This window comes from Macrobrachium nipponense, chromosome 5 (assembly GCF_015104395.2).
Source record: "Macrobrachium nipponense isolate FS-2020 chromosome 5, ASM1510439v2, whole genome shotgun sequence".
Lineage (NCBI taxonomy): Eukaryota > Metazoa > Arthropoda > Malacostraca > Decapoda > Palaemonidae > Macrobrachium > Macrobrachium nipponense.
The window spans coordinates 96,998,779-97,055,726 of record NC_061107.1 but is presented as its reverse complement, the minus strand read 5'-3'; the positions used below and the strand labels follow the sequence as shown (position 1 = coordinate 97,055,726).

Genomic DNA, 56,948 nt, shown 5'->3' with positions numbered 1-56,948 from the left:
GCGGCGCTTTGCAGGGTTGCTGGACATCTGTTTGAGTTCGGGCTGGAAGGCATAAGGGAATCCTGGCGAAGGAAGTGTAGGTACGGTGACTTAGGGCTCAAGGTCCGTTGGGGTTGGGGTTGTCTGAAAGAAGTCAGGTCAAGAGGCGCTGGAGTACAATGATTAGCCCATAGTCTAATGAATTTGGCTCCAAGCAGGGGCGCCTGCACGTCCGTGACAATAAAGTCCCACTTGATTTCTCGCTCACGAAGTGGAGGATTTGCCGTCGGTGTCCATAAAACGGTACGAGGTTCACTTTGGCTGCTACTTGGCCCTCGCTCTGATGCTGCATTCAGGAACATGCGCTTGGCACTGGTGCGTCCCTCGCCATTTCCCAAGATACGGATAACTTCTAGTCCGTGAAGAAAATGGCAACAAGCCCCCGAATGCTCACTCCACTGAGCCTTCTTGAGAACTTTAAAGAATGGAGTAAGAAGCGTTAGTTGTTTTAGTGCTAACGCCATACAGAATACTTTAATGCAATTTCAGATGAAGGGGCAATTTCTATTTTACTAAGAGGCATTAGCGGTAACAAGTGAATCCTGCCGGAAAAGAACTATTTGAAGTTATGTACCAAGAATTTCGGGATGTAAATGAGAGCCAGTTAATAAAAGCATTTCATAAGGGTTTCATTCAAAAAGATTAAAATTAGCCATCAAAAATGTTTAGCCTTAAAGAAACAACATTCGTCAATGTTCCTTAGCATCCTCCAGTTATGTAAGAGATTGACCGGAATCTATCAAAATTATAAACGGAGCATTCGAAGTGGGATCATATTACACCCAATGTTGATCTGTAAGTCACAATCGAGGTTTACCAGTTTCATTCGAAATATTTCATATCACTAATTTTCTTAGATTTCCGAATATGAGAGTAACCTGGTGCCAAAACATTAATGCTCGAATTTTTGACAGTTCTCGCTAAAAGTGTTGTCTGTAACAGTCATCTGAATTAGAACGTAATTTATTTACATTAATTCTCTCTCTCTCTCGACCTGATACATTTTAACCTCGAGACTAAATGTCAAAAAAAACTAGAAGTTATTTTGCAATACGTGAAACAAAAAGCATACCTGTCGAAGAGAAAGAATTTCCCTTTGTTAATCCTACCTGCGCTTCTTCCCTAATTTTCAGCAAGAGGCCATTTTTCCATGAACTAATTAGAAACTCAGAAAACAGTATACGAATGTTGCTCTTTCTGTAACATAATGTGATACTTCGCATTCTGATGAGTGCGAATGAGAGGCTCCAATTAGCAATCAGTCCCTGTGAAACCTCCTTTAGGAACATTGGGACTACGTGGAAAAAATGAACAGCAAAATCGCACACACACAAACACGCAAACACACACACACACACACACAGAACTTCGTAGATGCAGAGCGTTTCATTATTCGCTTTCTTTGTTTGTTTGTGAGTATGGTGTTTTTCGTTGCATGGAACCAGTGGTTATTCAGCAACGGGACCAACGGCTTTACGTGACTTCCGAACCACGTCGAGCGTGAACTTCTATCGCCAGAAATACACGTCTCTAACCCCTCAGTGGAATGCCAGAGAATCGAACTTGCGACCACCGAAATGACAGGCCACGACCATACCGATCACGCCACCGAGGCGCTATTTTTCGCTTTGTAAACTAAGAAAAATTGCGTTTCGTTTTTCATGAGAATTCTACTTCTACTGGCTTTGCTGAAAGTATTAAGTATGTTTTCAAGCATATTTTTTTTTATAATAAACTGAGGTATTGTCAAATTATCTTCGTCTTATGATGGTTTTGCCTTGTACTCTCTCTCTCTCTCTCTCTCTCTCTCTCTCTCTCTCTCTCTCTCTCTCAAAATCAACATTTTATAATTCACCCGTCAGGCATCACTTCAATAATGCTGAATTCATTTCGGTGTAAAAAGCCCACTCTGAAGGGCTTAATTACGCGTACTGAACGTAACCTTGCGTCATATACTGATAAAAAAAAAAACACGCGACCGGGTGTTAATAGTAACTTAGAAAGCTGCTCACTTCACTCCACTTTTCAGATGATACAAGATGAAAGAGCTGCTTCAAAACACTTTGATTTTATCCTCATTGACTTAATAACTTGATTACAAATGCAGACCGGACACTGTAAGCGACACAGCATTGTGCTTAAAGTCATTAACATTGGATAAAGGATGAAAAAGGAGAGGCTGAGCGTGTGTCGGAGAGAAGTGATGGTATATGGCATACTTAATGCTATGCAGTACCTTCCTCATTGGAATTTAACAGGTATTATGTCAAAGCGTCTTCCTGCAGGGAACACGACGAGAGACACATTTTATTGGCAATCCCTTTTCTTTATTTTTTTTTCTGCAAGAACTTCAACGTTGTTTTTTAAATGTTCAAATACCTTGAACAACATACTAAAAAGGAATTCTCCCAGAGCTTCTCAAGGTTGCATTTACGGGGTTAGGTAAACCACACAGTTTAGGACGCATAGTAAAATTTTGTTCACAAAAACCTGAAAGCACCTTGGAGCATTGTTTTAGGCCAATGGGCGTCACTACAATGGTAATGGCCGTATGGTGCGGTAAAGGCGGCGAGAGCACGCGACTCCTCCTGACAACGGCACTGGGCAGTACCTACCTACCCCAATTCTAAGTCGATCTTACTGAGGTAAGAGGACTACCCTAAACTGTTCAAGTCAAGCTTCTATGCAAAGAGGGGAGGGGATAGGGCTCGGGTTTGGTTACTGTTTAGCCTCCGGAAGTCGATTACAGAGCCGGTTACCCATTCCCCCTTTCTTTGGCAGATATTTCATTGGAACTACGGATATAGTATGTTGGATCCGAAAGTGTCTTCATAATTCTCATCGGTATAGACATGATTTTTAAATAAGTGAAATCCTTCAATTGTTTCAGCAGATTTACTAGTTATATCTTCCATGAATTCTTATCCTGTCTGAAAATGTTTTTCACTTTAATATAATGTACTCCGTTCTCCTTCTCAACTTCAGGGCGTCACTACAAAAAAAAAAGTTTGCCTAGCAGATACTGAATAAACCACAATACATCCACCTTACCTCTCGGCCAATCCCAGCGGGAAACAGCATATGTCGAATGTAATCAAAAGTCTTTCTTGCATAACTAATTTTTTATATGGTCATTACCCTATACTGGTGACGTATTAAATTGAATGAAATATAAAATCTAAGCGTAAAGCAAAATGCTGGGACCTATGAGGTTATTCAGAATCAAAGTGACCTATTAAACGGAAATCGTTGAAACAAATTATTTCAAGTTTTTTGGTAAAAAACTTTACTTCTCAATTATTTGTGTGGTCAGCTAGATTAGTTTGCCAAACAACCTCCAACCCCCACCCCCCACCCCCATTAATACATTAATTTGTCTACGTCTAAAATTTTATACAGGCCTTTCACGTGTGTATTCACTCACGTGAACACTGTTAATATCTGGTATTTTTTTCCAAGAAGTCTTTTTTTACCCTCAACATCTGTATTTATGGATGATAAACCAGATGCCACTTTCTTTTCCCGTATAAATATACGGAGTAAGTAGTCAAAAACTGAAAGCTGAAGACCATTTATTAATAAAACAAAAATTATAATACAAAAGCAAAAAGTAGGTTTACGAACGCAGAACATCCGAGGAACCTAACTTAAAACTTACAAACCTACCAGGATTTTCATCAAAAGCGCAGTGGCCATGATCGGAACCCTCAGACTTCGTCACTGAACGATGGGCGCCATTTTGCCTCTGTCTGACAGTGTCACACCAGTTTCGCAGCGAGCGCATGACACTGGATTACATTTTAGTGCCATCACATTAGGCATGGGGAGTGCAACTCGGCCTTTCTAAAATGTTTTGGCATCATTTGTGCCAGGAACTGTTAAGTTAATAAGATAGCTAATCCTATTAGCGAAGAAAAATTTTCTTTACTTCTGCACGATGTACCACTAGTGAAAGGTAATATCCATTCGAGTGATGACATGGTAAAACAATTTGATCTGCCAAAAGTTTGATCTCTTTTCAGGAGGGCAGAGATCTGAAGCTTGCGCCAAAACTCTGATGCTCATGTAAATCCATCTCATTTTGAGAAAATGAAAGTATCAGGTACTTTAAATTTCTTGAGCAATTCGGTAAAAGCAGACTTCATTACTTGTTGAACACGAAGGCTACAGTAAAGACTTTCAACAGCTTGGGTCATTGGTCTGATAAATAAGTATTTCGATTTCATGTCAAGCAGACAACCAATCACGGCACTAAGTAACGTCAATGAATCCTGTTATAAGCAAGCTATACCGCAGAGTGATATTGTCTATCACTTCCCTTCTTAATCTCCAAAGGTCACAGATTTTTACGGACATCCAGATTCACTCAAGATTGTCTAGAAAACTAGTTTAGCTCCATAAGACTGAAAACCCCAGAGCCAACTCCCAATTTCGAGTCTGAAATTTATATCAGTTGCATAATTTCTCAAATGCTCAAGTGCAAGTAATTATAACGTAGATGACCGCAAGTTTCTAGCTGACTAAGCCAAATGTTGAACCAAATGGTGATGCTGAAAATGAAACTGAGAAGCCTGATTCTGACAAATTCTCAAAACAGAACTGAGCAGCCTGCATTATAATGCTGGTTACTGCGTAAAAAAGGTTAAACGTTTTATCTTCAAACAATAGAGAACAACCAGTCAACACAGACAGATCCTTCTCAAAGGTTCACTCAATTAAAGGAGTAGAGAAAACTGCCTAGTTTAAAACACAGATGCCTGCTTTAGTTTACTTCAATATGCAAAAAATATTGTTAGGGCAAATGAAAATAGTTTTGGAAACAAGAGCAATTGGACGACTAGTTCCTTTGGTGAACGCTGACTAAAACAAATAACCTTGCCATGACGTAAGGGTAGACTACTGAAGTTTTTTTCACTTTTAAGATTAAACATTTATGCTAAAAGACAAGAGAATATTCGTAAAGTTCGGTCGTAAAAATCAAACGGAAGTGAATTGGGGAGTAAGAGTATGATAAGAAAAGCTGTAATAAATATAGGTAAACAGTTAATTTTGAAACCATGTATAATATTCCATAAAACTTATGTATTTTAATGTTAAAACTATAACAAAGTTATAAACTATTCATAGGAAGCTTAAGTTAACAATCAGCAGCATATGAGAGAGAGAGAGAGAGAGAGAGAGAGAGAGAGATCGCTCAGATAGATGAGCGCGGCTGAACAGACAGGAGCAAGATTTCCGCACCGTTTATTTCCTCGAATTCTGGCACTTCCGGCAAGTTGTGACCTTAACAAAAATAACGGCAGCAGAAAATGTTCTTACACCAATTACTCAACTCCATCAGGAGAACGTCGACTTCATATTTCTTGAAATGGGTAAGATCTCTGTTAAGGATACTTAACTTACTTTACGCTATTCCAATTCAGCTTATAAAAACCATGATTTACGTTTCTCCAGTCAAGGCCCAAAAAAGATTATCCAGCGAAAACTTACAACCATCATGAGGAAGATTCTCTTGCATTTTATACCATAATTATGGATTAAGGCTGCATAACAAACACATACTTTACAATACTACTCTTTTTCTGACGCCATTTAACAGTTAATATTCACCATAAGTAGGGATCGCTCAAAATTTCTATATCAGTACTTTAGAAAACTTATTCTGCAATCGCCAAAATCAAAAAGATAACCCGCAGTCTACGGCCAGTGCCTTATTCTTAAAAATATACCTTCATCTTTCAAGCAATCAGGTTTAAGTTAAAACAGCTGAACTTTGAACTAAACCAACTTGGTAGTGAACCAATTTTGAGCTCTTGTTAGGGAGGGAATTATGACATCATAGAGAAGTGTTGCCACTAATTATCAAAAGGACAGCAATTCCTTAGAATAGTGTATTTAAAAAAAATTATATTAGTGCATGCAGAAACTGCCTGGTGACCTTTTAAACATTTTAGGAGTTATATAGCATATGCGATCAATCATCTGATTGCCATGGATAGCTTTGCGAACACCGACGTTCATTACAGCATCGTAATAACTAAATGGGTACCAACAAATATAAAATTCATATCTTCACAACCTCATTATGTTAATGAGTATTTCACATACTCTAAGCCTTGATAGATACCATTGCATTGGAAACCCATGCCTAGATGCTGGATAACATCCCCAACTCACCGCCTGTGTTCATGGACAGTTTCACAAATCACTGTTCAAGGAACCATTATATTTCCCTCGTACATTGACCAGCCCTACAGAGCCCTGCTTTTATTCAGGTTTAGTATGAATGTGCGCCTTGTAATCATTAGTGTTTTTTGGCCAAAGACCAAGCACTGGGACCTACAAGGTCATTCAGAGCTGAAAACGAAACTGTAAACGGTTTGAAAAGTGTAACAGGAGGAAAACCTCACAGTTGCACTGTAAATGTATTATTAGGAGAGGGTGGAAAGTAATATGGAAGAATATGAAAGGAGGTACAGTAATGAAATATAAAGTGGTGGCAGCCAGTGGCCTAAGGCGCGCTGCAAAGAACCCTAAGTAATGCCTACAGTGCACCACGAGGTTGCACTGATGGCACTAACCCCTTTCGGCTAACACGGGGTCCATGGAAAAATTACCCGCCCAAGTTCATGGATGACATCACAAAACTATTGTCAGTATTAGTGGGTTACATTACAAAACTATTGCCTGTGTTTACGAGAAAAACTCGTAGCCAGTGTTCACGAGTAACAATAGCTGTATTCGTGAACATCATAAATACACTGCTCAGGCTATGAGTAACCTAATAGTATCAAAACTAACAAATATACCGGACAAACTTAACTTTACTACACCCTACTCCAAGTAAACATTTCCCAATTATTCTATGTAATAATAAACAGCCATGGCTTAAAATTTCCATACTTTCAACTAAACCAAAAAGAGCTTTCGTGCCGTTTGTTACAAGAGCTGAACGTTCCTAGCTATGAATTACTCCGTTATGGGCTCTTTATACTAACCATACTCAACACTTTCTCCATGTTCCATTTTTTTTTATTTATGCAAGTACTTAAAATTAAAGAGCTAATACATTAATACTTAATGTTATACATATTAAAGTGACAATAGCAAGCCCTGGATTCTTGATAACATCCAAACCATGCAAACAAGTATCTTGCCGAGAAATTATAGTCTTGAAAAGTACGCTCAACTTCAAGTTGTTAATGAAAAAAAACTGCTTGCTGTAAACCCCATTAGGAAAATTGGTCCTCTCTTTTCAAGAGCTCTCTCAACATTTGCAATGCGAATGACAGTTAACTAGTCTTGGTGGGGGTAGTTACATAGTATTAAGTGCAGAAATCCTAGTAGCTGTGCATAACCTTACGTACCAACGATAACCAACCGACACCAAAGTCTTCTCACTTTCACTTTCTTCGGTAATAAGAGCTACCCGAGCTTCGTGATATGTCCAGAAGCCCAGCTTTCTAACTTTGCAGCTACGTCCCACTTAAACCATTACATGGTCACGACAATACCACATAGCATCGAAGGCTAAGTCCATTAACGTAGCAATAATCGATACTTCAATGCAGTAAGACGAAGACTACCAAGATCTCGAGATGTCGAGTCAGGAACTGCCCACCACTAACAACCTAGTCGCTCGCACCTCGACAAGACACTATCCGAAATGAAAAGAGAAAACACGTTGAAAGTTAAAATTCCCAGTGATTAAAAATAGCGTGGCTTGTTACACTGACAAACTATATTAAATTAGTCCGTTGTCCACAGCAGAAACTCAAAATCTCTGGACAATAGGTCTAAGGAAAATTTTTGCAGGCTTTGATTTTTTTTAAAGATCAGCTATTGGGTAAGGAAGCCTTATTATTGTAAGAGACTCGCACATTTAGGGAGCTTCCTTTAACCCCTATAACCATAAATTTTCGGTTTCGGTTGCGAGATGAAATACAAAGTTGGAATCTTCTGAAAGCCAAGTCGAACGCCAACTTTCACGCTTAATTTCAATTCGGGCAAAACCTTTATGAATATGGGAAAAAATTAAGCTGACTAAACTATCCACAGACTTAATCTTTCATTAAGCTAAAATTAAGAAAACATACCAAGACCACAAGCCTGTATACTCATTAATTTGTTGTAATGCACAGTATTGTCGTTTAATGACAAACAATTTGCTCAAGCCGCAGGGAACTTCTGCAAACCTTAGTGGTAAGTAGCCAAGCACATTTAAAAACACCTAATACCTACCTGAACTTATAAGAAAGCTAAGCAATATAAAGTCTATAATTAACACCTGAAAGTATTAGTTCAAAATCTCCCCAGAACCTGCACAGTAGGTCACACTACCTACTATGCAGCAAACTGGGGCTCCCCCACCCCTCTAGGGGTGCCGCCCCTAGAGGGGTGGAGGATTAAAAATAAAAAAAAATGGGGTGGAGGATTAAAAATTAAAAAAAAATATAAGTAATTATTCACGAACAGTATTTACAAATTTAAATAAATTTACTACAAAAAATATAAATTTTACAATACTTAATTTTAAAAACTACAAAAATAAAAAAAAAATTAAATATGACAAATTACATTAATTTTCATAAATTAAAAAGGTAATTATGGAAAAAAAATTATGTCAATTACTTGAAACCAAAACTTGCCAGGCAGTCTGCCTCCAGCACCCGCAGAGGTAAGACGTGTTCTCATGACCGCCTAGTATCCGAGGGAAGTAGCCCGTGCGGTTTTTCAAATCAAAATTTCCTCGATTTCTAGGTCATCGGCATCGTTCTGGCCTCTTTTTCAGTGCCAGCATAGCTAGGTTTATGTGTCACCCTTCTTTGTGGCAAAACTTCAAGAAGAAGTAAATACCATGACTACAAATGAAGATTAAGATACAAGACAATAGTCCCAAACCGCAAGACGAGCCAAGTAGACGGCTCAAGATATGGCAGTGCATAGGCGCCATCCAGGCTAGAGTCCAAAGAGTAATCCACGCAACACAGCATTCTTTGTCAATGTTCACGAAGATGATCAGAAAGATTCTTAAATTTCAGAGAACAGGACAATTTTTCGAAATGAGAGTTGAAGTAATAGACCCCCCAGAATATAATTCCATGAATACTATAGTAGCAAAAACACCTAGACGCTACAAGGCGGCAGAATACGGAGAAAACGACATGAAAGACAGCATTGATAGGAAAAACGAATGGGCCGCAGTGGATGAGGTGATAAAAATCCAAAACAATTCCCACGTCCATGAAAATAAAGTTTGAAACACCGAAGATGGCAAAGAGAGCCATGGAACAAAGAGGATTATTTATAGCCTACCAATACATTCCAAGTCAACATATTGAAGAGGATATTTATTTGAAATTTGTCATTTTGCTACAGATGTTACTCTTATGAGCATCTGTACAAGGAATGCGCCCTAAAGATAAAAAAAACTACAAAATATGCTCTGAATGTTCATCACTGATCATACATACAGAGAATTTAAAGAAAATACAAAAAAATGTGTTAACTGCAATCAACAACATAGAACTTTAGCAGCGAAATGCCCAGTGAGAAAGGCACTACTAAAAGAAAAATTCAAGAGATCAAAGCAAACAGATATGCAACATCCACTACAAACAACGGTACAAGTTACGCCAAAGTTACAGCCTCCAATACGGGAAATTGCCAGGCTAATGCAAATAACATCCAGAATAATATAAGTAGAATACAAGAAGAGACCAGAATCACGATTATAACAAATTTAGCAATAAAACTGGGGCTGCGCCAAGAAGGATTCTACCCTCAGCAATAAACAACATATTAGCAGATAACAATTTACCCACAATACACTTCTCTGAAGAAACAGTAAACCAGATAGCAAGCACCATGAAAAGGAACAAAAGACAAGAAAACCGTACAAACAAAGCAGAAGATTTACAAGCAACTCAGGATATACACAGGATATGCAAGACTGCACACAATATGAAGAAAACACAGCAGAGAGCTCAGAAGACGACTCCTCATCAGATGAAGACTTTATACCCGGGAATGAGCCCAATTCGGACTCGAACTCACCAATCCTTCCCTCAGGACGCATAAGTCATCTACAAGAAACGCAACATCAATTAACAGAAGAAAATACAAGCTTCACTACTAAGCTTCTCGGATTTCTCCAGTTTTCCCATTTTACAAAATCCACAGGATCAACTTCAGCATCAAAAAATACTACGCCAGTATACCAAAAAAAAAAAAAAAAAAGGAGTACAATTAGTTAGACCAATGTAACTCAAATGGACTCAACTCTGCGAAGAATTAAAATAATTCAACACAACGTGAAATCTTGGAAAACAAATTTGAATTATACAATATATATAGAGAAGAAGACCCCGACATAATATTAATCAATGAGCATGGTATGAAACGAAATGAAACTATGAAAATGTTTGGATATAATACATATACGCAAAACTTTGCTGATGAACCTTCCCTTTGCAGGAATAGCAATAGCAATCAGGAATAATATTAGACATAAGATAATAGACGATTTCCAAGAAATCATATACCCATAACTAAATACACAACACTTCCACACCCTATTTGTAGTGATAAGTTAAAATTAATTGATACAATGGCACTACAACAACATCCAAAACACAGTACTTATAACAGGTTGGAACAACACATTGATGAGAAGATATGTATCATTACAAGAACAGTTAGTACAAGAAAACTCAAGATTATATCATCAAAATTGGAAGACTAATAAAAAAATACACAAATACAGTACACAATAACCCAAATCATTTCTGGAACTCCGTTGCAAGACTGATGGGAAGCAAAACTAATACATCGCCATACAAATAAAGCATAGGAATGAGAAAATATATGATGACCAAGAGAAAGAAGTACTGCGCAAGGCTACTGGCAGGAAATATTCCAGATAACGCAGGAGGATAAACCAAAATTTCGACAACCAACATGAGACAATAGTCAATGAATTCACTGAACAACATAGACACAGAACGAATCCGCATCATGCAGCCGACATAAACAGACTCAATGAAGACTGCCCTCTAACAAGGAAAATAGAATTATGGGAAATCAAAATATAATTAAAAATTTTAAACACAAGGCACCAGGAAGAAGGGGAATTAACAAAGTCATAATTCAAAATTTACCAGATATTGCACTTGAAAAATTGAGAGAAATATACAATTGGGCTCTCTCAATGGGATATTTTCCAATAATAATCAAGAATGCAATAATGATTTTGATACCCAAACCAGGAAAAGATACGTGACCAGGTAGAGAATTTTTAGACCAATATCACTACTAGAAATACCTTGGCAAAATGATTTGAAAAAATAATAAAACAACAGACTAGTGTTGTTTCCTAGAAGTATCAGCTACACAATAAAAATCAATATGGATTTAGAAAAAGGAAGAGGAAACCCAGATTGCAATAGCAACAATATATGAGAGCATTGCACTGTCACAAGAAGTAGATACCTAAGCAACCTAGTATGTAGAGATATAACAAAGGCATTTGACAAAGTATGGATACAAGGACTTCAATACAAAAATTACATCTCCACCTTCCAGGCATTTTCGAGAAAATACTATGCAACTTCATCAAAGATCGAACAGCAGCAATCAAGTCACTAAATTACATAGGGAATCCATCCCGTTACTAAGTGGAGTCCCACAAGGATCTGTACTCAGTCCAACATTATTCATATTATATACATCAGATATGACTCCACCACCAGAGTACTGTACTGATGTTCTGCTTTGCAGATGATATAACTTCAAATAGTCATACACCCAGAAAAACGTACTAGGAGAAAGGGCCCAAATTTGAAAAAGACAAGTAGCACAAAAAACAATGAACCAAATTGAAGAATAAATCAATTTGAAAAGAAGTGGAAGATAAAGACAAGACCAAATAAATCCAAATTCCAACTAGTATCGCTATCTGCATACAAACCTGCACAAATATTGTTAGACCAACAACCATGAATTTTACTAAAAGTACAAGAATACTAAGAATGCAATTCGGACAAAGGGGAATATCAAGACATGTGAGAGAAAGGCTAAGGATAGCAAGAACACAAAATACAAAGCTGAAAAGGTTTAGGAATATGAACACATCTATCAAAATCCATTTCTACAAAAGCCCAATCAGACCAATAATGGAATATCCACCAATACCCACGTGCTTAGCATCGACTTCCAATATAAGTTCATTACAAAATTCCAAAATAAGATTCTAAGGTCTGCAGTGAGAAACAATCAAGAAGATGACGATCTGAATATAGAACAAATACATAAAAAATACAAAATAGAACCAATTAATCAGAGATTATACAGACTGGCAACCAATATATGGAGTAAACTAGTTCAATACAATAGTGAATTAGTAGAAGAACATTTGAAAGAGACTAAACAAGCAGCTAGATTCGAAAATCAACATAGGAAATAAACAATATTAGCAATCGTATTGTCAAGTTCGTCTTACCTTGCAGAAGTTCGGAGTTTAACTCCGCCAACAAAGAGACAACAATCGATGGAGAGCGCAAGCACCAACTGTATAGTTCAGTCGCGTGATAAACAGTTTCTTCGTAAAAATCTTCACAAAAGGAATAATTGAAGGTAATTCTAAGCCCGCATTCCGCGGTACAGTAGACTATGGCAGTTTAAGTTTCCCTATGTTATTTTACCTGCTGAACAAGAATTTAAAGTAATATTTATTAGGTCGACTGTAATTAAAGCGTAATTTACCTTTTAAAGACAACATGAAGGTACAAGGGGTGCGATGTACCAATGTACAGAGTTCAAAGGTAAATAACAGATTAGTTACAGTCGACCGGCAAAATATTACCTTAAACTCTTGAAAAGAAAGCAAAATAACATAGGAAAACGTCAACTGCCGTAGTCTACTTCGACTGAACAATCTTCGAAGTTTTGGTTCGGGGCCAAGAAACTGACACCGCCATATCTGAATGCTAGTAAGGGGTGTGGGATACGTAACCAACAGGGAGCCTTATGTCCTTTAAGGGGGGGGGGGTTGCAGGGAGAGGAAGGCACAGGTACGAGTTGGTAAAGCCACGTTAGCATATGATGTGAAATAACAATTCCCAATAAATATCACCAACATCAAGAGCACTAAACCTTAGGAACACCAAAACAATTGATATAACTAAATAATGTACATAAAGATTAAGAACTTTACCTTAAATGTTACATAAACACCTTCCTTTGTAAGTCAAGCCTACATTCGTCGACACGAGGGCGAAAGGCCTGTTTTCTCAAGAGGCCGTGATTTTGACTACATTACCAACCTTTCATACTGCCCTGAGTAATGGACTGAAAAGTCCTTATAACTAAGAAAACTGTTAACACAAGTACTGGGTAGAGTCGAGTCTATTTTGTAATGGGCCTGGAGGAGTGGGAGGTGCCAGGGAATGATTCGGCCATCATGGTCAGTTGGTTGATTACTGAAATGAAATACACGGCCCGGCAAGCATTTTCAGGAGAAAAAAATTTTTTTTGTTTTTTTTGGGGGGGGGGTTGCTCAAAACAGGGTAGGGAGGATGGGGCAGGGTAAATATTTAAGTTTAAAAAAACATGAACGTGTGTAATATTAAAGTATATACTGGGTTTACACATCTTGGTACTTAAGTATAAATTATCAAGTACAAGTCAAGAGGCCATTTAAGTGAATAATGAATGAAATATCAATTTCAAGGATCAATTGGCCAGTTAAGGGGGTAATTGAACTTACAACAAGAAATGCTGAGAACAATTTTATTTTAAAAATTGTGTAACCTGACTGGTGGTGCTCTGCACCCCATACCCCTTAAAGTTAAAGCAAGAGTAATTTACAATTTAGGATACTAATCTAACCTACCTAGTAGAACGTGTTACCGTAACCCTCCTTAGGGAAGGCAAATCTTAGAAGTGAACATAGTTTAAGATACTAACCTAACCTAGTAGAACATGTTACCTGACCAAGGGGGGGGGGGCTCCGCCTCCCTGTACCCCCCCCTTACACAAAGACAGTCTTAGAAGTGAACTAAAGGCTAGGATACAACCTAACCTAGTAGAACATATAAAAACCGGCCATCCCAACCCCCCTTACACACAAAGACAGTCTTAGAAGTGTAACTATAAGTTAGGATTACTAACCTACCTAACGCCCTAAGTAGACATGTACCTGACTGGGGGGGCTCTGCCCTTGTACCCCCCAACTTACAAAGACTGGGGGGGTCCTTGTTAGATGTGTAACATATAGGTTAGGATACTAACCTAACCTAGTAGAACATGTTACCTGACCTGAAGGCTCCGCCCTCCCGTAACCCCCCCTTACATAAAGACAAGTCTTAGAAGTGTAACATGTAGGTTAATATACTAACCTAACCAACTAACCTAACCTAGTAGAACATGTTACCTGACCGGGGGGCCGTAACCCCCCTTACGTAAAAACGACACAAGAAGTGTAGCACATAAGTTAGGATACTAACCTAACCAACCTAACCTAGTAGAACATGTTACCTGACAAGGGGACATCTGCCGCCGCCCCTATCCCCCGCTTACATAAAAGCAGTCTTAGAAGTGTAACATAGGTTAGGATTCTTACCTAACCTAGTAAAATGTATGACCAAGAATGGGGGGAAGAGCCATCCCATACCCCACTTGAGAAAAATTATATAATATGAAAGTAAATATTATGAGTAAAATGTTAAACAAGAAATTGTTATGGATCAGAAAGGCAAGTAAAGGTGAATATAGGAAATAGAAGGGAGAAAAAATGCATGTGTAGTTTGGAATGTCTAAAATGTAAAAATGTAATACCAATTTCCAAGTCATCCTCCTTCTAGTCCCACCCCTCAGGAGACTTTCAGGGGTATGCCCTCAATTGTAACGCAATATTGTAAGATACATAGGGCAACTTTATGAAGTGAGAAAAAGTCAGTGCACATATTATATACAATGTATACAAACTGAAATAAAAGCTTGAAATAATATTACACAATTACAAAACAATTGAGAAAAGGAATATATGTAACAATGCATGAATCCCCCCAAAATCTCCTGTCGTAATGTAGGGTTAATAATGCAACATGATTGGTTAAATACGTGTACCCCCCACCAAAACCTCCATCATTTATCCTTAGTAAGTTTGTGTGCGAAACAAAAGCTTCCTTATATCACGGCGCATGCGCCCATTGGTGCATGCTAGTAGGATTCAGCGTCGTCATAGCAGTAGTAATCAGTGGATTTGGGGTATGTAACGGCTCCATTATCTATTTATTTATTGCTTTATTTCAGCTTGTATTTCGGGTTTCAAATGTCATAAATAAGAGGGAATAACACAATAACACGGCAAAACCTTCCCCCAAGTGTTTCACCCCACCCAAAACCCCGCATTCCCATCGGTCCCCCTTACCTTTAGGATAGAGTTGAAGCGGCATAATTCTCCTAAGTGTTTTACCCCACCCAGAACCCCGCATTCCCATCGGTCCCCCTTACCGTAGGATAGAGTTTAGAGGTAAATTACAGCCGGCCGAAAAAAAGTTACTTTAAAGTCTTGTTCAGGAGGTAAAACTGTATAGGAAAACGTCACCTGGCATAGTCTAGTTCGCCGCGGTACAAAGGCTTAGATCTACCCAATTGGGTAAACCACTCTTAAGGAAAAAAGGACACCGGCGTTAACTGTCAACCGACACAGAACTATGAGACTATAGTCGAAGCCCGAAGGGTCAAGACAAGTGTCCGAAGTTCCGAACTCGACGATGCTGTCATTTGCCAAGGACTCTTAAGTCTTAGTAGTGTCTGGCTTCTTGGAACAAAACCGAATGCGATCTATGGATATCCTTGAAATCGCTAATTCGGTAGTATTATTTTTATTTCCTACCCCTTTCTTTGAAAAATACAGCGCATGATGAATGGATTTTCCTGAACGTAACTCGTAATTTATTTTAGGGCTCACGAAATAATTTGTAGCATAAGCCTGTCGCATATTTCTTTTCATCACTTTGATGAAGTAATTTTTAATTTGCGTGGATGTTTTGTCATAACGATATATAATTAAATATTTTGTACACGCACATACACACACACACACATATATATATATATATATATATATATATATATATATATATATATATAAATATATATATATATGTGTGTGTGTGTGTGTGTGTGTACCGTGTAAAGACCTTCTTTACCCACTAATCACGATCTTGTGTCTCATCTAGCTAAGCAGCAAGAATCACATGTTTATGTTTGTATGTAGAATTCCCTGGCTTTTCTGCCGATATATACTTCATCAATGTATGTCCATCATGTCTTTTGTTGTTACCATTTAATTAACTGGTGAGAAACACAAATACTTCTCTATCTGTATGCCAGTCGCGGGAACTCGGGAGTCGGGCACTCCGTTTCCGTCCGCCACCAGCTTAATCTCAGCTACGGGCTACTCTAAGAGCAAGAGCCCGTGCTGGCATAAGGCCAGCTTAATCTCGAACAACAACAACCGTGCAACTATTACGGGCTGCTCGGTGAGCAAGAGCCCGTGCTGACACAAGGTCAGCTTAATCTAAAACAACAAACAACCAGGCGACTCATATGTCCTACGGGCTGCTCTATGAGCAAGAGCCCGTGCTGGCAAAAGGCCAGCTTAATCTCAAACAACAACAACAACCAGCCGGGATGCTCGATGAGCAAGAACCTGTCCTGGCATAAGGCCTGTTTAATCTCCAATAACAATAATAAATCGAATTACGGGCTGCTCTAGGAGCAAGAGCCCGTGCTGGCATAAGGCCAACTAAATCTAAAACAACATAATAAATCATTAGTACCCAGTTCTGTCTCATTGTGACCTCGCAACCGTATAAGTAGATACATTTAATAAAACTTGCTACACTGGTACATGATTCGCAACCAAGTATAACTGAATATTGCGCTTGCATTAATACTGCGAAGCTGATTCTTGAGTTTTTATGCAGGATGAAAATATTCTTAAGATACAACCTTTTAATATCCCACATCGTCTAAAGCTTTTACATAATAATAAAACATACTCTTTAGGCAAAGTTTCCAAAACAGAGACTAAGGAAATAAATAATGATAAATTACGCCATGTGCCTTTGGCAACCTAGGTCCTAAGAGATGACGTATATGTATTTGCTCTTCCGAAAGAAGTGAGCATCAAGGTGACAGATGAAGTGGGGGATATGAATCAGAAGCTTAACCATCGGATTCAAGCCAGATGGAATAATGACTGAAGGGTATCACGCGAACTTCACGAGGTGGTAGCCCCTATTTGTTCAAAGGGAAAGTACTACATCAGCCAACGGTAAGAGCTGGCTTGTTATTTATAGACGTGCTGGAAGCTGCACCATCGACGAAAATAGAGAAAAAAGCCTAAGATCAGGATTGAGACGGTGTAAACACAAGATGGGGAGGGTTGGGAGCGGTGAGCGAAATGTTACATGAGATATCGTGGAAAAGGAATTGCTAGGGACATGATGGGGGGAGAGCGAGAGACGGCTCTATCGTACATAGTAATGAGAATTGTCTTATTATGAGATACAGTTATCATTACTTCTCTTGCAAAATCTTCTAATCATATGAAACTCTAATGAAAGATGATGTATTATTATGTAAAAGCTGTAGACGGTGTGGGATATTAAACGGTTATATTTTAAGAATATTAGATATTATTGTTTCATATTGTCGGGTAGTACTGCGCATCGAGAGAATCAGGGGGGCGGTGGAGGAAGTTACCCTGGTGTTGGTGTAGGGTCAGGTAAGTTGAACCAACCGGCGTATTACTGAGATACTGCTATATTTGGTACGGGTGCAGAGAGAGAGAGAGAAACTCCTGTGTTCATTACTCCTTCAAAATGCAAACCATCAAACCGGGAGTGCCTCGATGAAGTAATTCTTACCCAACAGGGAGATATTCATTAAATATTACATCTATCTATCACTGACTTTTTAAGGAACTGTAGAAACAATATTGGTGTCGGTGACACTAAATGTTGGATAACATAATGAAAAAATAAATGACAAACAGGTGAAGAAATTATAATAATAATGATAAAGAAAGATAGATGGAAATAACATCTCACCCATACGCAGGAAGTGCAATATGAAAAACGAGACCAAAAACCACATCGCTTGCACTTCCACAGAACCAGTACAAAAAGAGGCATGATTCATTAGCAAAAGCCTTCCACTAGAGCCTGTGCAAGAAACACCAGCGACCTTGTAGTAAAAAGCGGTACGAGCACGGCCTATGTATAAAGGACACACCGGTCATCGGGCAAGGAGGCAACCTGACCAGTCCGCCACTGACCATAATCATCGGGACGCTATGCACGATCCCAAGATCCCTTGAAAAAGACTCATGCAGAAGAAAATGCTCCTAGAAACAGCGCGCATAGTGATAAAAGTGATGAACTAATGAGGCAGGATGCAACCCGGAACCCCACACTATAAAAGCCACCCAGTTGCATAGGATAATAACTGTGATAGACCAAAAAAGAAAATATATAAAATACTAATGATAATAATCAACAAAGTAAAAAAAAAAAGAAAAAACCTGAATTGCTTACCCTTACCAGGGGAAAAAAACGTGTACTATTGCAACCCGTTAAACAGGCGGGGAGACCATCTGCCAACCCGGCTTCAGCTAGAAAGTTCGACAGATTTTGTCGTTGGGTAAGAACCCGGTGCCTCATCTACCAGTGTTATCCAGTTTTGAATGGCTTACTTTATAACACATGAATCAATAAATGGGTAGTTTGACGTTACGAACAGGTTTTGGTGAACATAAGCGTTCACATATTGTGATTATAATTACATTTGTAAATAAAATGAAAAATCGTATTTATGCAGGTGGCAATTGTTTCGGAAAACGCTGCCACTTTTCCTGTTGCCTTTGACAGGCGATATAAAGGTGGGCCAGGCCTATTAAACCATGAAATTAAAGGATTCATCGCTTAAGCTACCCTTTAAGTAAACCCCACAGCCCGGTCTATAGATGAAAACTTAAGCACCTAGAAGAATGACTTTTTTTCGGGAACTGAGAACAATAGCCAGTTGTGAAATTATGAGTTATAATAAATCTTATTTACACTTATATTTTTTCGTATGTGTGTTTCATATATTTTTCAGAAGAAAATGTCATAAGAGATAATGAATGGTAATGCCCGATTTTTGTTAGTTTCAATGAAATACATTTTCATATAAAATGCTATGGAATATAAGCAAAATTTAAAGGTATAAGTTAAAAAAAAACATAACAGGATAAATACAGCCTTAAAAGTAATAACCAAACAGAATGGAGAGCAATGATATTGTAGTCAAGAGAGAATATTGTAGAATTCAGTATGGTTTTAAAGAAAATATACTATGAAAAAAGAAATTAAATTTATGTAAATCATAACAAATAAATGAAAATGGGGGAAAACCTCGAAATAAAGAACAATGACATGCAGAATATTACAAACTTGTTCAGGAAATGGATAGTATGGCAGACGAAAAATTCAAATAATAAGAAAAGAACAAACTAGAAGTTACTCTGCTGACAAGATTATAAGAAAGTCATCAGAAATAATGAACGGTCATGGCCGATTTTTATTAATTTAACTGAAAAAGATCATCAAATAAAATGCTATGTAATATATGAAAATGTTAAAGGTATGTCATAACAAATCTTCTTTTCCACCGTTATCCCTACATTAAGGACTCGGTTGCTTGATGCGCCTCCTCCATCTCCTTCCTCACCACATCATGCATGATTTATTTTTGGCAAAGGGGTTTTTACAACCGCATGCCCTTGCTGTCATCAACCAGTTATTGGCGTTGGGGCTCGCCTTTAACTAAAAAGTCCACCTGCAGGGCAGCAGTTTCCACAGTTAGTGGCAGCGGCCTTTTACCAGGGGAGAGAAGAAGAAAGAAGTGGCCACAGGGTTTTTCTCAGGGTCAGGAAAACAATCTGTCAGTTTAGATCTGTGGAATTTTTTTTTTAACATCTGCGTCTCCATGTTCTGGAGATCCTTCAAATCGTCTTCGGAGACAGGATTTTGCTTTTTATTGGAAAATCTGATAAAGAACTAGGTAAGGAATTTACAAATGAATATTTTCAAGTGAACAAGAGAGAGAAAGAGGGATTCACCGTCATGAAAATTAATGTTCTATCCCTATGCACATAGAATAACAAAGGCGCTTGGCTGGCTGCCATCGCGACTGTACAATAATTTTGGGCACTAGGTGATCAGTATTCTTCACTTGTTATTGTTTGCTAACTAAAAGGTATTACAGAAGATGATTCGTCCATTGATATCATATACAAATTTCTTCTCATGAACGAAGACGTTTGATGTCGTATAAATGATGAAAAACAAAGACAGAAAACATTTGAAGGTACGTCCTACCTTCCTTTATAGTTGCCTCCAGGTTCATGAAGATTACCGTGTTCCTGTGTGTGTGGTTGGAGCTTTTCTATTTGGAAAGTGTTTGCTTTTTAAAGTAATTAGAAGCTTTGAATTGAACAGCAAGCGCACGACTATTTATTTTTTCTTTTTATAATCTGCATCTACTTCGATTATCTTCCTTTCTGTTTATACCTGCCTTGCTCCAAAGTAAGAAAAAAACAAACAGAAATCAATTCCCACCTCCTCAGATTTCATTTTCGCCTAAGTGGGAACGTAAACTGGTCAAAATAAAAATAAATTGATGTCCCTTCGAACACTTCTGATTATCATGACTACGAGGCCATAACATACTATTATTTTTTTTCCGAAATATTGGAATTCCGCCAAGAGATGCAAATTTTGATAATATTGTAGAATGGTGAGGCACGGGCAGTTTTCCCACTAGATTTAGAGGTGCTTGCTTATGCTGCGACGGAGGCTACGTACGGCTAACAAAAATTTGCAGGAGAGATCGCCTCCCCAACTACGCACGTTCGACTGCCAGTCAGCGTTGCCAAACTGGCGAAAATCCCGCTAGTTCTGGCGGAATCAAAATTTTATTTGTGGGTTTTAAACCGTTGCTGCGGCTAGCGGGAAATCTGGCGGGATTTCAAAATACTTTATTCATATTACAGCAATTTTCTTACGACTGTTTAGAGACTTATTATAATTCATGAAATTTTAGAATTTAAATGATTCCAAGATAATATTATTATCCACATACAAAGGAATACGAGAAGTGTACTCAAATAAATGGGCTCCATTATCAGGTCGTGACCCTTTTACCAGCATGTTATACACGTCAGAAATCTAGCCGTCAACTCTCTTTTTCTCTAACAACTGCTCAAGTGTTAAACGTGAATACTGACTGACTAGTGAGCAAAATCAATTAAACTATGACCCTTGAATGAGAAGTTCCATTAAAAGAAGTAAACAACTTTGATTACCTTTATGAAAGATACATACGTTTACACTTTGGGAAGTATATTGAACTTAACAACTCGGGAGAATTGCTTAGTGAATCTCTTAAGGCGTGAGGTATCACTTGATCAAATTGAAAACAGTTTGTTTTCAGCATAGGTTGCGCAGAACGAAGTGTAAAGATATGCTAGTGAATGTGTTAGGACATCATTTTAACCAGTGCTTGCGAGAAGATATTGGTGATGCTAAATATAGTTTAATAACTGATGAATCTACAGACATAAGTGTTGTGAAGTTACTTGGAGTTGTTATTAGGTATTTCAACCAAAAGTTGCAGAAATTAATAACAACACACTTAGGTCTTGTTGAAAATGAATCTGGAATAGCAACGAGCATTGTATGTGCTATCAAAGAAACTACTTGGCGTTGGGGTTGACGATGCAAGTGTTAATACTGGTTTGAATAATGGTGTATGCGAATTGTTTAAAAAGGAATTTGGCCTGCCTAAATTATTCATGAAAAGGTGTGTTTGTCACCCTATTCAGTTGGCTGTATTACTTTCCATAGCAGTAACTCTTCCGAGAAATCTTGATTTTCTTGTAAAAGAGACATACAGCTGGTTTGGGTATTCGTCTAAAAGACAGCTGTTTGCTGCAATTAATGACGGTAAACAGCCTCTTCAAATACCAAGAGTATGTGATACGAAATGGCTTTCCATTGAACCAGTGGTAACACGTATTTTATTTCAATGGGACGAGCTAAAACTTCATTTTGAAATTACAAGGTCTTCGGAAAAATGTTATACTGCTGAATCATTGTTTGATATGTACATCGATCCTTTAATAAATTATACCTCCTGTTCATGTGTCCCATTTTGCAAGAAACTCAATGGAAAATGAAAACATTTCAAGGTGAAAACACAGATCTAGTGAAACTTGTGCTTGACCTATCGAATATTATCATTTCATTAAGCAAGAAAGTAATGATCCCCACAGCCAGAGTTAATCCATTAACGACTGATATCTCCCCTTACATAGATCCTAGAGCATACATGGGATATGAATTTGAAAGGGTTTGCAGGGAATCTCAAATTACATTTGAGGTTCAAGAAAACATTCGTCAGCGTTGCATATCATTTGTGGTCAAGTTATGCAGCAAATTAAAAACTAGACTTCCAGATAACTTTGAAGCATTACGGAAAATATCTCGTTTTTCTGTTCACGAGTGTTTAAATCAAGTCAAAGATCCTATTACTGAGATTGCAGAGATATTTGGCTGTGATTTTCAAAGCACCGAAAAAACTGGAAATCAGTGGCACGAAAAGAAATCTACAGCAAAGTTTTGGATCGAAATAGGAAACTTCCGAGATGCATCAGATTGTGATCCATTTCAGGAATTGCATGAAATAGCAATTGGCATCTTATCACTACCACACTCAAATGCCGAGGTTGAGAGACTATTTAGCCAACATAACATTATTAAAAACAAATTGAGAACTAGATTGAGTCTGAAATCAGTGAATTCAGTTCTTGCTATTAAGAATGGCCTTAACTCGACATCTCCAGTCACTGCAATTTCAACTTTAGTTGAGGATGACGATGATCAATTTTGTTTTTCTTTACAAGAATAGATTATATATAAGGATACGAAAGGATCTCAGGATATATATGCCCAATTGCGAAGTCAAAAAGGTAAATAAATCAAATGATTTTATTATTAAAATGAAAGTTCCATGCATTTTCATGACACTTGAAAAATCTAGCGGTATCTGGGCCGAAAATACGGGTTTTGAACGCTTGCCTGGCGGGTTTTAGTTCATCACATTTGACATTTGGCAACCCTGACTGCTTTTGGTCAGTCTTCACCAAAGCTTGTTGGCAAGCAGACTGGCAAGTGTTCTCCTCCAGGGGGAAGACAGGTACGGATCAGTGAATTTACTCGTTGGATATTTTGTGAATCTCGTGTGAAAGTCATTTGCTTTTACATTCAAGAATCGATTTAAAATGAAATCTTTTCTTTTTTTCTTTTCTCTCTTGAATCTGTATTTTTATTTTATTTTATTATAACAAATGCGTCAGTGACAAAGACGTTTATAATTGCGAACGTTGTGTAGCAGACAAGTTTGCTTCTATCTTATTTCTAACGATCAAACATAATGACAAGGTATACAATGATCTACAGGAGAATTGTTATTGTTCTGAATGTAATGGTTGATGTGCAAGTTGCTATATGTCCAGCATACCAATGAACCCCATAGAGAACGAGGAGTCACCGAGGCTTTCAGTAGACCTCAACAATCTGTTGTTAGAGGAAACTGAAATTCGGCAGAGTGGGCGAATAATGGAAAGATGGCATAAGCAAAGATTTCAAACGTACAATTCTGAACATTATTTGGTTAAAAAGACATACAATGACCCGCAATAGTTGAGACTGACTACGAGGCGCGTAGATGACCTCGATCTGGCTAACAGGAAAATTTTGGCGCGTGGTTTAGATTGGTACAAACTGCACTAAGCCCGATAACGGTAACCATTTTTGTTACAGCTATTATCATTATTATCATTATTATTTACCCTTGCCACCAGCACATTCAATATGTTCACTAGGGCAATTGTGAGATTAAGATTAGCGAAATTATTGTCATCGTACTTTATTCACAGATATTTTGACTCGGAACATATAGCCTATCCGGGAAGCATATTTTTTTAATTGTTTAAGGCAATTGCCTTATTTAGAAAAAGAAAATTACAATTTAATTGTTTGGAAGTTCAAGGCTTAGTTTACATTTTTTTATTCAAGTATATAAGTAACACTAAGCAGTTGCGTCCGAGCTCTTGACCGCCATCTTTAATTCAAGATGGCGGTGGCTCCTGGCGGTAGAAAAAAATTTTTTATAAAAAAAAAAATCTCGTCCCATTCAGGCAGCCGGGGCTCATGGTGGAAAGAGACTCATAGATAACTTAAATTACATTTACAAAAGGCAGACTGACTGGTCAAATTTGTATTGGAAGTATAAGGTTAAGAGTTGCAAAATGCGTCTACATGTATTAACAGAAGTGCTTTGCAACTCTTCCTTTCACACTTCCAACTAATTTTTGACCAATCAGCGTTTGTTTTCTCCCTTACGTAAATGTGATTTAAGCCATCTAAGAGTTTCTTTCACCATGGGTGCTCTGAATGGTACGAGACATGGTTATAAAAAATTCTTTATAGTGCAGAGCTCGGATGCAACTGCTGAATGTTACTTGTATAATTGAATAAAAAAATTATGTAAATTAAACCTTCAACTGACTATGCAATCATATTATGTCATTCCCATTTCCTAGATAAGGTAATTGTACTAAGCTGTTTCATAACAATATGCTTCCTAAATAAGCTATTTGTTTATTTTGGATGTCAAATTACCGGATGTTCAAGAAACCGTATTTCAATTTACCGGGAATGAAATTACCCTGCTCTAAATACCAGGAGTCTACATACCGGCCACCATTTTTACATGGCAGATTTATCACACAGAATTGGGTGTTCAATGGTCATTCCATACACAATGGGGTATGAAACATCCGAGTATATCACGCTATTATTTGGTAGGAACAAACATGTCGTTTGAAAGAGATTAGTTTTAGAACTCATCTGCCAGCTCCATGGCTTTTGGTGTTGAAAGGTGCAATGGATTAAGGACCAGTTCATTAGGCCACAGCACCACAGAACTACTGATAATGTCTAAGTATATTCTGTCAACAGTAGGTCGTTAACTTAACGCAAATAATACATAAGTGGATTTTGGCATATCTAGTTAGGTTAGTGTCTGTTTAAAAGAGCAAATATGATGCAGTTATAAAAAAAAATATCATATAGTTTATAGCCGTACTTTTAGGAGACTGGTGTTGCTGAACGATAAATCTTACATATGCCAATTTTCTTTTTAATATCATATAAAAAGTGAATTGTCATAGAATATTTTAATAAATGTGAAGAAGTCAGACACGTATATCAAATAAAAGATTTTTTTTTGTTGCAGATGAAATGATTTAATGATATTCCCATAGGCCTGTATGGAAGAAACATAATTTACTGTTGGCTTTCTTTAGTTAATAACTATTTCTTTATTTTCTTCTCTATTTCTATTGGTTTAATTGGTTAATTTATTTTTTCTGTCGATTGGAAATTTTTTTTTAATGTTACTTATCAACTCATCTTCTTACTCATTATAAGTATCGTCTACTGGGCAGGATGTATGTTCCACCTCTCCTGATGGATACGTCTTTCAGGAGAGGTGGAACATATATCCTGCCTATGTGGACTCTCGAGAGAGACTGAGAGATTCCAACCCTGCGATTGGCTTATCAAGAGCGTGGTAAGGGACTGGCCTAGACGTCAAATGCACGGTTGATGTGAATCTACTATAACTATTCTTGGTGCAAATTATGTATGGAAATACATTGCTTTTGTCTTCCTGTTTTGCCTGACCATAGAGAGTATAAACATTTTCCTCTCAAGTTGTGAATAAATTAGTTCTCAAGCATACAGGTTCAGAATTAGGCTAAGTGGACCATTTTCTGAGGTCAGTCAGCACAGTAATGATCAATCATATGCTTGCGTAACAACTGTAAGAGAACACATTATTGGTTATAAAAAATCTTATGCACACTAATTCTTATTAACAAAAACCATAAAGCTTATAATAGGATATCCAGATATGCAAAAATCAGGCCAAGGTGAGTCAATAGGCCTAGCCCAAAATTTCTAGTTGTTCCGATAAGTAATATAAACCATCGGTCCTTTAACAATAGGAATGTAACTTGTGGCAGCTGGAACAGGTCGTAACCTTCGAACAAGGGAGTTCGGTAGTTAACTGCTTCTCCGACAGTCAGCGCACCGCGCGACTGGGAGGTGAAGAATCACTTTGCTTTCGGCCGCGCTGGGTGACAGACGTGTTCTCCACTTCTCTCTGCCCGCCATCGTCGCATGCTTCGTACTTCAAACTTTGGTTTGCCTTCTCTTGCTGGTGTATTTGTGTGAAAATCCTGTAAGTAATTGTGACTTTTGTATTTTCATTTAATTATGGATTCTCGTGAGCTGGAGAGTTCCCCACGCCTTCCCATCAGCCGCAGATGCCCTGTGTTGGGCCTTCTGCTCCTTTCCTGTAGTTGACCCTTATGATTTATGTGCTCGGTGTCGGGGGCGTGAATGCTCTCGCACCAAGCCCTGTGATATTTGTTGTGTGTGGTCGGAGGAGCAGTGGGCACGATTTGAGTGGAGGAGGAAGCGACGTAAGCCTTCCAGGGAGTCAACGGAAAGTTTTCCGGCTACTCCCCTGGTCTCGGACACGTCGTCTTCTTTTCTCCCTCCATCTCAACTCCTGCGTATGGCTCCTTACCCTTCGGGGGGGGGCGGTTTCTCGCTCCTCCTCTTCGCCTGATCCATCGAGCGTGGAGGAGGGGGCGAGATACCCCAACATTCAGATTTACTCGGGGTCTTACGTTCGCTCGGGGTGGGATTTGTCCCCCACCGGGCGAGGGGGAACCCCCCCTATTAACCCAACCTTTGCTCCCTCAGGTGTGCCTGCCGCAGGTGACGACCTCGGCCAGGTTTGGTTCTCGCTGGGTCTCCAGGGGACATCGAGTGTTCAGGGGCTGCTGCATCAACTGGTGACTGGCTCTGCTCCGGTAACACACAGCCTGGTAACCACACTACCACCACCATCTCGACCCCGGGGTATGCCGCCCCTCCTCACCTGGTGTACACTCAACATGTAACCGTGGTAACACCTTCAGCTGCTGTCCAGGCACCACTTCCAGGTATTCCAAGGAGGGTCGTGACTCCGCCACCCGGGTTCGCCGCTCTCTCCTCAGCCCCCAACTTCTGGTGCCACAAGAGCTCGCCCCTGGACCTGCCGCCAGTACCCAGGATGTTGCTGGTTGCTGCCCCACCTCCTGCCATACCTGCTGTTCCTGCCGTACCTCCCATACCTGCCGTACCTGGACCAACCCCTGCCGACGTCGTTCCTGCCCGTGGTGTTGCTGCTCCAGTCGCGGGTCCTTCTGGACAGGTGCAGCCGGGCTGTGTTGCTTCGGCAATTGCCCCGGCTCTGTCCTGGATGGAGGACCTGACAACTGTCCTGAGGAAGCTGACAAAGAAGAAGAAGAAGAAGAGGAAGGTGTTGTCGTCGTCTTCATCGTCTTCTTCGTCATCGTCTGCTGCCGCCTCTTCTCCTTCGACATCCAAGGCTTCACACCCGAGGAAGAAGAAGGCCGCCTCCTCCCCCCCAAGAAGTCTCCTTCGGGAGCTTCTAAGGGGTACCGGCTAACACCGGTACCTCCTCACCTGGTTCTAGGGGCTCTGCCGCTACATCAGGTTCCGTCTCGGCCTATAGTTCGCGAGAGGTACCAGGTGTGCGGTCGCCCACGGGTGACTGTGCTGCCAAGGCTCAGGCTTCTGAGTTCGCTCAGCGCCAGGACCGAGGCACAGAGCGGAAGGCTGGTGAGAGTCGCTCAGGTGACTCCCGCCAGACCAGCGATCGCTCTCGTAGCAATCCGCGGGTACCCAGGGTTGACGCGACGGTCCCAGACCAGCCGCGGGCAGAGGCAAGGAAGAGGTCCCCTCGATCACACGGAACCGACCGAACGGCACGATGCGCCGTGAGGACAGGCCCCGCTCCCACCGCAACAGCAGACTCTGCCGGTCCCCTGACCGCCGCTCTCACCGGGACCAGGCGGGTAGGGGGACCAGCAGCAGCTCCTCTGACGCTCGGGACTGGAGCCGCGGTTCTCGGTCCAGCCGCTCTCCCCCAGAGAGCTGCGCGACCAGGCCTGCAGCTCGATTGCCACCGCCGGTTGGTGATTGCCTGCAGCCCCCCAAGCACACCGGTTCTGCCGGTGGGCGAAAGGGGAGCGTCAGGTCTTCCTCTCCAATCCCTTCAACTTCCTCGGGTTACACCAGGAAGAGCAAGGCGAACCGGAGTGATCGTGGGGAGCGCACTTCTCACGGTCCCACCACGACGCCCTACAAGCCTGGCACGGTCTTAGGACCGACCAGATCGTATGCGCAAGTGGCCGGAGGAGACCAGGAGGGGTCTGTTGTGGTTCTTCCTCCTGAAGGAGGAGGATCTCGGGAGGCGTTCTTGCTGGAGGGACTTGACGGTCCTACTCCACAGGACGTGGTCACTCCCGAGATCCAGAGGTCGTTTTCGGAGGTTATTGCGCTGATCCATCAGCACAACGACCACGGGGAAGGATCACCGCTCCCACCTTCTGAGCCTACATCCAAGCTCGAGTCGTTCTGGGGTCCTAAGAAGGAACCCAGGATGACGGTGGGTCTGCTGCGATCTGCTCTGGCTGACTCGGTGCTGGGTCAGGTGGACACTCTCGTCTCCAGACAGGAGGGTTCGCTATGATCTGGCAGGACTTCCAAGCTACTTCCCCCGCCTCTACTGCGACAGAGAAGGTTCTACGTGCCATCGGAGGACCCTATGCCACCCAAACAGGTGAACCCGGAGCTAGCTAGGCTAACTCCGGGGGTGTCTCTGCAGCAGCTCCTGTCGGAGAACCTATAGTTCTCGCAGCAAGAGGCACTCGCCTTGGAATCGACCGCCATGGCGGCATTCCAAGCAGTCTCCTGACTAGACCTGGTCCCTCACAGTGTCTAAGGTCGCGGCCACCTCGGGGAACATCTCTCCTGAAGGTGACCCGGCTTTCGGGAGACTGTGCCAGTCTGGAGGCAGAGCCATCTCCTACCTAGCCCACCCGACGGCAAACCTGTGGGCCAACCTAGTTCTTCGGCGTGAGGACGCAATCCTCACCCGAGTGACCAGGGCGGCTGGGCGTGAGGCGGCTCTGGGTCTTCGCAACGGACCGGTGCGGAGGTCCTCCTCTCTCTCTTCCCAGGAGAGATGGTGGACACTGCGGTGGAACGACGGCGCACTGACGACAGTGACCATTTATTACACCAGGCAGTCTCAAAGGCGTTTGGGCAGCCTCAAGCTACTGTGCCCAAGCCCAAGAGTTTGGTTAGCGCTTCCTCTTTAGCCAAGACGATTGCATCGTCAAAGCCCAGAGGAAATTCTCTGCCTTCAACTTCTTCAAGGAGTGACCGTCACCAGCCCTCCTCCCAGCCCTCCTTCTCACAAGGGGGAGCTGGGAAGAAGTCGAAGAGAGGTGGGAAACAATAGGGACAGCGTTCCCCCTCACCTGCTGCCGGAAGTGGGGGGTGCCTGGCGAGCCATTGGGCAACATGGCAGCACTATGGAGCGGAGAACTGGATAGCAGACGTCCTTTGGGAGGGGTATCTACTACCCTTCGAGTCTCAGCCACCCCTCACCTCCAACCAGGTCCACCTTCAGACTTACATTTCCAGATCATCCAAGGACGTAGCACTTCGGCAGGAAGTCCAAGCCATGCTGAGCAAAGGAGCTGTGGAGATCGTCAGGGATTGGTCACCGGGCTTCTACAGCCGTCTTTTCCTGGTGTAGAAGTCTTCGAGGGGCTGGCGCCTGGTGATAGATCTCTCTCCCCTAAACCGATTCGTTCGCCAGTCTCGGTTCATGATGGAGAAGGCACACTCCGTGCTCAACTCCACCAGGGAGAACAACTTCATGCTTTCGGTGGACTTGAAGGGCGCGTATTTCCAGAGACCCGTTCTTCAATCCTCCAGAAAGTACCTCCACTTCATCCTCGACGGGACGGTGTACCAATTCAGGGCACTTTGCTTCGGTCTCTCAACCGCCCCACAGGTTTTCACGCGAGTGTTCACTCTGGTGTCAGCTTGGGCCCACTCGTCAGGGATATATCTTTTTAGGTATCTCAACAACTGGTTAGTCCTGGCAAGTTCCTGCTCGCAGTTGCTACGGGACAGGGATCGACTCCTCGAGTTCGGCCGCAATCTGGGGATCGTGGTAAACTTTGAGAAGTCAGATCTCGAGCCCAAGCAGAGGATGAAGTACCTGGGTATGCTGATCGATACGGTAGCAGGGCGAGTCTTCCCCGCAGCAGGGCATGTAGTACGGTACGGTTCGATTTGTTTTTTCGTAATTCGTACCACGCATTTTTACCGTACCGTAATTTCGTACAGTACCTAAAAATTCATACCATACCGTACTAGTACGATATTTTATCGTACCGTAATTTCGTACTGTTTCCGTACCTACTTTTTTTTTTACATTGCAGTTCATATAGAGATAACATGGCACTTTTACTACTACTACTACTACCATTACCACCACTGCCACTTCAAGAAGATTGGTCTTATGTAATACATTAATGATATAATACAATTTTATTTTGCGAAGGTTACAAAAGGAAAATGTTCTGTTATATAGTATTAGGCATTCATACAGTTTTATGTGTTGCAGCGTAATAGCACTGCAGCGTCAACAATATCCTCTTTTAGACCTAGTCTTAAATCATTAAGAATATAGCGCAACCCAGAGAATGTGTGCTCTACGCTCGCTTGAGTAACAGGCAGAGCAACTGCTACTTCAGCAAGATTTTTTAGTGCACTTTCTTGTTGATAATGCCACCACTGGAAAATACACTCATTTTTACTAATACGTGAAGCTTTGGCGAACATTTTGATATGCTCAGCCACTTCACTCTCTTTGCTTGCGGTATCAGTTGCTCTGCTTACATCACTGACTCGGAGTAATTGCTCTACAATATCTACTGAGTCACCTTCACCATCACTATCGCCGCTCGTGAATGAATCGTCTTTTGCCAGCATTGAGACTGACGAGATAGTACTAGTAGAAGAAATAGTTTAAATTTTTTTCCAGAGTCCAAGAAGATGTATTTGACCTCTGGCTACAAAAGGTTGAGACTCGATGGTGATTAGCACTGCTGCCGATATTTTCCTTAAACCCATTCAAACTTTTCAGGAAAAAGGGCGACAATTTGGTAGATTTGGCAAAATTTTTGAGCGGCGCTGCCATTTCCTCGTGTATGGATGATTAAGGGAAGTGACCGCCAAGGGTCACAGTAATAAGAGGATTATATGACCTCCCTCCATTCGTCGGTACAAAAGCAAAACACAAGAGATCAAAACATTATGTTTATAAATATTGGACTTTGTTGGACATTTTTCGAGTTGCTCAATGAAAATTTTATGTAGGGTTATATATATATATATATATATATATATATATATATATATATATATATAGATATATATATATAATATAATAAAATCCTAATTACATTTTGGATGCGGTGTATTATGTGTACATATAGTATATACCTTTTATATATGTATGTTAAACGTAAGCATACATACACATGGCATTATATATTACTTATACATCGAAGTCACAGTACGCCTGTATATGTCCACTCTCAGGATTAACCTTAACCTGGAGGAGGTTAATCCAGAAATTGTACCTTTTTGGATTAGGATTAAATACCTCCTTTGGCAAGATGGGAAACGTGTCAACGCCGCTAATTGTAGGAAAGTCTCAACCTTTTGTAGCTAGAGTATAAGTTCCTTCTCTTCTTCGGTGAGGAGAACATTATATCTTCTGTCAAGATACACAGTAGATAGGAAAGCAGGGTTCCTAAGCCGAGAATCTTGCCGTTTTTCCCTGCCCAGCCTTGCTGTGACGGCTGACGGGGCAAACCCCACTGGGATATGCTTTAATTAACACCCCAGTGAGAAGAACTCTATTAATCCTTTATGGTCACACACCTGGTTGACTTGGGCGGTGAGTCACCGCCCAAATCAACCAGGAGTGTGACTCTGGGCGGTTGGCGGCGGCCGGCGGGGGCTTGGCTGCTTGCGACACCCAAGACACCTATCTGAATTTGGTACGGAAATGGTACGATTAAGTACGAAAAAAAAAAATCGTACTTTCGTACCGTACCGAACTCGAAGGAAAATATCGTACCGTAATATCGAACCGTACTTACATCCCCAAAAAAACCGTACCGTACCGTAATATCGTACCGAACCGTACCGTACTACATGCCCTGCCCCGCAGACTCGCGGATCAGCAGATTCAGGGAGGCAGCCAACCAGTTCCTGTCTCGGCAGGAACAGCCAGCTCAGCAGTGGCAGGTCGTGATTGGCCACCTGTCATCACTCGAGAAGTTAGTCCCTCATGGGCATCTTCACCTGCGGTCTCTCCAGTGGAGACTAAAGGAGAGTTGGTCACAGGCAACCGCCTACCTTCCCCGTGTCCCTCACGGAGGAGGTGAGGCAGGACCTAGCCTGGTGGCTGGACGACAGGAACCTCGTAAGAGGAGTGCCTCTCCACACTGCCCCCCCCACGTCCACAGAGATATTTCTGCTTTCAGACACGTCAACCGAGGGATGGGGCGCACACCTGACTACAGGCGCGTGGGATCATCACGACAAGCACCTTCACATCAACGTACTGGAGCTCAAGGCAGCGTTCCTCGCTCTCCAAGAGTTCCAGGAACGTCTGATGGGACACTCGGTGGTGTTGATGTGCGACAACACCACAGTAGTGGCATACGTCAACAAACAGGGGGGCCTAGTGTCCCTCCAGTTGCACCAGTTGACGTTGCAGGTGCACGAGTGGGCCATGGCTCACTCAGTAAAGCTGTCAGCTAGCTACATTCCAGGCAAGAGGAATGTATAGTAGCAGACAAGCTCAGCCGTCAGGATAAGGTCATAGGGACCGAATGGTCCCTACACTCAGACATGGCGGAAAGGCTCTTCAACCTGTGGGGGCATCCAGTCGTAGATCTGTTCGCCACCCAACAGGAAACTTCAGGTTTTCTTCTCGGCTGTGCCGGACCCATAGGCAGCTGCAGAGGACGCTCTTCAATACCCGTGGGACAACCTCTTTGTCTACGCCTTTCCCCCGTTCTGTCTAATTCGCAAGGTGATCAGCAGAGCGCTGGTCACCCCGAATCTCCGGATGATCCTGGTGGCTCCCAAATGGCCTCAGGCCATTTGGTATCCGTACCTGCTGGCTCTGCTTGCGGAAGCACCGAGAGAGATTCCCCCTTGGCACAACCTTCTCTGCCAGCCACATGTGGAACGGTACCACCAGTCAGTTCAGTCCCTTTGTCTTCACGGCTGGCTGTTATCCACCATCTCTTGGGAGCGAGAGGCTTTTCTCGCCGAGCAGCAACAGAGATGGCTGGGTATATCAGACAGTCCTCTTCAGCTGTGTACCAGGGTAAGTGAGCCGTCTTCTGTGGTTGGTGTCGTAGACAGGGTCTATCTCCTCTCAGAGCCACTCTTCAGCAGGTAGCGAATTTCCTCGTTTTTCTTCGCCGAGAGAAGCTCCTCTCCGTCCCCACAGTCAAAGGATACAGGGCTGCCTTGGCCCGGGCTGCCTTGGCCCTAGTCCTGAAACTGAGGGGAGTGGATATCTCGAACTCGTTCGAGATCTCCCTTCTCATGAGGAGCTCAAGCCCCTGGGGTGGGATGTGACTCTCGTCCTTAGGAGTCTGACTCGAAGACCCTTCGAGCCACTCCGAGAGTCGTCAGACAGGGATCTGACCCTCAAGACCCTCTTCTTACTGGCCTTGGCATCGGCAAAGAGAGTAGGGGAACTTCATGGTCTTTCCTTCGACGTCAAGTATACCAGGGGATGGGGATCTGTGATGCTCAATTTTGTCCCGAACTTCGTAGCGAAGACTCAGAATCCTTCGGTCCCTGACGACCGGTTCGAATCATTCACGATCCCCTCCCTATTGGACTTCACCGACAACGATGCGGATGAGATGCTGCTTTGTCCTGTGAGGGCGCTATGGCGCTTTCTGAAGAAAACTCGGCACCTCAGGCCTGAGTGTCGAAGCCTCTTCGTTAGCACCGGGGTGACCAAGAAAGAAGTATCCAAGAACACTCTTTCTTTCAGGCTGCGTGAGGTGATCAGGAGGGCGTACGAAGCTGATGGTAGCAACGACATCCGTACCCTTCGTCCGAGAGCCCACGAAGTCAGAGGTATTGGTCCTTCCCTTGCATTCCGCAAGAACTTCTCAGTGACGCAGGTCCTGAAGGCGGGGGTTTGGACCAACCAGACCACCTTCACCTCCTTCTACCTTCGGGATATAGCCCACAGGTCCTTGGACACTTTTTCCTTGGGACCCGTGGTGGCTGCTCAACAGGTTGTGTAGCTTACCCAGCACCCGAGCGGACAGAACAGCATCGCATCCTTGTGTGACTGCATGAATGGATGAGTGAATGTGAGTGTGACTGGCTTCTCTTCCCCATCTTTTTCTCCCCCTCTACCTGCAGGCAGAGGGACGCGGTCGTCACTACGCTGGAACAGGAGACCGATGCAGGTAAGCTACTCGACCGAGCTCCATCCTATCTCTTTCATTAGGGATAGGAGCGATTATCCACCACTTCCCCCCAACAAGGAGGGGGGGAAGTGGAAGCCAACAAGAGACAAACCCATGACTTCATATTGCCTCTTGCAATAGGAACAAGTTCTTGCTTGCTAGTTTTAAGAGGTACGCTGGCCTCCTTCTTATTACTTGGGTCCAGAGGTCTGATCATTGATCCTGCGGTACATACCCCGATCATTGGGCAGAGGCTAGGATCCTTCCCTCTGCTCTTACGACCAGGGAGGGAACCAAGGTCGGACGAACACCAGTCTGTTTATTGACTCAGATTCCACCCACCAAGAAGTGAGTCTTCCTATTGTTAAAGGACAGATGGTTTGTATTATGTATCGGAACAAATAACAATTTGTCGAAAATTATATTTTTCCTAACTATACAAACCTGAGGTCCTTTACAAATAGTCCCACCTCATGCCACCCCTCACTCTGTTTTTCCTGGGCCTAAAGCAAAGTGATTCTACACCTCCCAGTCGCGCGGTGCTGTCGGACAAGCAGTTAACTACCGAACTCCCTTGTTCGAAGCTTATACAACCGGTTCCAGCTGCCGCAAGTTACATTCCTATTGTTAAAGGACCTCAGGTTTGTATAGTTAGGGAAAATACAATTTTCGACAAATTGTTATATTGGTATTGAACACCTTTCTAAATTTTGATAAACGAAATGTAATAAATAGTAATAAATACTTTTGTCTTTTAACGCCGTACATATACGCAAAACAAATTTTGTAAGCTAAACGAAGACCCTCTTCAGAAGGAATATTAATAATGGAGTAGGCCGAGTCACAAGAAACGGGTAATAACGGCGCCGAAGTTTCTTCAGCGCAATCGAGTTTTCTGTACAGCTTAAATGCTGCATGAAACTCTCAGCCACGGCCCATGTAACTTGCAGCTGCGGCCCATGAAACTTTCAGCCACAGCCCGGTGGTGGCCTGTGTTATTTGCACCTATAGCAGTGCCAGACGCACGATAATGGCTAACTTTAACCTTACATCAAATATAAACTAGAGTCAAGAGAGCTGCAATTTGGGAAGTTTTGATGATTGGAGGGTGGATTAACATACCTACTTGCAGACCTCTAGCTCAGTAGTTTTTAAGATCTGACGACGGACAGAAAAAGTGATGACAGATAAGCAAACAGCCATCTCACTAGTTTTATTGCAATACCACAATTTTTTTATCTTTAAATTAAGAAACGAAAGACTGATGATAACAGTTCGAATTTCCTTTAAATGTAATGTTGTTTAGTTAAGCTACCAGGATATTACTGATTGCTCGCATATGATACTACTATGGGTTTCAGAGACAGTGCAAGCATGTTTTTTGGCAATAACTCTGTAACGAACACTCGTATCAGAACGAGATTTTGCTATAGTGTTTTACACCCAGTGCCGTAATTTATAAGGGTATCGTGAATCACAAATTGTAAAGAATAAAGACACTTGTCCCTGTACCAAGAGGCAAAAACTCCATTAGCCAGAAATGGATACGAACACAACAGTAAAAAGCTCCGCCTACCCTCTCCCCCCACCTCCACCGCCACCCCTGTCCTTCTTCCTTCCCTCACCTTATCTTCTCTCTCTCTGAAATTTGCTTCAGTTTAAACGTATTTTGTATGATTTTGCTATCTATCTTATCTATCTAATAATATACATTGTTGTATATATCTAACGATCCAGTCGGTTGTTAGCTGCCAGTTGACTGATTCATTTATGCATTGATCCGCTCATTCTCTCTCTCTCTCTCTCTCTCAAAGTTACTTCAGTTTAAACATATTTTGTACGATTTTTTTCTATCTATCTAATAATAGTTTACATTGTTGTATAAATCTAACGATTCACTCGGTTGTTACCTGCCAGTTGACTGATTTATTTATGCACTAATCCGCTCATCTCTGTGTATGTGTGTGTGTGTGTGTGTGTGTGTGGTAGTGGTACCTGCTGTAAAGGTTATTAGAGTGAGATATCTGAGGGTATGGTGGAGCAGTAAAACGATAGACACTATGATTTATGGTAAAGCGACTGTTATACTTGTGGTTGGTTACCTTCTTCGTAATCCTCATTTGGACTCAGGGTATCAGCAATATAGTACTTGTATTACGAAGGTGAAGAAGGTATTGCCACCACGGAACGTATCTGTCGGCAAGGTTGCAGAAATTCGTTTGTCACGCAACTTATCAACTTTTTAAGCCACGAAAAAGCCGCCAATTGCCTTCAGATTGGTTTGAACAGGTAACTGGTTATAGTTACTCTGTTTTACAAATAAAAATTTAGCCTTTCTACCGGATATTCATTAGAGTTAAACCCTTGATTATACCGATGCACATATATCAGTCGTTTTACCATAAATCATAGTGGCTATCGTTTTACTGCCCCATCGTACATTCAGATAACTCTCACTCTAACAATTTACAGTAGGTACCACTACCACAGAGAGAGGATGAGCGGATCAGTGCATAAATAAATCAGTGAACTGGCAGGTAACAACCCAGTGAATCGTTAGATATATACACTAATGTAAACTATTATTAGACATAGAAAAAAATCATACAAAATATGTTTAAACTGGAGTAACATTGAGAGAGAGAGATGAGCGGATCAATACATGAATAAATCAGTCAACTGGCAGCTAACAACCGACTGGATCGTTAGATATTATATATATGTATCTATATATATATATATATATAGAGATTATACAACAAATGTATATTATTTTAGATTAGATTAGATTATATAGATATAGATAGATAGATAGATTAGATAGATAGAAAAATCATACAAAATAAGTTTAAACTGAAGCAACTTTCAGAGAGAGAAGGGAAGATGAGGGAAGGATGAAGGACGGGGATGGCGGTGGAGGTGGAGGGAGAGGGAAGGCGGAGCTTTTTACAGTTGTGTTCGTATCCATTTCCGGCTAATGGAGTTTTCGCCTCCTGGTACAGGGACAAGTGTCTTTATTCTTTACAATTAGTGATTCACGATACCCTTATAAATTACGGCAGTAAATGTGTAATACACTATAGCAAAATCTCGTTCTGATACGAGTGTCCGTTACAGAGTTATTGCCAAAAAACGTGTTTGCACTGTCTGTGAAACCCATAGTAGTCTACTGAAAATTCCTCATGAGGTGGTAATGTTGAGAATCCAATTTTTTTTTTTTTTTTTTTTTTTTTTTTTTTTTTGCATTTTCTAATGCTATAGGATATAACAATTAAAAAACTGCCGGATGACACTTAGTCACCTTTGGGGAAAATTATCTATGCACGAAGTAAGTTTGAAGTATTTACGCGACAAAAAATCTGTTTCAGTTTATACTTCCGCATGACATTTTTATTATTCTCTTCTTTCTAACAGATAAATAGTTTTATGAATTGTTATTTGGAAAAATACATGGCCATAATTGAGAAGAAAATTACTAATGTTCAGATAAAAGCCTGGTGAACAATCCATTAAAGATGTATAAATAGTTATCATTATTACACTGCACAAACTGTGATAGATCGTTACTGCATTTTGCCAGCTATCATTTAAAATGTTTCTAAGAATAGCCTTTTCTTCATTTTTTTCCCCTTCTTTTTCACCTATATCTTTCATCAGTTTAGCGAATTTATTCAAACACTCGACTGAACTTTTCCATTGACAAAACAATGTACTACATCCTACAGATGCATTCACGCAACTGTCATTTGCACTCCCACATAATATATTCCCTTCAATAGCACAAGAACACTTGATAAGCTGCAGAAAATATTCTGGAGTACATAATATTCCTTTGGGTATGGTAACTGGCACTAGAAAAGTATGAGTAGGGTCAAATTCTCACCCATAGTCAGTCGGGTCCATAAGGGGTGGATTGGCTTCATCAGCACATTTCCATCAGGCAGCCTGTAGTAGGTGACACCGGTAAACATGGTATCTAAATGTGGCTGCTGTTGTAAGCAGTGTCTTTAACTGCGGAGCTCCTACAACTTTATTGGCAAAACATTTTTTCTGTTATACCGCATACCTAATGTCAGACATAGTGTCAGAGGCTTTTGACACTGCCGTAGCAGCGTGATATAAATGCAGTTGCTTATTGTATTACATCCGACAAGTTTGCATTCAAGTATCACCAAGCCCAGCAACCTGGTAACCTTGCCTTAAAACTTTTACAGCAGACGCCTTCCAAATTCGATGTCATTGTGATGTTGGGTCACAACCAGATAAAGCATGTGCTGCTAAAATGTTTGAAACTATGAGGTGGTATTTTTTAACAGTAGCTTTCATGTTGATTTGACTACGTCCCCCAGAAGTAGTTTCCATTTACAATAGTGGAAGCAATAGTTTTTACAGCTGTTTGAACATCATCATTCTCTTCATCTCTTGACAGCTTTGTGGGATGACTTGCAGATGATTTATAAATAATAATACTAGCGTAACTATAAGCAGGCAGCACTATGTACTCGTTTTCTAAAATATTCATAATGGTGTTCATAAACTGACGACGCTTGAGCTTTCCACCATAGGCAATATAAACTTGATGGAGATTAACTGAATTCCATATCTGAGAATAGTGTTTTTTTCATTTCAGTTATGCAAGCATGTAGTGCAGGAGTATTATCCATGTCAGTCATATCTGAAGAAGAGCTCTGTTTTATAGTATTTTGGTTTAACAAACGTTTGATAGAATTTTCGGTTGTGTCGTCCATCTGCAGCATGATCTGCTGTTGATCCACTGGGTCTAAGTTCTGTTTTAGAACCCCACTGATCATCAGGCAATTTACGAACATTTAATATACCGTAGCTGCTTTAAAAGATTTCTGTGTCTCACCACGGCCTGATGTGCGGCATAATGATGCATCGTCACACCTTTCGGGATGGCGCTGATTAGGTGTAATTGGACAGTCATTTCCGCAAAATATACAATGTTCTTTAAGTTTGAATTGCCTTGATTCTTTTCTTTATCTTAGGGGAAGTTGGGGTAATGGGTGATTGCTTTTATGTTTCTCTAAGTATCGGGCGATATGCAGAGATGTATGAGTTGATATGCAGTCTTTATGAGATTCCACTGTTGTATCTGGATCCAAGCTGTGATACAATTCATCACCTCTCTTTTTACTTGCTTTGCTCATTCCATTCGTCGATATTCTTTAATATGAGTTGAAGTGCCCTTACAAAAGGGATGATCTTTAAAAATACAATCGCTCATCCTGGAAAAGAATTGTTTTTTTCTCTGAAATTTGTTGGTCATGAAAAATCGAATGGTGATAATTCACTAGCTGATATACTAAAGTTATAAAAGAGAAAAGTGTACAAATGTAGCCTATATCAGCGATATATTTAACAATATGCTAATATTTAAACTAATGAACAAACAGCTGATAATTCATTAAAGCCTGATAAACCAACCTTTATCTAAAGTTCTTAACAGTAATCCTTATACTACAAATAAGTGTCTTCATAAATTTCACCTTATCTTAAAATTTGAAAGAAAAATTATAATTTGTAGTTCTATGAATTACTGAATTCATAATTATAATTTCTAACGCATATCAAACACATTCCGAATGTTTATGAGCGATCTGGAAAACAAATTTCATAAAAACAAAATTAAATGATAGAGCCAATCTAAAAATTGTGCCAAAACCAAATATTTTATTATCAGTCGTTTAAAAAAATTCCCCAATGGTGACAGGGGCATTTCCTGACTCTCCAGACCCTAATGGTATGGAAACAATGGAAAAACATTAGATTCTCACCATTACCCCTTCAAGTGAAATTTTGCCCTTTTTTCAGTAGACCATACCCATTAGCAAGTGATTCATTCGCTGGTTTAAGATTAGGCCAGCCTTGTCCTGGCTCCGGGGCAACCGAGCGATACAAGTGAGATATCACATACCAGTCCAGAGTCAAAATATACAGGGTCTGCTCACGAGGCTGTACTAAAACCTATACCCGCCCCTTGTGAAACGTCATCAGTTACAAAAGGACTATATCTTTGTGAAACTATATTTACGATAACATTTTCATATAACTATTGTTGCGATGGCGTTTTTTTTATATCAATTTTCCTTTTATTGCATGTTGCCGTACACTACTTTAAGTACAAAGAATGCTCTTTCAAATGATATATAGCACATTACAATTACGATTTCTTTCATACCCACAAGCGCGCACAGAAAAAATGATCTACGCACACAAAAATGTGCAATTACTTCATCCGTCAACTACATACATTCACGTTTCGTAGCGTAGCTGACTAAGGAATGATGATAGAAAGAAACTGGAAAATGGATTAGAAAGCTGATAAAATGTACTATATAATGCATAAATAAAATTGATAGGTGTTCTCAGAAATTTTCGAGGAATTCTAGGTCAAAGGCGGACCAAAATTTTTAAATTTTATGTAAATATTTACCACATTTTTCTTACGTAATTATTCATCTTATTACGTTTTTCCATATACCATGTAAAAGCAAAAAGAATGCCCTTTCAATTGGTATATGACACATTACAATTACAATTATTTTCAAACCCATAATCACGCACAGAAAATATTATCTACGCACGCAAAAATTTAAAAAAATTATGCGTTCGTGGGAGATCTGAAATCTAGCCCCGCCCTTTGTAAAACGTCATAAGATACATCCAGCCAGACTGACGAATAACTTTTTGTACTTTTTTCGAAAATATTATAATCATTTGAGGCATGCATAATTAATACTTTTATGCATACAGTTTGTGTTATATGTAAACTTGTGTGTTCGGAAGTATATTTACGTGATATGAAGTGCTAATGAGAAATTTTCTGGAAATGTGTTCCCTGCATCATTTTCTTCATCATTTATTCCTTTGATACCTTATATCGTATATGATGTAATTCTTATACTTTTGATTTTGTTTTCTTTTTTGTGGCCAAGTCATGCAAATGTAACTGCCATTTTTTACACTGCCTGTATCCACATTTTCTTTGTATTTATTGCATAACAATAAGTATTCACAATAAGATTTGGAAAATATAATCAATCTATCATTCTAACCTTTATCATAAAAAAGTTGCTTTTCAAAGTGAGGTATGAACACAGTGACAGAACTAAATACATTTCTTAAGAATTATTTAAAATCTTGATAATATTACTACCTGAAAGAGAGAGAGAGTGAGAGAGAGAGAGAGAGAGAGAGTTGTCATGTTAAAAGAAATGGACTTGAAGAGAATACAGCAAACCAGTATATAGGTAAGTAAATAAATAAGTAAAGAATAAACATATGAAGAAAGCTGGAGTAGCTATGTGTATTCAAACTGGTATATTTTGTGCAATAAAACAAGGTTTGGTGACTAAATGAGAGAATGGGTATTAAAAAAATCAAACATGTGACTTCTACAGATTTTATCATCAAGATTTTATGAAAAACACCACACGATATGGATTAAATGTATAAAAGCTAAGGGTTCTTTAAGTAATTCAGTGGAGAAACATGGGAGTGTTACTCTTGTGACGTCACAGTATTAGCTCCGCCCCCACTGCCGAGTTGAGCAGACCCTATATACTTTGAATGGTTATTAAAAAACATCAAGCATGTGACCTCTTTACAGGTTTTATCAAGATTTTCTAAAAAAAAAAATATGCAATATGGATTAAACGTATAAAAACTAAAGCTTCTTTAAGTAATTCAATGGAGAAGCACGGGTAGTGTTACTTTTATGACGTCACAGTATTAGCTCCACCCCCACTGCCGAGTTGAGCAGACCCTATTACTTTGACTCTCTACCAGTCAGTCAATGTGGCACATAATGCGTCTGCACCGCCAGGCAAACAGTTGCCAGATACCGCTTGCTGAATATTGCCAAATGCCAAACATCTGAAACATGAAGACAACTGATGCAGTATCACGGAGCGTGATGTTACCAATCCTCCAGGTCTCAGCAGTAAAAATGAGTCACCTATCAAGAAGTGAATTCATACTTTATAACCAAGAACATATCTAACTTGTAATTCTCAACTCTAGTCTAACTGTAAACTGGAAATAAAAAGGTAGACAACTCACTAATAGTTCAACCACGTGTTCACGCACTGCCGACAACCAGTTCATAATACGCTGAAATGAGAAATTTAATGAAATCGTCCCTCTTCTCTTCATAGGTTCAAGCGCTTAAAATGGTGATGACTCAGCTGCACTATGAAAACGAAGGTTATGTGGAAGACACGGAGACGGGAGGGGATTCAGAAATCCTTAGGGTGGAAAATAGAGACTCGCATTCCTTCCAGGGTTCCTCTAAACTCGCCAGACAAGGGACTGCTTCTCGACTGGTCACTGTAATTACATAGTATACATTTTTACTGTTTAGGTTGTTGTGTACATCGATAACATTTTCATCATTTACATGCCTAAAATTATCTACTACTATTATTGAAGAAAAAAAAATGGTAAATGCATTTGATAGGAAAAGTTGAAAACTTCCTAATGTAAACAATGTGAACAGCTTCATGCAACATGAAAAATGATATAAACTTCAATAATGGTAAATTAATGGCTTTCATAAACAAATAAGTAATTTATTCATAAATGTATTTATCAAGTTATTACATGGCTCACTTTTCATAATTATTCCTAGATTTTCAGGTAAAGACATGCATGCAATATAACAAAATTTATATTATCTTAGTGAATACCATAAGCAATAGGAAAATAAAGATATTGTAGTTATTAGATACATGAAGATATTTATAGTAAGAATATTCACATACTTCTATTCACTTATTTCACATACCGTAAAATAAGACACTAATGTGAGTGAAGTAACAGAGACGCATTCACATTATATATAATATATATATATATATATATATATATATATATATATATATATATATTATATATATATATATATATGCATAAAATGTGTAAGTAGGCACATTATGTAAATACTGTACAGACAGACTACCCTACTTACAAACGAGTTATGTTCTGGACCGGTTTGTACGCTCATTTGTTTGTACATTGGTTACTATGTTCTTCATGCCTATTTAAGTACAGTTTTATGTAAAATCAATTCAGTACTGTATTTTTTCGTCGTAAAACGCAGTACACTGTACATACAGTACTGTAGCTATGCACACAATTGTCATGCAAAACAAAATCATAACTTACAGGTGGCAAAGAGGTGCCCTCTAAGCACAATTTTAATTTGCGATCCCGTTTGTATTTCTGAATGTTTGTAAGTTCAATATTCATAAGTAGGGAGGCTTTTGTATTCATTTTCCAGATAACACAACCAAGAACGCCATTTTCTATGAGTGTCTTATTTTGGCCCCTTTGATACGTATTATTCCTTCCCAACAGGCAATTCAGAAAGGAAACACTGAAGATGTCCAAAACATTCTGGATCAGGCTCCAGAGTGTATCAGTAGCTCTGATGGTGGACTGAGTCCATTGCATTTGTCATGTCATGCCAAGCAGCTGGACATACTCGTGCTGTTAATTGAGCGAGGTGCCAAGGTCAGTCCCCTTTGAGAACGTGATTTGAGTTGCTTAGGTAGCTTTTATCTGTGACTTATAACCTGTCTTTATTACATTTTAAAGTGCTCTTGAGCTTAAGGTACTTCATGTTAGCTTATGTAAAAACCTTGCTCAACCACAAACTGCATTAACTCAACACTCAAGATTTGGCTGTTATGAAAAAAATATTGATAGTGCTTCACTGCATGATGTATAAACTTTTACATTCCACTACTTTCAGATGACACTTCCTGACAACCAAGGCAATTCTGTACTTCACACTGCAGTGAGGGAGAAATGGTATGATGGCATGAGAGAACTCCTTCGGCGTGGTGCCTCTCCTGACGAAATGAGTCACCCTCCAGAAAACAATGGAGACGACAAAGAAACGCCATTGCACACTGCTGTGAAAATGTTTGATTATACATCCATTAAACTGTTAATGGAATATAGGCCTAACATGAGTATCAGAGATGGAAGTAACAACACAGTTTTTCACATAGCTGCGTCCAAGAATAATCTCAAAATTTTACAAGAGCTGGTTGAAGATGAAGATTTTGAGAAGTATATTGAACTTGCAGAAAGTGATGGATATACCATTTTCCACGCAGCTCTTTCAGGTGGTGCTGGAGCTCATAACGAGCCTTCAGTTCTAAAACTAATTCGGTTTATCTACAGGTATCATAATAATTTGGACCAACCTAACGTGTTTGGAGAAACACCACTTATCAAAGCATGCAGATTGGGTCTCTCCAAAATCGTAAATTTTTTTCTGAATAATGGGGCTAATCCCAGACAAGTTACTCACACTGGAGAGTCGGTGATTCATGCCGCCTGCTCATCTGGGTGTGCTAAAACTCTTAACCATTTACTTAGCACTAAACTTGTTGGAGACCTCATTACTTCTCCGGACAGGAATGGGAGTCCTCCTTTTCACTATGCTGTAGATAGTTCTTCACTTGAGTGTTGCAAAACTTTACTCGAGAACGGTGAACATCTTACTGCTGTTTACAAAAACGGCAAATCAAACTGTGCACTAGCCATAGAACGACTTCCATTTGCAATGGAATTCTTGAAAGCATTATTTGACTCTGGTATCATGCTGTCTGACAAATCTGTACATCACCAAAATTTCAAGGTCACCTTTGATTATTCAGTGCTTATGTGTTCTGGAAAATTCCAGTGCTCTGTTATCTCAGAACTGGTCGGCACTCCTTTAGAACCCCTCATAAAACACCCCCTTCTTGACAGTTTCTTAAACATCAGATGGTATCACATAAGAAAATTGTATTACACGAATGTTCTGTGGTTTTTCATATATCTTTTATTTCACACTTGCTTTATCATGATAACATTTGGTCCTGAACCTAAAGACTGGGAAGCTGATCACACCTCACTGGTTCTTTACAAAACTTTTCATGCAATTTTCATAATTCTCATAGCAGTGCCTGGATGCCTTCTTTTGTTTGCTAACTTCAAGAAATATTTACTTCAACTGGAGACCTACACTAGAGTTACATTTTTACTCATCTCTGCTACCATTGTATTTTTGGTGAGTGGGAAAATTGAAGACTATGTGGAGAGAGGGGATGAAAATGAGACTGCACCCTCAACTGAAGGAAAATGCGATGAAGATGAGACTACACTTTCAACAGCAAGAATGCTTGCGAGTATGTCAGTTGTTCTTGGGTGGGCAGAGCTTATGATGTTGTTGGGCCGATTTCCTACCTTAGGTTCATATGTTCTAATGTTCAGCAAAGTAGGAAAATCAATAATCAAGTTTTTGTTGGCCTTTGTCAGTATATTAATTGGATTTTCTTTGGGATTTCATATCATCTATCAAAAGCTAAACGTTTTTGGCGACTATAAGATCAGCTTTGTAAAAACACTAACGATGATGACAGGGGGACTACTTTATAAGGAATTTGTGGACACAAAAGGCTCCCCTGTTGGCGTCTATTGCTTAATATTCTTGAGCATGTTTTTATTCATGGTAACGATTATCATGTCAAATCTCCTCATTGGCTTAGCAGTAAATGACATTCCAGAACTGAAAAGGCAAGGGAAAATCCGGAGGCTGGTGAAACAGGCCTCCTATCTCATCGCCTTCGAGAAACTCCTTTCGATCACAGGCAACATTCGAGTTTTCCCGAAAAAGCTTTATTCATTCTTACAGTCCCAGTATTGTGCTGAATCCAGCCTTTCTGTTTTTCCCAACAATGAGTTCAGAAAGCATAGATACTTTCAGACAGTGCCTGCAGCGGTGATAAAAGAAGCCATTGCTTTAGGCACCTGCGGATCCAAAGAGGATTTTCCAATGGATGATGATGCGGATATCGTTGACCAATTGAAATCATTCCGCATTAGATATTTTTCTGATTATAAAAATCAGAAGAGCGAATTCAGCGACATTTCAAAAATATGTCTCAGTATCCAGAAGCAGCTAGATACTATGAGGAACGCTACTGACAGTCAGATATCTAGGCTTTCCGCCCAGCTCGACAAGCAGAGTCAGAATTATCAGAATGTGCTTAATCACATAACACAAAAATCAATCTTGAATCCATCAGATATCTAGCTAGCTTTCTAAGAGCAGCCATCCGCAATCAAGACATATTTTCACGAGCCATTTCTACATTAATTGTTTCAAACCATCTGGCTTCCCATAAAAGAGATTCTCGGCAAATCACAATTTTTGCAGAGCTTTTTGCTCAATGAAAGGCAAAAAGATTCAAGCGATGATTTAAATTGTTCAAACAAATTTCTATAATTTTATAGAAGCGGTAGAAGCTTAGTAGCAAGAAATGAAGTACCACTTTCTGTCCATATTTTCGCCATCATTGAGGTAATATCTAATTTACTCTAAGGCAAAATAGATTTTTAACCAAAACGATACTTTTTTTTAACCTACGCTACTCCAGGAACCCAATTTTGGAGCTTGAATTACTCCAGTTTCATTGTGTAAAAAAATGAGTGCATTCCATAATCTTGCAATTGCATCCAGAAATTTCTGATGTTGATTACTGTAAATGACAGAGTCGTTTCCAGAATGTGAAAATGCTGTCCTACCGTCATCCCTGAGTCTGTGTGAACTACCAGAGTAATTTTTACTTTTGACTCTCAATTAGGACACATATAGAAATTTCTCCCAATGGAGAAGTTTAAATCCTTATGAAATGATAAAAATTAGGATAATTAACGATAACAATAAAAGAATTTTTGTGTTACCTTGATACTTGAATTCATTTACAATGGCTGAAAAAATAAAAATAAAAATTAAGAGTACTCATGAATATTACGTCTATCATCTTAACGTTTCTGTTGCGCCATTGGCTACTGTTGGGAACTCCCAGCAAAGAATAGACTTTTGCCTTTAAAAATGAAAACTGCGTCAAAGAAGAAATTAAATATTTTCTTAAGTTTTCGCAGTGTTGTAGTTGAGAAGAATGCACTGAAACAAGAATGGTTTTACATCTTGTAAGGAAACCCATGTAAAACTTTAAGAAACAACTGACTGACTTTATAAGTAAGTCCTGGCCCATTTTAAACAGACCTGTGTAGGTTGTAGTTAAATGAAATATTGTACAAATAGGATTTTGTGGTACAATAGAGACATTTCTCACCAGACGCCGGGTAGACCTGCAGGCCTGTCAGTCGCCCTGCTTCAGGACCTGTCTCCATTCTTGGCGATCTTCATAGAGCCTCATCTCATCAACCTCCCGCAAACTGGAGCCTCTCTTTTCTACTCCTCTCTCTATGTTTTGTAGCCATCTCATTTTTGGTCTTCCTACTGGTCTCCTTCCTTCCGGTGTCCATTCCAAAAACCTTATAGGATATCGCTCTTCCTCCATTCTTTTGGTGTGTCTAAACCATCTAAGCTGTCCTCTCTTCACAAAATCTAGTATCCCCTCCACTCCCAGTTTTCTTCTAATGTCTTCATTTCGTAGCCTATCCAGTCTTGTTACACCTTTTACGAGTCTTAGGGCTTTCATTTCAGCTGCTTGAAGTTGGCTTCTAATTCTTGATGTTAATGTCCATGATTCATGGCCATAAGTCAGTATTGGTCTTAAGATAGCGAGATATATTATGGTTTTCACTTTGCGAGGTATATATCTGTCTTTCATTTGTGGGTAGAGCGGATACAGATTGTTACTGAATTTCTGTTTTCGGGTAGTTATTTCCAGTTTTGAATCGTTTTGGTCACTAAACTCTACTCCTAAGTATTTGAAATTTCTACACTGTTTCAATGTCTGACCTTCTAATTCTACATCTACATTATTTGGTGTTCATGATAGGTGCATGATCTCTGTCTTATCCTTGTTGATCCGCATTCCATTAGCTGTTAGAACACGTTCCAGTTGTCAACGTTTTCTTGGAGAGATTCTGCGATGGGGGCTATCATTGCATGGTCATCTGCATTCATAAGGTTGATGGTCATATCTTCAGCTTCATCCTCACCTCGTTCCCTCATACATTTATCTAGGACCAATATAAAAAGAAGCGCCTCAGTGGCGTGGTCGGTATGGTGTTGGCGTGTCACCTCGTTGGCTGCGAGTCCGATTCTCGGCCTTTCCATTGAAGTGTGAGAGATGTGTATTTCTGGTGATAGAAGTTCACTCTCGACGTGGTTCGGAAGACACGTAAAGCCGTTGGTCCCGTTGCTGAATAACCACTGGTTCCATGCAACGTAAAAACACCATACAAACAAACAATATAAAAATAAGTGGAGAAAGGACGCTGCCCTGTCTTGCTCCTGATTTAATTTCAAACCAGTCTTCATTCTCTTGATTTGTTTTTACTTTGGATTTGCTGTTTTGATAGGTGTTATAAATTGCTCTTATAAGTTTCTCAGGGATTCCATAGTAAGGGTCTTTTTAGGGCATCCCATATTTTCATTCATGGTACTCTATCAAAAGCTTTTTCTAGATCTATAAAAGCAATATATCTGTCCCTGTCCCATTCCCAGCTCTTCTCAAATATCATCTTGAGGGAGAAAATCATATCATTTGTCCCTCTTCCTGGTCGAAAACCATTTTGCCATTCACCCAGCTTTGGTTCAGCATATCCTATCAATCTAGTTTCAAGTATTCTCTCATATACTTTAAAAGCATGTGACATTGGGGATATTCCTCTATAATTGCTGCAATTTGTCTTGTCACCTTCTTTATAGATTGAGCATATTAGATCTCTTCTCCAGTCTTCCGGTGGTATTTGTCCATTCCAGAGTATGTCGATTAGCTCTAGTAGCCAGATGACTCCATCCTCCCTTATATTTTTAAGGAGCTCTGCAGGTATTGTATCCACCCAGGGGCCTTATCATTTCTCATCCTCTTGAGGGCATTTTTTACTTCCAGTGTTCTTAAGTCAGGTTCTGCATCCCCAACCACATCAAATTCTACATGCTCTTCAAGGTCATAGTTTTCGTTGTTTAGTAGTGTTTCAAAGTGATGTTTCCATCCCAATTCAATTTCTCAGGGTTCGAATAAAATTGTCCCATCCATAGGGTCTTTGATTACATAAGTGGGTGGTTGGCTTCCCTTTCTATAGTTTTTGGCAGTGCTATATATGAGTTAACTGGTACCTTGGAGATCATTTCTCAGACCTTCTCCTATTCTTTCCCATGTTTCTCTTTTTGTTTGAGTTTTTATTCTTTGTTTCTCTCGATGCTTCTTTATAGTTATTGTGATCTTCCAAGTTCAAAGTTTTCATCCATTTTCTGAAGAGTTTCATTTGTTTGCAACATCGGACTATATTGTGGGGGTCCACCTAGCAGTTGTTTTTTCCTCCTACCTCGAACTCTTTTCTTCTGCACTGTATTATTAGCAGCACCCACTACAGCCACTTTAAAGTGCCTCCATTTCTCATTTGGGTCATTGCTCTCCTGTTCCCTTTGTTTAGCTCTACTTATTTCGTTTTGAAATCTAACTAAGCACTCCTCTTCTCTCATACTCTCTAAAAATAAATCTTTCTCTCACTTGGCTTTTAATTGGTTTGGGTTCATCATCTTTAATTTAATTAAGAGAAGCCTGTGATCTGAATCGAGTGACACAGAGGGGATGTTTTTTTACATCTCTGACCATATTTTTCTTATTTGTTATTGCCAAATCAATCATTGATTTTTCAGTATATGCTCCTAAAGCATATCTCCAATTATTAATATATTCTCTACATATGGGACAGAATCTTTTACTTCCTGTAGATGTCTGTAGAATTCTTCCTTTTCCTCTTGATGGTGGACCTGCTGTGGTGCAAACACCTGTATTATGCTGGCTTGAAACGTTCCTAACTTTAAGGAAAAGCTAATAATCCTATCACACTTGAATTTTAAATGACTAATTTTTCCCACTTGCTCTTCACTCACAATAAAACCTACACCGTGTCATGCGGCTCTTCCACCTTTGTAAAATAATTGGTAATTGTTATGTAATAGTTTTGTTCCTTCTCCTGGTAAACGGGTTTCACAGTCCCAAAATGTCCATTTTTCTTTCCTCCATCATCATGATTACCTCCTCCTCCTTACCTCTCAAAGTACTTAGATTACTTGTTCCTAATCTCAAAGATCTATTTCCCTGTCCATGTCCAATAACATTCCGAGTCAGGATGTGCCCGGGCATCCTTTGATCAATGGGTCCGTCCTGAAGTAAGTCGTGCGGTTTATGAGCAATTTATAGCGGCTCACCGGCTTGCTAGGCCTGTCGTGAGCCCTCAGAGCTGTTAATTTGTACCATCCATAAGCCTGTTGATTCCTAAAAGGTCACAGAGGTTCCAACATAACCCCCAAGCAGTCTTATGGAAGGCTTAAGCCACTGCACCTCTACAAGGTTACACAGCTCCTTGTCCCAATGTATGTTGGCCTTGGGACGGCAGCGGACAGTAGAGACAACCATTCTAAATCCTTACTTGGCAGTTGGCATTTTGGGATACTAATATAGAAGGGAGTTCTTTTTGTGATCAGATTTGACAGCCGGATTTGGATAACTTGATAGAAGAGGGGGAAGGGGAGGGGGGCAGCTGTCATCTTCAAGGTCAACTGGTTTTAGCCTGTTGATTTTGACACAGTGTTCATGCCTGTATGGCTGGATTTTGAATGCCTTGTTTGTATGTCATTTGTCTTAAGTTGGAGGACGTAGTAGGAGTATGAAGCCATCAGTTGGGGTGGGGGGCGTGAGATTTGAATTGAATATAAAATTTTGGCAGGAGGCCAAGCATTGGGACCTACGAGGTCATTCAGCGCTGAAACAGAAATTGACAGAAAAAGGATTGGAAGGTGAAACAGGATGAAAAACCTCACAGTTGCACTATGAATCCACTGTTAGATGAGGGTGGAGAGTACGATGGAAGAACGAGAATATGAAAGGAGGTACAGTAAAAGGAATGAAAGGGGTTGGAGCTAGGGGCCGAAGGCACACTGCATAGAACCTTAAGTAATGCCTACAGTGCACCCCATGAGGTGCACTGATGGCACTACCTCCCTACAGGAGCAGTGAGATTTGTGGGCATTGTTTCACAGAATATGAATCAGCAAGTAGTACATGCTAATCCTTTGAGATACACCAATTCATTGTATCTCTTTATGTTTGTTTACATTGGCAGTATTTTCTGACAATATCATCAAGTCGCAAGAAGCGCCTCAGTGGCGTGGTTGGTTTGGTGTTTGCTTCTCACCTTAGTGGTCTCGGGTTCGATTCTCGGCCATTCCATTGAGGAGCGAGAGATGTGTATTTCTGGTGATAGAAGTTCACTCTCGGCGTGGTTCGGAAGTCACGTAAAGCTGTTGGTCCCGTTGCTGAATACCCACTGGTTCCATCCAACGTAAAAACACCATGCAAACCAAACCAAAATCAAGTCGCGATAGGTCTTCTTTCACTTGGCAGGCGTTGTCAGCCAGTAAAAATTCACAAGGAATGCAGATAGTTTCGCCTAACAATACTTCAGTAGGGCAGGTGTCAATTCCTTTTTTGGGTGTGGCATGTAATCTGAGGAGAACCCAGGTTGTGTACTTCCTGTAGTTGCATATTGTATCGATTTATAAATTTTGCAGGCATACATGCCAAGCACTAGGGCAACTAAGGCCATTCAACGCTGAAATGGAAATTGACAGTGAAAAGGTTTGAAAGGTGTAAAAGGAGGAAAAGCTCGCAGTTGCACTATGAATCAATTGTTAGGAGAGGGTGGAATGTAAGATGGAAGAAAGATAATATGAATGAATTTACAGCTAGGGGTCAAAGGGACGCTGCAAAGAGCCTTGAGTAATGTCTACATTGCACCACAAGAGGTGCACTGATGGCGCTAACCCCCTGCCGGGTGCATATCGTATCTGGCAATGAGACAACCATAAAGGATCAGTGGGTACTTTCTATTATGCTCTTGGTGGCTGGGATGTAAGCAGTGGTGTGGTGGATTTTTTACCTCCTTGATTTGGCTAGGGAGGTTCATACCTCTGAGATTAATACTAGTCCTGGGTTTTTATTATCCGGAATGTCAAAACGACACCCAAACATTGAGGAGTCACTTCTGACATAGGTGTTGCCTACTGCCATCTCTTAGGTTGTTCTGTAGCCATGAAGATGTCTGTGCACTCTTTGGTATAAGGTAGGTCTCCCACGATGTTGATGCACAAGTGACCAAATGGTTGCTTAAAGTGAGGGATATCACCTAAGTGGGATTATTATGGTTATTTTAATGTTTGGCAATTTAGGCATTTTTTTTCCTGTCCCTTTCTAACCTAGTTTCAGATGAATTTCTGTGTTGCCAACTCTGCTGTTCTTCTCCAGGAAGGTTGGGAGAGGCCATGGATGAGGGTAAATACTATTTCCCCGGACGGCTGTTGGCACTATGGGCCGAGGGGGTCCGGTACTGGTGTTGCAGGGAATGTTTCATCCTGTGTTGCTGAATTTCTGTTCGGGGAGTGCATCTGCTGGTATATGATTTTTGTGTTTACCAGGGTGTCTGGTAGCTTTGAGGGTGTCGCCTGCGTTGAGAGACTTACATCTTTGTTAAGGGGGTCATTGGGGCAGCCATAGTTGTGCAATTCCTAGTAGTAATAGTGCAGGGGTTGAATACTGCTTGCTGATACTTTACTAACCAGGAATTCAGTAACTTGATGATACATCTGTCGGAGCATATGAAGTACTACCAGTGTCGCAAAAAACCCTCATGATGGAGTTACCGGTGGCCAGATGAGTTGAATTAAATATAGAATTTAGGCCAAAGGCCAAGCACTGGAACCTGAGGTCGCTCAGTGCTGAAATGTAAATTGACAGTAAAAGGTTTGAAAGGTGTAAAAGGAGGAAAACCTCGCAGTTGCACTATGAATTAAGTGTCAGGAGAGGGTGGAAAGTAAGATGAACAAAGACAATATGAAAGGAGGTACAGTAAAAGGAACGAAAGTGGCACTGACAGCACTACCCTGCTACGGTGGGAGGCCAGATGTATTGGCAGTATTGGCCTACCCTAAGGGGCAGCTTTCGGTCTGTCACGAAGGAGTAAATAAGACAGAACAGAATCTTACAGAATTTTGTTATATAAAATAGATATTTAAACCCATAACTACTCTCACAATAATCCAAGCACCCTTGAAACTTACTACTACTGCAAGGAGGACCACGTGGCCCTTTAGATATTCACAGATCAACTTTGACCTGACATTTTAGCTATTACACAAACTAATAATCGTCAGGGATTACAATCTCACTACTTATGGTTACGTTACATGGCAAAAGACACAACTCAACTGACTCGAATAAACTAACGAATGCACATGAAGGCAAATGATCTAGCTGGCGACCAGGGATAGAGACAACTATATGCTGCCTACCTAGATGACGTTCAGTGGTGGAAGGAAGCCTTCCTGTGCATTTGGTGCAATACACGCTATCAGTTAGGCTTTTTCCCTTGCTCCAGATTGAGTCACCGGTCCCGTGTAGGATGTTAGATGCGTAGGATTAATAAAACCCTGGTGTCCAGAGATGCGTGTATTGCAGAGTAATACATACTGCAAGAGCGCCAGTTGCAAACTGACCCTGTTGGAGGGAAATGCCAACCTCCCCCTCCCGAGATGGGAAAACAAGTCCCGTTCTCTTCTACAACCTTACATCTCCCTTCCAAAATTTTAATTTAAATATAAGCAAGAGATGCTATAAAATGGTTATGATAATTAAATGAAAACTTGACTTTATAAGAAATAGATGCACATTGAATATCTAAACAAAATAAAACAAAGGGTTATGAACTTTTGTGATAACAAACAATCAAACAAATGAATAAGCAACATATTGTAAGTTATATGTTCATTCTGTAATGGAGGCAGCTGAATTAACTGGGTAGAGCATAAATTTTACTCATTCACACAGTTTATGACATAACTGGATAGCCACCTCGGGCACTTAAGTTTGCCTCTTGGAGCATGATGGTGCCTCTGGCTGTGTTGTTTCGGTGGCTGGCGGTGCAGGCAGGTGGGTGTGTGAGATGACGGGAACGTTGGTGCTGTTGGTGGGTGCGATGTGTCTCCTGTTTCTTAGTGACAGCCGTCCAATTTGATTCTGTACTGCCGGTGGGGGAGGGAGTCCACCACCAACCCTATACAATCCCATTCTTTTGTTGCTTGATTTTGCACTCTTACACGGGCCCCTGCCTCCAAGGGTTTGAGAGTCCTGGTGGCTTGATTGGCACTGATTTTCTCTTTATTGATGGCCATTCAAATTTCACACCTATGCAATACCTGTTGCCAGTGCCTGTTGACCAGGTAATGTTGCTTGGCTGTGGGAATGCCATCTTGTAATTGCCTCCCAGTCGCCAACTGTGCGAGGGACTTGTTGATGTTGCGGATAGGCGTGTTCAGGTATTGCAACATTGCGAGAGAGGCCTTGTCACAGTCCAGGCTGCCTCCATCCCCTGCTTTTGCCCTGATGATTCTTTTCACGGTTTTAACAGCTGTTTCTGCTCTACCATTTGATTGCGGAAAATGTGCTGATGAGATGCACACTTTGACCCACCATCTGAAGAAGGCAGACATTTCTTCGCTTACCAGGTTAGTGCCTCCATCCATGGACACTTCCTCTGAGGCCCCCCATCTCATGACGTAGCCTCTTAGCACTGACATTACTCTCTGTGAAGTAGCATCATTGGGGAAATGGGCTATTTCCAGCCATCCCATGAGTTTATCAGTGTACGCCATGTACATGTGCCCCTCCAACTGAAACATACCCGCAACCATGCAATGGAAGGGGTATTCAGGGCGTGGTGTGATGACCATTGCTTCCTCAGGTAGGGATGGAGTGTGTGTGACACAAATAACCTACTTGTTCCTGTGGTGCTGAAGGTCGCCCTCCATGCCAGGCCAATAAATGGATTGTCTGGCTGTCCTGAGCATGAAGTCAAGCCCTTGGTGATCTGCATGTAGATTTGCTGATACCTGCTGATGAAGTTCTTTTGGAATCACTTGTCGTACGCACCCATCTTCGTATGTGTAGAGCACTAAATTTTCTGACGTTGAAAGGCGATCTCTCACACTGTAAAATAGCATCTCGGTCATCGCCATAGTGACGGCAGCTGCCATTTCGTCCTCTAGCTCAATGTCACAGTCGTCAGGGGCAGCACATAGGGCAGGGAAGCAAGACAGGAAGTCGACCACACAATTTTTCTTTCCTGGTAAATACCTGATGGTGAATCTGTATTAAAGGATCTTCTCTTTTAACCTGAACAACCTGGGGTTGCTGATGTCTGCCAGGGCTCTGTCCCCCAGGAGCTTGAATAGGGGTCAGTGGTCAGTAATAAGGATGAGGTTGGGGCATCCCAGCAGAAGCAGCCTAGCCTTCTTTAGGCAGCACACCACACCCAGGGCCTCCCCTTCTACTGCAGCATACCCGGCCTCGGTAGGGGACAGTTGCCTACTTCTGCAGAATGGCATATCAGCGGCTGTGCAGCCGTAGGGCGGGACTTATCGTAGTACGCAAGGTCTTCCCTGGCCAGCTTGCAGATGGTGTCCTGTGCACTCCTGAATTTCTCCTGTAGACATCCGTCCCAGAAGACATGTTTGCCTGTTTGCTTCTCCTTCAGGAAGTCCCTGAATGGTTCCATGATGGTGCCAGCTGGTTAACAAAGCTGAAATACGACCTGATATCAGTAATTGTGGGCTTGGGCAGCATAGGGAACTTCCAAATGGCTGTAAGGCTGTTGACGGTCGGTTTATAGCTTTCCCAAATCCAAATAGAACCCAATGAATTCTACCTCTCTTCTGCAGAAGTAGAATTTTTAGGGCTTAAGTCTGATGCCCTTTGCCACACACGTTGCCAGAAAGTCGTATGTGTGCCAGAAGGCTTCTTCAACCCCACTATCATAAAGTTAAGTATATCTTAGTTTTACCAGACCACTGAGCTGATTAACAGCTCTCCTAGGGCTGGCCCGAAGGATTAGATATTTTTACGTGGCTAGGAACCTATTGTTTACCTAGCAACGGGACCTACAGCTTATTGTGGGATCCGAACCACACTATATCGAGAAATGAACTTCTATCACCAGAAATAAATTTCTCTGATTCCGCGTTGACCGAGACGGGAATCGAACCTGGGACCACCGGATTGGCAGCCCAGCTCGAAAACCACTCGTCCAGCGTGGAACTCACTATCATAAAGAAGGGTGTCATCTATGCACTTATACTTCCTTGCTATGTCCTTGATGGCGTCCTCAAATTGTCTCGTATAGGCATCCGAGGCGGAACAATGGCCCGTGAGGG

At 40.7% G+C, this 56,948-nt stretch overlaps 1 protein-coding gene across 1 annotated transcript; it reads left to right on the top strand.

The window, feature by feature from the left end:
* Positions 1–23,276: 23,276 nt before the first annotated feature.
* On the top strand, positions 23,277–47,105 carry LOC135215539 (transient receptor potential channel pyrexia-like). The gene is made up of 4 exons (XM_064250372.1): positions 23,277–23,349; positions 42,859–43,032; positions 44,060–44,215; positions 44,457–47,105. Exons 2-4 carry the CDS (start codon positions 42,874–42,876, stop codon positions 46,791–46,793), a joined length of 2,652 nt encoding a protein of 883 aa, XP_064106442.1. The 5' UTR covers positions 23,277–23,349; positions 42,859–42,873; the 3' UTR covers positions 46,794–47,105.
* The last annotated feature ends 9,843 nt before the right edge of the window (positions 47,106–56,948 follow it).

Coding starts and splice junctions, on each gene's coding strand:
- LOC135215539 (XM_064250372.1), top strand. CDS start 42,874: ATGGTGATGACTCAGCTGCACTATGAAAACGAAGGTTATGTGGAAGAC. Junction 43,033..44,059: donor CTGCTTCTCGACTGGTCACT/GTAATTACATAG, acceptor CCTTCCCAACAG/GCAATTCAGAAAGGAAACAC. Junction 44,216..44,456: donor TAATTGAGCGAGGTGCCAAG/GTCAGTCCCCTT, acceptor CACTACTTTCAG/ATGACACTTCCTGACAACCA.